Source organism: Eptesicus fuscus, chromosome 1, assembly GCF_027574615.1.
Source record: "Eptesicus fuscus isolate TK198812 chromosome 1, DD_ASM_mEF_20220401, whole genome shotgun sequence".
Classification (NCBI taxonomy): Eukaryota; Metazoa; Chordata; class Mammalia; order Chiroptera; family Vespertilionidae; genus Eptesicus; species Eptesicus fuscus.
The window spans coordinates 95,684,941-95,757,029 of record NC_072473.1 but is presented as its reverse complement, the minus strand read 5'-3'; the positions used below and the strand labels follow the sequence as shown (position 1 = coordinate 95,757,029).

The 72,089-nt window shown below is 40.8% G+C and overlaps 1 protein-coding gene across 11 annotated transcripts; it reads left to right on the top strand.

Moving 5' to 3' along the window:
* The first annotated feature begins 22,871 nt into the window (after window positions 1-22,871).
* FMR1 (fragile X messenger ribonucleoprotein 1) lies at window positions 22,872-63,320 on the top strand. Of its 11 annotated transcripts, XM_008159018.3 has the most exons (17): window positions 22,872-23,138; window positions 34,295-34,347; window positions 38,438-38,531; window positions 41,241-41,312; window positions 41,591-41,739; window positions 42,795-42,888; window positions 42,971-43,087; window positions 44,026-44,196; window positions 44,287-44,365; window positions 49,949-50,058; window positions 50,732-50,869; window positions 51,372-51,434; window positions 53,729-53,815; window positions 56,257-56,452; window positions 57,990-58,172; window positions 59,094-59,176; window positions 61,362-63,320. In XM_008159018.3, the coding sequence occupies exons 1-17, from the start codon at window positions 23,088-23,090 to the stop codon at window positions 61,521-61,523; spliced, it is 1,902 nt and encodes a 633-aa protein (XP_008157240.2). In that variant the 5' UTR covers window positions 22,872-23,087; the 3' UTR covers window positions 61,524-63,320. The 11 variants fall into 11 exon arrangements, with proteins under 11 accessions (XP_008157240.2, XP_027991646.1, XP_008157234.1 ...); XM_028135845.2 differs by lacking the exon at window positions 51,372-51,434 and having other exon boundaries at window positions 58,065-58,172; XM_008159012.3 differs by lacking the exon at window positions 51,372-51,434 and having other exon boundaries at window positions 58,026-58,172; window positions 61,413-63,320.
* The last annotated feature ends 8,769 nt before the right edge of the window (window positions 63,321-72,089 follow it).

Genomic DNA, 72,089 nt, shown 5'->3' with positions numbered 1-72,089 from the left:
CTAGTGAGTCATTTAGGATTGATGTTTCTTTGCTGATTTTTTGTTTAGAGGATTTGTCCAATGGTGATAGTGGGGTATTGAAGTCTCCTACTATAATTGTATTGCTGTCAATCTCTCCTTTGATATGTTCCAGGAGTTTTTTAATGTATCTTGTTGCTCCTGTATTCGGTGCATATATGTTTACCAGAGTTATTTCTTCTTGTTGGATTTCTCCCTTTAGTATTATGAAGTGGCCTTCATTATCTCTTGTTATGTCCTTCACTTTGAGATCTAATTTGTCAGATATAAGTATTGCTACCCCAGCTTTTTTTTTCATTTCCATTCGCCTGGAAAACCTTTTTCCAGCCCTTTACTCTCAGTCTTTATGCGTCTTTTTTTCTGAGGTGGGTTTACTGTAGACAGTAGATATATGGGTTTTGTTTTCTTATCCAATAAGTTACCCTGTGTCTTTTGATTGGGGCATTCAATCCATTTACATTTAAAGTTATTATTGATAGGTACTTATTTGTCACCATTTTTATTCTATACCCCTGTGTTCCTTCTTTCCTTCCTATTTCGTTCTTTCTTTCTTTTTTTCTTTTTTACAGCAGACCCTTTAGCATTTCTTTCATTGCTGGTTTGGTGGTGATAAACTCTCTCAGTCATTTTTTGTCTGTGAAGCTCCTGATTTCACCTTCAATTTTGATTGATAGCCTTGCTGGGTAAAGTATTCTTGGATTCAGACCCTTCCTCTGCATGACTTTGTATATTTAATTCCATTCCCTCTGGCCTGATGAGTTTCTGTTGAGAAATCAGTTGCTAGTCTGATGGGGGTTCCTTTGTATGTAACTTTCTGTCTCTCTCTGGCCGCTTTTAAGATTCTTATTTTGTCATTGGTGTTTGCCAATTTAATTATAATGTGCTTTGATATCGGTCTTTTGGGGTTCATTTTGCTTGGGACTCTGTGAGCTTCTTGGATTTGTGTGGGTTTTTTCTTCCCTATATCATGGAATTTTTCTGTTATTATTTCTTCAAACAGGTTTTCTATTCCTTACTCAGTTTCCATTCCTTCTGGTACCCCTATTATTCGGATATTGTTTTTTTTTTTGTGTGTGTGTTGTCCCGAAGTTCGCTTAGGCTCTCCTCATGCTTTCTAATTTTTTTTTCTAGATGCTGTTCTATTTGGGTATTTTTTTCCATCTTGTCTTCTAGCTCACTTATGCGGTCCTCTGCTTCTTCTAGTCTATTCTTTATGCTTTCTATTTAGTTCTTTACAGCAGCGATGTCATTTCTCATTTCTTCTTGGTTCTTCTTCATTTCCTCTTGGTTCTTACTCATATTGTCGAATTTGTCTTCCATCCTTTTCAGCCACCTTATGACCATTTCTCCGAATTCTTTCTCTGATAGGTTGCTTGCCTCGAATTCGTTTACTTCCTTTTCTGGTGATGCCTGCTTTTCTTTCCTATGGGGGCTGTTTCTTTGTCTCCCCATGGTCTCTCTTCTCTGGATGTCTGGTTATATAGTTCTTTCTCTCCTGCGTTGATTTAAAGGTACAAAATACAACACAACCAGGTATAACACACAAGGCACTGAACAGAATTGTATTCACGATATTAATAACCTCCAATAAAGGTGTCCCCCAGAGAAAGACAAATTAGGGGATAGGAAAGGAATAGGAAGAGTAAAAAGAAAGAACAAAAAAAGGAGTGTGAAAATGATCTTGGGAAAAGAGAAGATAAAAGAAAAGAAAAAAAGCAAGAGAGACTATCAGGATACTAAGAGAGAAAATAGAAACAAAGTATAAATATGGGGAGTAAACTCCAATAGAACAACCTCTAATCCCAGCAAATGCCAGCTACACGAACCTGGATATTAATACAAACTACAACACCAACTAATATCAAGTGAGGCAAGGGAAAACAGAAGTAAAAAACAAACAAAAACAAAGCAAGCAAAAGAACCAACGAAACAAAAAAAGAATAAGCAAAACAATCTCATAAAAAAGCATACAAATTGAATCTAATCAACATTTAAGCAAACAACAACAAAAGGCCAGAGAGAAAAACAATTTTGTTTTTCTTTTTTAGTTAAGGTAGCATAGAGAGAGGTATGTATGGACTTGGAGCAGGAGGTTAGAAATTAGATATATAAGTAGGGTGAAATTTTAGCAGAAAGTAAACTGAAAGAGTAGGGAAAATCTAAAGCCAGAAAGGGTTAAGATAAACAGGAGACCAAAAGGGAAAAGGTTAGGAAGAGAATGATGGCATAAAGTTAGCGTTGAGATAGGGTAAAACGATGTTAAAGGAAATATGCAAATAGAATGTAGGACACTAATCCCAAAATAAAACAAAGAGAAGATTAAAGGACACTTAAAAAAAAAAGTAAAATAATAGTAATATAATGCTGATTAAAAATAAAAATGTAATAATTAAAAAGGTGAAAATCGAGTGAGGAAACAAATTTAGTTTCTTAAGTAAAAGATGCAAAAAATGAAAAAAAAAACATTACAATATAAAAAATTAAGATAAAAATTTAAATTAATTAAAATAAAAAAAATAAGAAGAATAAAATGTGCAATAGTGGCGGTCATTCACTTCCTCTATTGTTCTGTTTGGTACGTCTGTTTCCTGGTCCGGTCTGTATTGGAGTTCCCTTTGTTCCACTGTTCCTCAGTGTTGTAAGCCAGTCCTGATTTTTAAGCAGGCGGTGTCTTAATTGCTCGTAATTATTTTTTATTAAACCAGAGACAATTTGTGTTTCAGTCCCTGGGTGGCAGTGTTTCCGGATTGACTTCCAGGCCTCTCTAGCTTTTTTTTTTTTCCCCTAAGGCCCTCACTACCTGTTTTTGGAAGTGTGCACCTCAGAGCTGCCTCTCCCATGGTCACCTCCAGCTCCGCTCCCCAGGTTCCGGAGAAACAACTTCCCCCTGCAGTCTCTCAGGGTATTCCCCAACTGGGTTTTCCAATGTATTGGGCTTAGTATTCAGAATCGGAACAAGCCCAAGTGTGCGGACAGTGGATCTCTGCACAAGACTAAGCAGCCTGCACTCCTTTGAAAAATTCTTAGTCTGACCCTCCTCGTCAGATCAAAATGGGTTGCTTTTTAGAGAACCCTTCTGTTAGCAGCTCAGAGGACCCCCTTCCACATTCATGGATCTTGGCAGCTCCAACATCCGTGGATTTTTTTAGGCACAGACTTCGCTGAACCTGCAGTTCCTGCCGTTCGCGCATTTCTCTCTCCCACCGTCAGGACTAAAAACCTCACCTTATCCCCGAGAAATCGGACCTTTTCTTGGTGCAGTGAAGAGTTCCTTTGAATTCGTGTGTTTGTGCAGTTTGAGGGCCGGTGGTCTGGTGCTCACAGCTGTTCAGTGTTCGCCGTTGTCGTGGAAAGTCAGGCCTCCAATAAAACCCTCCTTTCCTTGTAAGATGGCGAGTTTTCCTCCTCTGAGCCCGCTGCTCCGGGAAGGGACCCAGCCGCTGTGGGTGCTGCACGGTCAGGGGAACCCTGCCTAGCACTCCTCCACCTTCTCCTGGAGTTTAGCTGTCCCTTAGCTTGCCAACAGACACTCCCCTTGTGATTCTCAGCTGTTCTTACTCTCCGCCCCAGGACCAGTCTTAGAACACGTCTCTATTCAGCCGCCATTTTTCCTACTCCTCTAAACCCTACCCTTTGATGTGTATATCTCTACCTTGCCTTCAGACAAATTTTGTTAATAAATAGCAAAGAGTTCTGAGACAAGGAGAACTTAGTTCCTTTAATTAAGTCTTCTCTGACTCCCCACAATGCCTTCCAAAATTATGTTTTGTCTTTGGACTCTTATTTAATTTACACACAGTGCATTCTCCAGGTTCCTGAACACTTCTAGATGCTGGATCAAGATCACTGGCATTACCAGAGTGTGTTCTGTCTTGGTGAATGTGCCATATGAATTTGAGAAGAATATGTGAACTATTGTTGTTTAATGAAGTACTCAATGGATCAATTAGATCAAGTTGATTGATGGAACTATTCAGTTTAACTATATTCTTACTGAATTTTTGCCTTTTCAATCTATCAATTACTGAAAGAGGGGTATTGAAGTTCATGTGTTTGGCCAGTAGGAGGCAATAACATGTAGATTAATATGCCCTGAGCTCTATGACAGCAAGCAATCATCCTTTTCAGGTTTGGGGAAATGCCCTCAGCCATCTCCAGATGATTCAGCCCTGCTAACCTGCTGGAGTTGGCTTCTGGCATTCTGGTCCATAAAACATACCTTAAATTTAAAATAACAGATATCATACAATGTCTGCTCTCAAAACACAATGAAACTAAACTAGAAATCAATAACAGAAAGATAATTGGGAAATCTCCAAATATTTGGCGATTATACAATATATTTTTAAATGACACGTGGATGAAAAGAAAAGTTTCCAATAAATTTTAAAATATTTTGAACTAAATAAAAAAATAAAACATCAAAAATTACGGGGTGCAGAAAAAGCAGTAAAAGGGGATTTATATGTCAGCAATGAACAATTGGAATTTGAAATTAAAAACACAATACCTTTCCCATCAGCATCAAGGAAACCATCAAAAAAATGCAAAGGGAAACCACTGAATGGGAGAACATATTTTCCAATGATATATCTGATAAGGAATTAATATTCAAAATTTATAAAGAACTCAAACAACTCAACACCAAAAACAAACAATCCAATTTAAAAATGGGCAAAGGACTTAAATAGACACTTCTCTAAAGAGGATGTATAGATGGCCAATAGGAATATGAAAATATGATCAACATCACTAATCATTAGAGAAAAGCAAATTAAAATCACAATAAGATATCACCTCAGACCTGTCAGAATGGCTATCATCAATAAATCCACAAATGACAAGTGCTGGCGAGGATGTGGAGAAAAGAAAACTGTACTGCACTATTGGTGGGAATGAAAATTGGTTCAGCCTCTGTGGAAAACAGTATGGAGTTTCCTCAAAAAATTAAAAATGGAACTGCCTATGACCCAGTGATTCTACTTCTGGAAATATATTAGAAGAATCCTGAAACACTGATTCAAAATAATATATGCACCATTATGTTCATTGCAGGGCTATTTATAAAGCTAAGATTTGGAAGCAGCCCAAATAACCATCAGTAGATGAGTGGATAAAAAGCTGTGAGACAGAGGATGAGAAAAGATGGCGACCAGCAGGAAGTAGGGAGAGAGTGTGAGTGAGGAACACACAGAGGAGAGTGTAGACGTGTGTGTGTGTGTGTGTGTGTGTATGAGCTAGCTTTAGTTAGATTCTGCAGGTCTTCCAAGGGGCTGCCTAACCGGGAAGTCCTAGATGGTGGAGCCCCGCTCACAAAGCGGACACTTCTCGGCGGCTGGTGCGGACGCGGAGATCATGCCATCTTGAGAAACAGAGCTGCCTGAACTAGGATCCTGGCTTCAGACACAAACCAGGACCCTGTAGCCACTGGGGACAGAGAACTGCTATCACAGCTTCAGACCAACAGACAACAAGAATCCAGACTTCCTGGCAGCAGATTTCCGTGAGTCAAAGAGCCTATCCCCCTCCCCGCAGGCTTGAGGTTAGCGCCATAGTAACTGATAGACCTGCCCCTCGCCCAAGCTGCAGAGCGCCCACTCATAGACGCGCTCCCCTTTAGGGAATTTGGTGCGTGGGACAGATGCAGCTCCCCTTCTGGGAAATGTGACAGCATGCACAGAGGGCTCCCCTTTGGAGAATTTTGGGGAATTCGGCTTGTGGGACACAGCTCCCCTTCGGGGAATCTTAGAACGTGCACAAAGGAGCTCCCCTTCGGGGAATTTGGCGTGCAGGATGGACTCCACCCCCCTTCAGGGAATCTGGGAGAGTGCACGGAGGCAGCTCCCCTTCAGGAAATTGAGAGTGTGCGAAGCCGTAGCTGGTTTGGCTCAGTAGAGAGAGCACATACAGGACGCAGCTCCATTTCAGGGAATTTGGCATGCTGGACACAGCTGCCTGGGATCCCTGACACACAGCGCATCCACACTAAGAGCCTGTGACTCTAATTGTTGGTGCATGCACACACAGGGACCCTGATTCTCAATGAGAAACCGCACGAGGCAACAGAGACTCTGACACTCGATTCTTGGTGCAGACACAGGGAAACTCTGACTCCTGGCACATGCTAAGGATCTCATTTTTGGCACATACCAACAGTGTGGTGCAGACAGGGCCCCTGATTCTAAGTGTGCACAGGAAATCACATGGAACACTGGGGACACTGACCCTGGGCAAACCTGGTTCCCACCAACCAACGGCAGCCACACGTCCTAGTGTCAGAGCACTTCAGTGAAACTTGGGTGGGGCGAAGTCCCCACAGCACACGGCCCAGGTCCATGCAAACTGAAGCTTGAGCTTTCTGGTGATCGTCAGAATGGGCAGATGAAATAATTCACAGAGGAAAGAAAATGAGGAGTCACCAAGAAAGGAAATTAGTGAAACTGAAGCTTGCAACATGAGTGAAAAAGAGTTCAGAGTAATGGTTGTGGAATTTATACATCGGATGGATGAGAAAATCAATGACTTGTGCAAGAATCAGGAAGAAATGAAAAGTGATATTGCTACAATCAAAAACACCATGGAAAGTTTCAACAGTAGACTAGAAGAAGCAGAGAACCGCATTAGTGAGTTAGAAGATCAGGTACAGAAACAAGCTCAATCTGAACAGCAATTGGAGAAAAAAATTAAAAAGCAGGAGGAAAGCCTAAGGGAGCTTCGGGACAACATGAAACGAAGTAACATGCGTATAATAGGGCTGCCAGAAGAACAAGAAGAGCAGCAGGGATTAGAAAATCTATTTGAAGAATTAATGACAGAAAACTTCCCAGATATGGGAAAGATAAAAGTTACACAAGTACAGAGAGTCCCAAGCAGGATCAACCCCAAAAGATCCACACCAAGACATGTCATAATTTCAATGGCAAATATAAATGATAAAGAGAGAATCTTAAAGGCGGCAAGAGAGAGACAGAGAGTTACCTACAAAGGAACACCCATCAGATTGTCAAATGATTACTCAACAGAAACACAACAAGCTAGAAGAGAATGGAAAGAGGTATACAAAGTGTTGCAAAGCAAAGGACTGAATCCAAGAATACTATATCCAGCAATGCTATCAATAAAAATTGAAGGGGAAATCAGGTGCTTCGAAGACAAAAAAAGGCTCAGGGATTGTCTCACCACCAAACCAGCAATGCAAGAAATGCTAAAGGGAATACTGTAAAAAGAAGAAATAAACAGGTAAGGAATACAGACACAAAAATGATATGACTACAAACAAATACCTTTTAGTAATAACTTTAAATGTAAATGGACTAAATGGTCCAATCAAAAGACATCGAGTGGCTGAATGGATAAAAAAACATGACCCATATATATGCTGTCTACAAGAGACCCACCTCAGAACAACAGACACAAACAGATTGAAAGTGAAGGGATGGAAAAATATCTTTCAGGCAAATGGAAATGAAAAAAAAAGCTGGGGTAGCAATACTTATATCTGACAAAGTAGACCTCAAAGTAAATGCCATAACAAGAGATAAGGAGGGCCACTTCATAATACTAAAGGGAGAAATCCAACAAGAAGAAATAATTCTGGTAAACATATACGCACCCAATATAGGAGCACCCAAATACATAAAAAAAACTCCTGGAGGATATCAAGGGAGAGATTAATAGCAATACAATCATAGTAGGAGACTTTAATACCCCACTATCACCATTGAACAAATCCTCTAAACAAAAAATCAACAAGGAAACATCAATCCTAAATGACTCACTGGACCAGATGGAATTAATTGACATCTTCAGAACATTTCACCCCAAAGCCACAGAATATACATTCTTCTCAAGTGCACATGGGTCATTTTCAAAGATAGACCATATAATGGGTCACAGGCAAAGTCTCTTCAAATTCAAGAAGATAGAAATTATATCAAGCATCTTCTCAGATCACAGTGGCATAAAACTGGAAATCAACTACAATAAATACAATCCAAAGAAATCAAACACATGGAGACTAAACAGATGCTATTAAACAAGGACTGGGTCACCAGAGGGATCAAGGAAGAAATAAAAAACATCATGGCAACAAATGACAATGAAAACACAACAATCCAAAATCTATGGGACACAGCGAAAGCAGTCTTGAGAGGGAAGTTCATAGCTCTACAAGCCTATTGCAAAAAACAAGAAACAATGGTAATAAATTACCTAACCCTACAACTCAAAGAGTTAGAAAAAGAGAAAGAAAAGTCCAGTTTAAAGAGAAGGAAGGAAATAACAAAGATCAGAGAGGAGATAAACAACATAAAGACCAAAGAACCAATACAAAATATCAACAAAACCAAGAGCTGGTTCTTTGAAAGGATAAACAAGATTGATGAACCTCTAGCCAGGCTCACCAATAAGCAAAGAGAGAGGACCCAATTAAACAAAATCAGAAATGAAAGAGGTGAAATAACAACAGACCCCTCTGAGATACAAAGGATTGTTACAAAATACTACGAACAACTCTATTCCAACAAACTGGACAACCTGGAGGAAATGGACATATTCCTAGAAAAATATAACCTTCTAAAAATCAATCAGGAAGAATCTAAACAGCTCAATAGGCCAGTAACTATGGACGAAATTGAAGCAGCCATCAAAAAGCTTCCGGCAAACAGAGAGGAGGAGCCAAGATGGCAGCGGAGGTGAAAGGCTGATCTGTTGCCTCGCATAGCAGTTTCAGAAATACAACTAAAAGATGGACTGGTGAGCACGGCGACTCCTGCTCGCGTCTCCCCAGGCCGGGTGGCTGCTCCTCTCAGTCAGCACTTCAGCCGGGGCCATGAGCTCGTGGGCGGCCGTGGCAGAGGCCGCGGACTCGGCACAGTGGCTCTCGGTGAAGGAAGAGACCATCTTTCTGCAGGAGGGGCTCATCCGTGTTGCCGACCTGGCTGAGCTGCCCAGTGAGATCCTCGGGGCCCCTGAGTCCACCGACACCGACTTGAAGGATTTTTATGATTTCCCATCTTACATTCAAGTCCTTTAGCCATTTTGAGAGAGGAGAACCAAGAATGCAGCAAAGTTAAACAAATGAACTGCGCCGCACACAGCAATTTCAAAAATACAACTGGAGGACAGAGCGTCTGCCACCCAGAACCACAGGAGAGCTGGATGAATGGTGGATTTACAGCTAAGAGGGAAGAGGAAAGAGCGAACTCGGAGAGGATAAGGTGCGGAGGCGCGTGGGTCGGGCTGGTGGTGGGGGAAGGGTCGTTTGGCTTTCTTTCCAACCCTAGGGGAGATTAGCTCCCCATCACCCTGAAACCCAGCTTCTGGGGACTCGCGGGAGACCCAGACGCCTGCAGGGAGAGGCTGGACTCTTGGCCTTCGTGTCAGAGAGTGGGAGTAACTTCCTTGCGGAGGTGTGCCCAGCAATCAGTGTTTGCTGCGCTGGAGTGCGGAACGAGGGGGCTTAGAAACGTGGAAAGCAGAAAAAGCAGACTTGCAGCCATTGCGGTTCGCCACACCATGAACTGGTGGCACCCTGAGACCCCGCCCCGCCCTGAGACCCACCCCGCCCTGGGACCCGCCCCGCACGCTTTGCAGACCCGCCCCGCACGTCTTGCAGGCCCACCTGGGCTCCAAGCAGGGGCTTTTGCATGTGGGTGGCCTGCCCTGTGGCAGCTTTACCAGATAAACTGCGGTTCTAGTCGGACTGCTCCAGGGCCTCTCAGACAGGAGGAGGAAACTGCAGTTTTTTCTGTAATTCCTGCTGAGTGGCCTCAGGCAGTACCTGACCTACACTCCATTGGAGACCCAGAAACGAGGGCATCTAGTGGTCAGTGTGAGATGACACCAGATTTCAACCACTCGCATAAGGGACACATTCAAGAGGCAGACTCAGTGAGCACAAAAGACTTGCTGCACAAGACCCGGCACATAAACGTGTCTCCTGCACAGCAACTCTTCCTATATAGACACAGAGGGTCCTCATGGCCAATTGGCCTGGAGGACAATTCCTCCCAGTGACACCAACAACAATCAAGACTTAACTATAAAAAGGATGACCAAGATGGAGGTATAGGGCGAAGCCTGATGGTTGCCTATCACAACAATTTTGAGACTACGATGGGAGAGCAGAGCATACACCATCCAGAACCACCGGAGGGCTGGCTGAGCGGATGCTCTACAACTAGAATAAAAGAGAGGGGTACGTGGGATGATGCTGATGCCGGTGACCCTAAGACCACACTTTAAGAACTACGGCTCAGGCGACACAATGGCGGCCTGGAACATGCTCGGCGCAGTTCCCCCGGCGGTCTCCTGCTGAGGGGACGGCTCCACTCGCTGCCGAGCACGGACAGACGAGCCCCTGGGAGACAAGGGGTGGGAGACTCCACGCTTGCTGACTTCCGAGTCCTTCAAGAATCTCATCGACCCGGAAGCTGCCAGGTGCGCACGCTCGGTGACCGGCCACCGCTGCAGACCCAAGGGCTGACGCAGCAACACCAGACCAGCCCGCCGCCACGCACCAGGCACACCGGAGCTTCGCCGAGCATGCCGCCCAACGAGTTCTGCGGCAGCCACCCTGGAGCTCTGAGAAAATGGCCGAAGGAATTGCTGAGAGGAAACTGACCAACAGGAATTGGGATCAAGAAGATGAAACCCAGCTGGGTCCTGGGTCCGGGAGAGGCCGCACGCCCCTGGGTCCGGGGGAGGCTGGGAACTGGGTCAGGGTGAGGCTGGGTCCCGGGTCCGGGCGAGGCCACTTGCCCCTGGATCCGGGTAAGGCCACAAGCTCCTGGGTCCGGGTGAAGATGGGTCCAGGGTCCAGGTGAAGCCATACGCCCCTTAGTCTGGGAGAGGCTGGGTCCCGGGTCCGGGTAAGGCCATACGCCCCTGGGTCTGGCAGAGGCCACACACCCCTGAGTCTGGGTGAGGCCTCGCGCTCCTGGGTCTGAGTGAATCTGGATCCTGGGTCCGGGTGAGGCCGAATGCCCCTGGATCCGGGTGAGGCTGGATCCCAGGTCCGGGAGAGGCCACGCGCACCTGGGTCCGGGTGAAGCTGGATCCCGGGTCCAGGTGAGGCCAAGTGCCCCTGGATCCGGGTGAGGCTGGGTCCCGGGTCCGGGTGAGGCCACGCACCCCTGGGTCTGGGTGAGGCCTCGCGCCCCTGGGTCTGAGTGAAGCTGGATCCCAGGTCCGGGTGAGGCTGTGTGCCCCTGGATCCGGGAGAGGCTGTGTCCCGGGTCCGGGTAAGGCCGCGCCCCTGGGTCCGGGTGAGGCCACGCGCCCCTGGGTCTGGGTTAAGCTGGATCCCGGGTCCGGGTGAGGCCGTGTGCCCCTGGATCTGGGTGAGGTTGGGTCCCAGGTCTGGGTGAGGCCTCGCACACCTGGGTCCAGGTGAAGCCACGCGCCCCCTGGGTCCGGGTGAGGCCACGTGCCCCTGAATCCGGGCGAAGCAGTGCCCCTGGGTCTGGCCGAGACCTAACCAGAGGGAGTCGGACCTGCATTACCACCATTTGTCCACCATCCAGAGCTGAGGGGTCAGTGCCGACATGTACACATAAGGAACTGGTGGACATTGATATTGGGTCTCAAAAGAACTGTTGGTCCAGAAAGAAACTCACTACAGACTGATTCATTTGCCTGTCAGCATAACTATTATTGCTCGTCTCACATTCAGTTCTTATAAGTATATCTCTAGTAACACATGATCTCGCTCATCTAGGAGAAATGATGAACAACATAGACTGATGAACAAGAACAGAACCAGAAACAAGGAGGCATCGATCGGACTATCCGGCCTCAGAGGGAGGACAGGGGAGGGGGGGAGGGGAGAGAGATCAACCAAAGGACTTGTGTGCATGCATATGAGCCTAACAAATGGTTAAGTTCAACAGGGGGTTGGGGCATCCATGGGGAGGGGTGTGGGATGGGAATGGGGGGATGAGGACAAATATGTGACACCTTAATCAATAAAGAAATTTAAAAAAAAAAGCTTCTGGCAAACAAAAGCCTAGGGCCTGACGGCTTCACAGGAGAGTTTTACCAAACATTCAAGGAAGAAATAAAATTTTTCTTTTTGATTTCCTCCTCAGATTATTCCAAAAAATTCAAGGGGTAGGAATACTTCCAAGCTCCTTCTATGAAGCCAGCATCACCCTAATACCAAAACCAGATAAAGACAACACAATGAAAGAGAATTACAGACCAATATCCCTCATGAACATAGATGCCAAAATCCTCAACAAAATTCTAGCAAATCGGCTCCAGCAGTACATCAGAAAGATCATACACCATGACCAAGTAGGATTTATCCCAGGAATGCAAGGATGTTACAATATCCACAAATCAATAAACGTGATACATCACATAAACAAATTGAGAGATAAAAATCACATACTCATATCAATTAATGCAGAAAAAGCATTTGACAAAATCTAACACCTTTTTTTAATAAAAACTCTAAACAAGGTGGGAATAGAAGGCTCATACCTCAACATAATAAAAGTGATATATGATAAACCCACAGCAAACATCATACTCAATGGACAAAATTAAAAACATTTCCCCTAAGAACAAGAACAAGACAGGGATGCCCACTCTCACCACTCCTGTTTGACATAGTACTCGAAGTATTAGCCATTGCAATTAGACAAGAAGAAGAAATAAAAGTCATCCAAATTGGAAAAGAACAATAAAGCTGTCTTTATTTGCAGATGACATGATATTGTACATAAAAAATCCAAAAGACTCCGTCAAAAAACTAATTCTACCTAATAATAGACAAATATGCAAATTGACCGTACCTTTGCTATGCCCGCAATTGGCCAGGAGGCGCGGGGGGGGGGGGGGACTTGGGGTGGCCGGGGTGGCTGATTGGGCCGGCAGGACGCTGAGCTCACGACGCAAGCGGCGGCTGGAGCTCAGCGTCTGCACCATGGCTGTGCTTCGGCACAGGAGGGGCCTCTGGGGCAGCGAGCTCACGTCCCACCATGGACCATCAAAAGCGGGGGAGTTGGGTGCCTGTCCACTCAGGCACCAGGCCTTTCAGAAGCCTTCACCACGCCGGAAGCTTCTGAAAGAACTGGTGCACCAGCGGACAGGCACCCAGCTCCCCTCGCGATCGAAAGCAAAAGCGTGGGAGTTGGGTGGCTGTCCACTCAGGCACCAGGCCTTTCAGAAGCCTCCGCCGCCCTGGAGGCTTCTGAAAGGCCTGGTGCACCAGTGGACAGGTACCCAGCTCCCCCATGATCCAAAGCGAAAGCATGTAGGGGACCCTACACGTGCATGATTCAATCATGCACTGGGCCTCTAGTAGACTTAATAAATGAATTTGGCAATGTAGCAGGACACAAAATTAATGCCAATAAATCTATGGCCTTTCTATACACCAATAGTGAACTTACAGAAAGAGAGACTAAAAAGGCAATCCCATTTACCATCACACCAAAAAAATCAAGATACCTAGGAATAAACTTAACTAAAGAGGTAAAAGACCTATACGCGGAAAACTACAGGACACTGAAAAAAGAGATAGAGGATGATGTAAACAGATGGAAGAATATAACATGTTCATTGATTGGTAGAATCAACATCATTAAAATGTCCATACTACCCAAAGCAATCTACAGATTCAATTCACTCCCCATTAAAATACCAATGGCATATTTCACAGACCTAGAAAGAACTCTCCAAAAATTCCTCTGGAATACAAAAACGACCCCAAATAGCCACAGCAATCCTGAAAAAGAAGAATAATGTAGGAGGGATCTCAATGCCAGATTTCAAGCTCTATTACAAAGCCACTATTCTCAAAACAGCCTGGTACTGGCACAAGAACAGACATATAGATCAATGGAATAGAATAGAGAATCCAGATATTGAGCCAAACCACTATGCTCAATTAATATTTGACAAAGGAGGCATGAACATACAATGGAATCTGACAGTCTCTTCAATAAATGGTGTTGGGAAAATTGGACAGATACATGCAAAAAAATGAAGCTAGATCACCAACTTACACCATACACAAAAATAAACTCAGAATGGATACAGGACTTAAACATAAGACGGTAAACCATAAAAATACTAGAGGAATCCACAGGCAGCAAAATCTCAGACATATGCCGAAGGAACTTCTTCACTGACACTGCCCCTATGGCAATGGAAGCTAAAGAGAAAATAAACAAATGGGACTACATCAAAATAAAAAGCTTTTTCACAGCAAAAGAAACCATCAACAAAACAACAAGAAAGCCCATTGTATGGGAGAACATATTTGCAAATCGTATCACTGATAAAGGTTTAATCTCCAACATCTACAGGCAGATTATACAACTTAATAAAAGGAAGATAAATGATCCAATAAAAAAATGGGCAAAGGACCTAAATAGAATCTTTTCAAAAGAAGACAGAAGGAAATCCAAGAGACACATAAAAACATGCTCAACGTCACTAATTATCCGAGAGATGCAAATCAAAACAACTATGCGGTACCATCTCACACCTGTCAGAATGGCCATCATCAACAAATCAATAAACGACAAGTGTTGGCGAGGATGTGGAGAAAAAGGAACTCTTTTGCACTGCTGGTGGGAATACAGACTGGTGCAGCCACTGTGGAGAACAGTATGGAGTTTCCTCAAAAAACTGAAAATGGAACTCTCATTTGACCCAGTAATCCCACTCCTAGGAATATATCCTAAGAAACTGGGAACACCAGTAGGAAAAGATATATGCACCCCTATGTTCATAGCAGCACAATTTACCATAGCTAAGATTTGGAAACAGCCTAGGTGCCCATCAGCAGATGACTGGATCAGAAAACTGTGGTACATCTACACAATGGAATACTATGCTGCCATAAAAAAAGAAGGAATTATTACCATTTTCAGCAACCTGGATGGAATTGGAGAACATTATGCTGAGTGAAATAAGCCAGTCAATGAAAGAAAAATACCACATGATCTCACTCATTTATGGATAATAAAGAACATTATAAACTGTTGAACAAAAAGATAGATACAGAGGCAGTAAAGCATCAAACAGTCTGTCAAATTACAGCAGGAAGGTTAGGGTGAGGTGGGGAAGATAATAGATCAACCGAAGGACTTGTATGCATGCATATAAGTATAACCAATGGATGCAAAACTCTGGGGGGTGAGGGCATATATGGGAGTGGTGTGGGGGGGTAATTGTAAGATATGTACACATATAATATCTTAAAAAATGAAAAAATAAATAAATAAAAATTTTAAAAAGCTGTGGAACAATTACACAATGGAATACTATGCAGCTGTAAAAAGGAGGATCTCTTACTTTTTGCAATAGCATGGATAGACTTAGAATAATATGCTAAGTGAAATAAGGCAGTCAGAAAAAGACAAATACTATATGGTTTCACTTACATATGAAATCAAATGAACAAAATTAATAGACACATAGATACAGAGAACAGATTGACAGCTGTCAGAGGGAGGGGGAATGGGAGGCTGGGTGAAATACATGAGGGGGTTTGATAAAAGAAAAAAACAACCCTGATAGACAGGGACAACAGTATAGTGATTACCAGAGGGAAGGGGGATGGGAGTAGGTAGAAGAGGATAAATGGGGGATAAATGGTGACAGAAGGAGACTAGACTTTGGATGGTGAATACACAATAAAATATACAGATGATGTATTCTAGAATGGTACACTTGAAACCTATATAATTTTATTAGCCAATGTAATATCAATAAATTCATTTTAAAAAGATCAGAACAGGGAATATATCAAAGAAGATATTCAGAGGGCTAATAAGCATATAAAAAGATGCTCAACATAGTCATTAGGGAATTGCAAATTGAAACAATATTCCAATAGACACCTATTAGAATGGCCAAAATTCAAAACACTGACAAAAAAAAAATATGAGAATTTGGAGCAACATGAATTCTCATACATTGCTGGTGGGAATATAAAATGGTACAGCAACTTTGAAAGAGAGTTTGCAGTTTCTTACAGAACTAAACATACTCTTACCATATGACCTAGCAATCGTGTACATTGGCATTTACCCAAAAGAGTTGAACACATGTCCACAGAAACTTCACATGAATGTTTATAGTAGCTTTATTCATAATTGACAAAAAACTTGAAAGCAACCAAAATATCCTTCATAAGTTAATGGATAAACAAACCATGATACATACAACAGACAATGGAATATTATCCTATCTAATGAAGAGGGGATATGCTAATTGACCCACACACCATCACAAAGATGGCAGTGCCCACAGCCAATAAGGAGGGAATATGCTAATTTACTGCCCTGCCATCAAATATGGCGGCACCTACAGCCAATAAGGAGGGAATATGCTAATTGACTGCTCAGCCCCCAAAGATGGTGGCACCCACAACCAATTAGGAGGGAATATGCTAATTGACTGCCATGCCCTCAAAGATGGTGGCGCCCAGTCCCCTCAGCCCCGCTGGGGCGGCAGGCAAGTGGTGGGCCCAGCCTTGCTGCACGCCTGCCTCCAGAGGCCCCCAGTCTCCTCAGCCCCCCAGCCACCCAGGGCCTGCCCGAGGTGCAGGCAAGCCTCGGATCACGGCTTCCCAGGCACCCAGGGCCACCCGAGGCTCAGGTAACCAGGGCCAGCCGAGACTTGTGCTTCCGGCAGTGGAAGCAGCAGAGGTGTGATGGGGCATCGCCTTCCCCTGATCACCTGGTTGCCTCCTGCCTCAGAGGGCTCCTGGACTGTGAGAGGGGGCAGGCCAGGTTGAGGGACCCCGTCTCCAGTGCATTAATTTTCTTGCACCAGGCCTCTAGTCTATACTAATTAAAGGGTAATATGTTAATTAGACCAGGTCAACCAGCCACCTTCCAGATGTCTGACTTCCTTCCGGACAAAGCCATAGTGATAGGAGCCGAGGCAGAGGCAGTTAGGGGCAAGATCAGGCTGGCAGGGGAAAGCAGTTAGGGGCAAGATCAGGCTGGCAGGGTGTTAGGGGCAATCAGGCCGGCAGGGGAGGGCAGTTGGGGGCAACCAGGCCAGCAGGGGAGGGCAACTGGGGGCAAGATCAGGCCGGCAGGGGAGGGCAGTTGGGGGCGAGATCAAGCTGGCAGGGGAGGGCAGTTGGGAGCATCCAGTCCAGCAGGGGAGGGCCGTTGGGGGGCAAGATCAGGCCAGTAGGGGAGGGCAGTTGGGGGAAAATTGTCCTGCAGGGGAGGGCAGTTGAGGGTGACCAGGCCGGCAGGGAAGGGCTGTTGGGAGCGACCAGGCCGGCAGGGGAGGGCCTTTGGGGGTTTGACCAGGCTGACAGGGGAGTGAATTTGGGGGTGAGATCAGACCAGCATGGGAGGGCTGTTGGGGGCAACCAGGCCGGCAGGGGAGGGAAGTTGGGGGCATTAGGCAGGCAGGCAGGTGAGTGGTTAGGAGCCAGACGTCCTGGATTGTGAGAGGGATGTCTGCGGGATCGGGCCTAAACTGGCAATCAGACATCCCCTGAGGGGTCCCAGATTGGAGAGGGTGCAGGCCAGGCTGAGGGAAAACCACCCCCCCTGCACGAATTTCATGCACCGGGCCTCTAGTCCTATATAATAAAAGGCTAGTATTCAAATTGTTCCCTTGGGTGTTAGACCAGACCAGGAGTTCAATCACTCACTATGATGTGTGCTGACCACCAGGGGGCAGCGCAGTACATGGCAGGTGACCAGTGTTGGTGGCGGGGCACTGAGAGAGCAAGGGAAGGAGGAGGCGGGAATGCCGGGAGGCGGGGAACTGTGCAGTGGTGGCACGGGCAGTGAGGAAAGGAGGAGGCAGGGAGGCAGGTAGGTAGGGAACCTGATTGGCCCTGATCACCAGCCTGGCCTAGGGAACCTACCCGTGCACAAATTTTGTTCACTGGGCCTCTAGTCTATACTAATAAAAGGGTAATATGCTAATTAAGGCGGACATCTTCCAGAAAACCATCAGGACATCCTTCCAGACAAAGCCGCAGCGGCTGCCTGAGGCTCAGGCAAGTTGCGGATGAAGGCTGCCGCTGCGAGGGCCAGCCCGAGGCTCAGGCAGCCGCACCCAGCTGCAAGGCACAAGGCTCAGTCATTCATGGTGGCTGCCAGTGGCAGCAGTAGCGGGGTGATAGGGGCAGCACCTTGCCCTGATCGGCCAGGTCGCCTTTGGCAGAGGGAGGCCAGACTGAGGCTTAGGCTGGGGGCCAAGGCAGAGGCAGTTAGGGGCGATCAGGCCGGCAGGGGGGCAAGGTAGGGGCAATCAGGCTGGCAGGGGGGAAAGGTAGGGGCAATCAGGCCAGCAGGGGGGCAAGGTAGGGCCGATCAGGTGGCAGGGGGGCAGTTAGAGGCAATCAGGCAGACAGGCAGGCAGAGGCAGTTAGGGACGATCAGGCAGGCAGGCAGGCAGAGGGCTTAGGGGTGATCAGGCAGGCAGGCAGGTAGGCAAAGTCAGGCAGGCAGGCGGGTGGTTAGGAGCCAGCGGACATCTGCCAAGGGGTCCAGATTGGAGAAGGTGTAGGCTGGGCTGAGGGACCCCCCTCCTGTGCACAAATTCCATGCACCAGGCCTCTAGTGTATATATATAAAAGGCTAATATGCAAATTGTCCCCTCGGGAGTTTGACCAGGAGACTGGGAGTTTGATTGCTCTCTATGACATGCGCTGACTACCAGGGGATGGCACAGAACGAAGGAAGTCTCCGGCTGGCAGCCCCCGGCCGGCAGCCAGAAGGCCCCAATCAGCCCTGATCGCTGGCCAGGCCTAGGGACTCTACCTGTGCATGAATTTCGGGCACCGGGCCTCTAGTTTCCCAATAAAAAGAAATGCACTATCAAGTCATAAAAAGACATGATGAAAGCTTAAAATGCACATTGTTAAGTAAAAGAAGCCAATATAGAAAGGTTACATACCGTATGATTCTAATTTATGCAACATTCTGGATAAGAAAAATCTATGGAGACAGTAAAATCTCAGTGGTTGCCAGGGATTAGAGGGTTGAGCTACTGACTAAGGATTTTTAGGGTTATGTAACATTATGCTTTTGTCCAAAGCCATACACTGTACAACACAAAGAGTGAACCTTAATGTAAACTATGGACTTTAGTTAATAACAATACATTGACATTGGCTCATCAATGATAACAATTTTAGCACAGTAATGCAAGATAATAATAGAGGAAACTGGGAGGGAGGTATCAGGAAACTGATATGGAAACTCTATCTTTTCAATTTTCCTGTAACTCTAAAATTGTTTTAAAACATAGAGACGATGTAATTTTTTTCTACTATCTAGTTCAAAGGTGATGTCAAAGTGAGGCAAAATAGTCAGAGAATGTGCCATGAAAGAAATGAAGCTTTAGCTGGGTCCTAGAGGGTATGTATGATTTCTAGAGTTAGAAAGGACAATGAATTTCAGCTGGGATTGAGGCATGAAAAAGACTCAGAGGGTTCAAATTGAGAAGCAGGAAATATAACACAGAATAAATCAATGCAAAGACAACAGGCAGCAATTTGATGGAGGCTAGGAACCAAGGCTTACAGGCATGGAAGTAGACTTTACCAGGGCTGTGTCCTCAACACATATTCATTCAATAAATATTGAGTAAGCACCTACTATGTTCCCAAAACTGTGTTGTTGTAGGCACTGGGGATAAGCAGTGAATAAAAGAAACAAAATTTTCTGTTCTCACTGAGTTTACATTCTAGTGAGAGGAGACAGACAGAATCTGCCTGGTGTTTTCAAGAAATAGCAAAGAAGCCAGTGTGGCTGGAATGGAATGGAGGTAAAAGGTGAGATAGAGGAGATAATAGAGGCCAGTATGTAAAGGGCACTAAGGCCAGAATAAATAAGGACTTTGAGTTTTACCCTGAGGCATTTAGAGAACAATTGGAGGGTTTTGAGTGGCAAAGTGTCTTGACTGAATAAGGTCACACTCTATTCTGCTGAGAGACCAGAGAAGTTGGTGCAGTAATATAGATAAGAGACAATGGGGGCTTAAACTATGGTTTTACCAGTTCAACTGGTTATAAATAGATTGTGGACTCAGAAAGAATTTGCTGATGAATTAGATGAGTGAGAGAAAGATAGAGTCAAAATGAGTCAGTTTTAGGCCTGAGCAACTAATTCGAAGAAGAGGTTGCCAGTGACTGAGAGAAAGATATGGGAGGAGCAGGGTCACAAGCAGGGTTGAGCCTGAGTCTGAATTCAGCATTCAGTAGAGCTGTCTTGAAAGAGGGCATTTCAAGAGCTAGAGATCAGAGAGAGGCTGAGATGCAGAGTTAAGTGGGCAAGACTAAGTCACAGTATATACAGGTATCTAGTATAGTCATGTTGATTCACTGAACATTTCCTAAAATCAGCCACATTGTATGTGCCAAAGACACAAAGGTGAACAAGATATCTTTCCTGACTAGAAAGAATTCATAGTCCAATTAGGGAAATATAAATATAAATAAGTGATCCTAGTCCATTAAGCATAATAGTAGAAGTAGTCAACATTTACTGAGTCCCTGCTATATGCCAAGCAGTATGGTGAAGAAGCAGGGGATATGAATAAAATTCTATAAGAGCATAAAAGAAATTCTTACAAAGGTTCATAAAGACATTCACAAGGATTTTCACCATACTGTGACATCAGGGAGTTGGCAGTGACCTAGACACCCATCACCAGGGAAATGTATTAGTAAAATCTATGGAATACTCAGCAACAGCTAGAAGTAAAAACCAGGTATAAACACAGCAATGTGGATTAGCTCAAGAACATAGTGCTGAGTGGAAACAGATTTACAGTTCAATGCTATCTCTATAAATGTAAAAGGCATACACAAAACACTACATGCCTTAAATTATCAAGGATATATATCAAACATATTTCAGTTGGTGTCTAGAAAAAGAATGAGAGTGGGGATTGGGAAAGTTGAGGAAAATAATATTTACAACATAAAATAATATAAATAATAAAAAGGCCTTGCAGGGACTGATGATAATGTGCTGAGAATTGAAGAGCAAAGTTAGTTAAAATATCTGCACCTGAGTTAAAATAACTAGGTAATAGGAATCTAGATGATAACCCAACAGCGAAGGGTATTTCTGGGGGCCAGGAAGGGTGAAGAGACATGAAGGCATGATAGTGCATCATAGGTTCAGGGAACAGCAACATGTTTAGTGTGGTTTGCAGTGGTTGTGGAGAGCTGATAATACTGAAAGCTCTGGGTAAAGGGAACAACACCCTACACATGGAAGGTATTATCATTCTCATCAATACGTCCCTTTTTACACCACTGGGGTTAAAGATCATGCTGTGCTCCCATCCAGGTTATAGTGAGATTTTATTTCGGCCCTACTGCAGTCTTTGCTTCCGTGACTACTCCAGAAACCCTAGTCCAATAAGTCATTCCTATTTACTGTGGCCTCAAGGAATGCGACCCTTGGTCTGTTGCTTTTTCAAGTAACACTGATGCTTTAGCTAGGAATGGGGTAGGAAGAGAACTGGAGGCCCAAGGATGCCTCTCATTTTGGGGCACTTACTAATACTTGGGACAGTTCACCTTGGCTATCCCAACTCAGTGCTACCAGTTAACTCTCACTGGTCATATTCCAGGTGGAGTCTGGCCACCCCTCCCTCACCCCAGACTGGGTCCTGTTCCACTGTTATAGGTGTACCTATCTTTCATATATCTTACCACAGTTGCAACTCTACATTAACTTTTCTGATCATTTTATTTCTGTCCATCTATGTCTCTGGATCCAAGTTCAATGCTGACAGTCTTTTATTCCTTTCTTTTTTTCTTCACCAATGATTCATTAGCACTTAGCATAGTGCCTGACATATGGTAGAGGCTTAATAAACTTCTCAGTTGGATACAAGCCTTCCAAAAGAAACCTAGGTTAAGGTGGATCCAATTATACTGCAGAAGTAGGAATGAGAAACTTGGGGTTTGTTCTTCTGTGGAGGGTAAGGCGGAAGAGCTGCAAGGAAATAGGTGCATGGGCCCCTATGGATGAGTCGCCTGACTGCTGCTATACACATGCCCACCCCACTCTTCAGGGAAATAAGCTGCAAGTAAATGAACAAGTGTTTAACACACTCTTTTTTTTTTCTTCTTTTTTTGTATGTCAAGTAAAACTATGGAACTAAATCAAGGGAAGTATATGGGTCAGTGCTGGGTCTGTGGAAGGACTAACATTTCCAATGGTCCATTCCACAATCCATGGCCCCTCAGAGAACACAGGATGTATCCACAGGACAGCCCAAAATATCTTGGGGAAGAGGCGGCATTATTCTCATTGTAGTTGCCATCTTTACTAGTTCAAAGTCTTCTTTAATGATTCACCTTTATTCTTGACCACACACACACACACACACACACACACACTCCACCTTCACCTCAATCAAGCTTTGCCCCACTTTAAAAAAACAAAACTCAAAAAAAACAAACAAACAAACAAAAAAACCTCCAAACCTAGCCCGCCGGGATTCAAAGTGAATGCACTTGATCGCTAGGGTAGGCCCTTTCCCACGCTTCCATTTGCCCTTCTATACAGGAATGGGCACTCTAGCTGTCCCCCAGAGACGCCAGGCAGCCTGACCTCCACCTTCCAGACGACTAGTCGCCGCCCTTCCCACCTTCCCGCGTTCCTCAGAGTCCAGGAACCCTAAGTCCGCGCGCGAAGCAGATTTCAGGTTGTACGCAGCAGATTTCAGGCTGTACGCAGGCGCGCGCCCCAAGGCCCGCGCAGAGAGAGGGCGGGGATGAGGGGCCGAACCCTGAGGGAGGGTGGGCGGGGGGGAGGGGCGGTGCCGATCACGTGACGTGGTTTCACTGTTTACACGCGGAACGGCCAGAGCCTTTGGCCTCAGTCAGTCGTTCGGCTCCGTTTCGGTTTCACTTCCGGTGAGGGGCAGCCTTCGACTGGCCGTAAGCCTACGGTGAGAGCAGGCGGCGGTGACGGCGGCGCCTCTGCCGGGGGGGGCGTGCGGTAGCGCGGCGGCGGCGGCGGCGGCGGCGGCGGCTGGGCCTCTAGTGCCCGCAGACCACCTCTCCAGGACGGACTCCAGGTGCCAGCAGGGCCGTCGAGAAGATGGAGGAGCTGGTGGTGGAAGTGCGGGGCTCCAATGGCGCTTTCTACAAGGTACTTGGCTCCAGGGCAGGCCCCATCTTCGCCCTTCTTTCCCTCCCTTTTCTTGTCGGCCTCGGCGGGAGGCAGGCCTGGGGCCCTCTTCCCTAGTGCTGCGCCCTGGGGGCCAGGACGCTCTAGGCGGGATGTTGTTTGAAAGGGAAGGACCGGACTTGGGGCCTGTAGGAAGCCCCTCGATCTTCGCTTCCTTTCCTGTTAGCGGCCCTGGCGCCTAACAGAATGAGAAGCGAACCAGGTGGAGAGGGTCCCCTTTTGGGGGCTGAGCTCCGCCAGGAAGAGCTGGGGATGGGCGCTGGCTCGCGGCAGGTTGGAGATCCCTGCAGGAAGGGCCGATATCTATGTGAAGGGACTGCATGGCTTATGGCTTTTTTCTCTTTTCCTAAATATTCTCTCCCAGTGGGATCAGGGCCTGACGTGATGGTAGTTGCTGAGGACCGGGGGGGGCGGGGGGGGGCCGCGCTTCTGTGGAGCCACCTTCTGCCTTGCAGAGGGGTTTGATATCTCCTTTGGCTTCTCTTTTTCGGTCCAGCATTGGGACTTCGGAGAGCTCCACTGTTCTGGGCAAGGGATGTGAAGAAAGAGTAGTAAGAAGCTGTAGCCACTACCAAATCACAATGGCAACTGATTTTTAGTGGCTTCTCTTTGTAGATTTCAGAAGAGATTTTTAGATCCAAAACTTTCAGGAAAACACTGACATATCCGAGTAATGTATTAAAGAAGTTAGTAATCTTGAATATTCGTGGCCTCTCAACCTCTTTATAAATGTGGGCAAATTCAGGAATAAAGATGCTTCAGTAACTAAAAACATTAGCTACTCTACCACTTAAAAACAAAATTTTAACCCTCCAAAGACCTGAATATATGCTATGAAACTTCAGGAAATTAACTGAATGTTATAGGGAATTTTTTTTAAATGAGTAAAAATAATTGTTTTATACTTAACTGTCGCTCTGAATGTGCAGTGTTGCAGTGGATTGTATTATTGAGGTTTTAAATAGGCATGATGGTTTTACTGTGTGTGTTTTTTTTTTAAGTTATGCCACTGCAAATCAACTAATATCTTACATTTTCAAAAGGAGGATTAAAAAATATTTTGAGGTATCAGTAGTGCATCTGTTGTTACACACTAACTCTAGATCTAGTAATCTATAAATTCTTGTTTCCTCTTCAGTATCCTTCTGTAACTTCTGCAGGTAATATCTCACCTTACTACAGTCTTGGCAATAGAAGGTGTGTATGACAGAAAGCATGTAAAGTAGCTGTTGCCATTATCCAGCATGATTCTTAAATTTATTATAGAATAACTTAAATGTTTCAAATGAGATTGATTTGGCTGAAGGAAAATAAACAATTGACTCAATTATATATGTGTTTACCAATTTTATGGAGATATTTGGAAATCAACATATTTCATAAGTGAGTAAAGTATATAAAGTGTTCCATACTTTTAGCAAAAAAATAAAATATTTTGCTGTAAAAGGAGGAAGAATAACCCAACATTTATGTTCGTAAGTCTCACCAATATAAAATTGTTTCTGTTGACTCTGCAGTCAAAATTTTGATTGCATTTATTTCAGGGATCCATAATATCTGCTAGTTAGTTTGTGTAGAATTTTCTCTGGTTCCAAGATTGGCAGTTTTGCTTACTAGATTTGAGGTGCTAAGTATTAAATAAATATAAGCAGGGGCTAATGGTTGAACAATATTCTGATCTGTGTTATTAGCTTAGATTGGATGACACTCTTACTGTCTTGTAGTGGAGTTTGCTTGCTATACAGGGCAAGTAGCACATCCTAATCTTGAAGGATTTATCATTCTCTTCCAGCAACCTATGATTTGTACCCATGATTTTGCTTGCAAACCGATTGGAGTATAAGAAGCCACCACATATTTTTATACAAGAAAAATAAAGTGAATTAAGCCTGCTAAAAAACACCCTCTGTCTTTGCTATCAATCCCAGTTGTTTTTTTGTTTGTTTGTTTGTTTGTTTTTTAACAAAGTTGCTTAATTTGAAGGTGAATAAAAAGAATGGGTTGTCCTATCCCATAGTTTCCTAAGGGGAAATTTGAACAAATGTGTGTAATGAAATTGCTGTTTTATTTATTTAGTTAGGTTTATTTTTAAGAAAACCTCAAATGATCTGTATTGGTGGAAAAATAGTTTCTATAATGAAAAAAGTTTTAAACTTTTATAGGACTCATTGTTGTGAGTTATAAAAGTAAAACAAAAGTAAACTAAGTAGCTTGTCCAGTGGGATTGGCAGAAAAGATGGGAAATAAAGACCAATAAAAAATAAACTATTGTGGAGAAATGTTAAATTTATGAAAAAAAGGAACCTGGTTCATTAAATTGATAGAAAAGGTTTTAAAAACAAAACAACTTCAGTATAATTGAACTCAGACTTTAATTTGCCTAACACAACCACCATATTACAAGGAACAGTTCTTCATCTTCTGTGAGCACATTATACAACCTTGCAATACAAACTGGATAGATATGGCAACGGTTGAATTATTTTTTTCTAAAAAATAACTTAAGCTCAGGATGCAGAATTAACAGAACCATGAAACCTAAACCCTAATATTGTAACAGCTCATTTCTATATTTCCCTCTGGTGTTTATTTTTAAAAATTTGGAAGTTAGATTTATTAATTGTCAAAACCACTACTATTACGCTTAGCTATGTCTTTGACTTAGAAAATGATAGTCACGTGTACAACTTATAGAGCCTTATCTTATTTAAGACATGAAGACACTTGCGTTATACCTCACAAAATCTTTACAAAGCAGTTCTAAATGAATAATGTTGAAATATAGTCTTTATTCTAGGGGCATCTGCCTAAAATTGTGCAGTGGGGGTTTTGTTATTGTTATTGGGTTTTTCTTTTGCTGAGTTATATATTGAGAATAGTAATGAATTAACTCCATTTTAAATGTAGAATGTATGTCATTGCAATATATGAATGTACTAATACATCCCAAGATACCTAGGTTTTGTATACTAGTATGGAAATTACTAAAAATGGATAAGTCGTATGTTGGAAACATAAAATATGAAACCTTTTTGTTTTCTGAAAATACAGGGTTTCTCAAAAAAATGTATACGCACTTTAACAGTTGATAGCTCAATTTTGAAAAAGAAATGTATTTTAATAAACACTGCCTTTATAATTATTCAAAGTATGTATATACATTTTTGGAGGACACCTTATATACTGACTGATAAGTAATATGGTGTAAATATAATAAACTACATTCTTATTGCTAAATTATATTTTAATATATTTTATGTTTTTAAGTTTGGAATCTTAGGATAGACTTTAATTTGGTGAACAGTGATATGAAGCTAGCAGCTAAAGATGGCAAAATCTACAATCCAGGAATTTTTTTTTTTTACTAAAGACATAAGTGGTCCAACATGTCATATCAGCTACATAACTTGCTAAAAATCACTGTTTTACTAAACTTGCATAAGGCACTATTCATGTTTCCTCTGAAGTCTCTAGACTAAGGTGACCAGATTTTAACATTGGTAAAGCGGGACACCATTGACTGGGGGCTGGGGGGGGGGTGTTCTTGATTAAAAATTTGGTCTATATGGAGCAACAAAAATTTGCATAGAACGCAAAAATAGTATTGTAATATATTTTTTTAAATTTCAACATAAGTACAATTTACAAATATAATAAATAAAAAATTATGTATAGTATTATTTTATTCTTTGGCATATTTCTCATTTGAGTGAATTTTTTTTTGGTAGATTGCTGTCGTTGTTTAAAAGGTCATGAATTTGCCGTAACGTAAGTCATGTCACTTTCAAGGCCGGCGCTAGACTTTTTGCCGCCACTATAAAATATAAATAATATGAGTACTGTCTGCTAAATTCAAGAAAATTTATGTATTTATGAAATAAATAAATAAATTACGTACCTAAATTATCTGAATAGCTGAGTTGTAATGACATCACTTGTTTAACTAGTTTACTAGCACGCAGTACGATGTGTATCGTCTGAGAGACAGTTACAAAATGTTTTCGTCGTTGCCAATCCCAAAAAATGCCATTGTTCATTAAGTCCAAACAATGGTGGTCGAATTCTAACAACTGATCAACAATGCGAACTTTGATAAGCAGTTCTCGATAATCAGTTCTCAACAATTATTTGTTATTATTAAAGTTTAACATTATAAAATTAACAAAAATAATATAAAACTCATATCCTGGCTAAATAGCCACATGGCCGCCGAAAACCGTATATTCCCTTCCCGTTCTCCCGCTGTTCCCTAGCTTGTCCTGCATTCTTTCCAAAAATCAGGACTTTTTTAAAACGCCATAGGACACGGACAAATTGTTAAAAATCAGGACTGTCCTGCCAAAAGCGGGATGTCTGGTCACCTTACTCTAGACCTAACTTTGCATGCCGGTGATATTCTGTACTTTGAGGAAATAAATTATTCAATTCAACCACAATTTTTTCTTCTGAGAGTCTAAATAATTTTTTTTTAATGTGCAGTATCTTTATGGATGCATTATTTCCCCCTTTTAAACTGTTTTTTCCAACTTCATACTCAAACATTCTGAAAACCTCCAAATAATGAATTAAATACAAAATTCAGTGCTGTAATAACTGGATTTCTGATTCCTACCCACTATGGAATGTACTTACTGATTATGATTGCTGTTAACAGATGCTGAGAGCTTTCTAGGTGCCAGGCACTGTTCTAGGTGCTTTCCCTCTGTTAATTTATTTAATATTCTCCCATTCTGAGGTACTGTGGTTCCCATTTTATAGATAAGATCTATAAATAGATGAGATCTATTACTAGCTAGTAAAGGTCAGATCTGAGTTTTGAGTTCAGGTAGTCTGACTTCCTGAAATTATGAAATTTAGTTTGAAGAAATGAATTGGATTTGATTTCCTACCCATTTTTTTTTTTACTTCACTGTAATCTTTTATTGTATTTATTACTGTAGCACTGCCTTAGCATTCTCTAAGTAAGTTGCAAGGTTATGTTGCCATTTTTTACTGTTGATACAAAGATGTCATGACATGTAAAATGTTCAACTAATGTATCAGTTTCCTTTTTATGCAACCTGAAATATTACACTGTCATTCTTTGTATGAATGCTTTTTAAGAAAGATACTAGTAAAGTTAGAAATCTTTGACCTTGCTATGAAATTGGCTTTTGTTACATTGAGAGCACGTAGAATTGAACTATTCAAAAGTTAGACTACAGCCCCTTCCGGGTGGCTTAGTTGGTTGGAGCGTTTTCCAGTGCACCAAAAGGTTGTGGGTTTGATTCCCAGTCAGGGCACATACCTAGGTTGCGGGTTCAATTCCCTGGTTGTGCATGAACCGGAGGCAACTAATCAATGTTTCTCTTTCTTTCTCTCTCTCTCTCTTTCTCTCACTCTCTCAAATATCAATAAAAAACATATCCTCGTGTATGGATTTTTTTTTAAAGTTAGAATACATACAGGAAAATTAATAACTTTTAATATTATTCTCTTTGTACTTGTGTGTTGTCTTTGGTTCAGGGTGAACTGCTGGATATGCACTATGGTTGGAAGGTTGTTGATGAGGTTTATGTACATTTCCCTTTTTGTTGTTCATTCCCTTATTTTGTTTTTTAAAATACCTTTATTGTTGGAAGTATTACATATGTCCCCCATTTTCCCCCCATTGACCCCTTTTAGCCTGCCCTAGCCCCCGACCCCAGGCCTTCATCATACTACTGTCTATGTCCATGGGTCATGCATATATGCATACAAGTTCTTTGGTTGATCCATTCCCTTATTTTGTTACTGCCTACATAGTAACTTTATATGTGAGACCTTGGGTTTGAATCACAATTTTTTTAGATTATTTTTTAAAATATGTTTTTATTGATTTCAGAGAGAAGAAGGGAGAGCGAGATAGAAACATCAATGATGAGGGAGCTGCCTCCTTCATGCTCCCTACTAGGGATTGAGCCTGCAACCTGGGCGTGTGCCCTGACCTGAAATGTAACCGTTACCTTCTGGTGTATTGGTCGATGCCCAACCACTGAGCCACACCAGCCAGGCTGAATCACATTTTATCACATATTTTATCTATCCTCTATCTCTTACAGGTTTTCTTTTGAAGGATTATTTTGCATAGCTCTTAAGTTTTCTCTAGTGAGAATTATCACAGCACTATATGTGTGTGCTCTCTCCAGTGATATATAGAGGTTATATTTATTAGTGGTCAGGGGCTTACAATGAAATTTCTCTACATGATAAAGTCTCTTGTGACCTGTGACTCATACTTGTGAGAGAGTTTACTAACCAAAGGGTGTGAGGTATAGTGAGGCAGTAAGCGTTCACTCAAATGGGATGGTTTTCTTCTTAGTTTCATCCATCCTGATAATGTAATATTTGAATTGAATTTCTAGTCATTATACACTTTGGTAAGTATGACTTTTGTGATTGTCTCTTTGGGCCAGTTGCCAACAAGTTGGGAATCCCATAATGATTTTTTGATTTCCTATTTATTCCCCCTGATGGGGAACTTGTGTCTGTCTTTAGCTGCACTTTAGCACCTTTCTCAGACCCCAAAGATTTTCATCGCATTTTTTTCTCTCTCATAGTCTAAATAATCTTTTAGTATTTACTCTCTATCTTTGAGGAAATAGCCATTTATTTTTCTGTCTCAATTTTTAAATCTTTAAAAGTGTGATTTTGTTGAGATGTAACTCTGAAATGCAAGAGCACATACGGTTCTGCATCTTTTTTTTTTTTTAATACATTTTATTGATGTTTTTACAGAGAGGAAGAGAAGGGATAGAGAGTTAGAAACATCTATGAGAGAGAGAAACATCATCAGCTGCCTCCTGCACACTCCCCACTGGGGGATGTGTCCGCAACAAAGGTACATGCCCTTGACCGGAATAGAACCTGGGACCCTTCAGATCGCAGGCCAACGCTCCATCCACTGAGCCAAACCGGTCAGGGCTCTGCATCTTTTATAAAGTGTGTTCCTCTATGCTTTACCTCTAAATTAATTAATGACAACTATGTGCCAGGCATTGTGCTAGACACTGGACATGTGTGATTTTATTACAACAGTATTAAAAGGCAGGTCCTATTCCCCTGTATCTGTTCCTTACTTGCAGATGAATGAGGAATCTAAGGTCTAAACCACTTTTTGGAGATTTCCACAGCTATGATGTGGTAGAATCAAGATTTTGAATCTAGATATCATTCACAGCAAAATTTTTAACCGCTAAGTTTATTGACTCTTACAAGAGCCCTAGCTATCATTCAGTACAGCTCCCTTTATGTAGTCATTCAAACCCATTCAATCTGCCTTCTTTGATAACCTCTCAGAAATCCCCTCCCCAAACACCAACTTGACTATTTTCTCCACAAACACCAATTTTGCTTGATATGGATAGATAGGGATTACAACAAAATGTAGTTCTCCAAGTTGGTGGTGGGTGGTATGATAGTGCTCTGGAAGTGGCCAGGGAAGGGAGAGTACGAATGTTGGGGTAAGGGAAGGACAGGACCAAAAGGAGGGTTATTGGAGAAATAATAAGAAACAGGAAGATGGGACCCTCGTTGGAAGTGACAGTTTAGCAAAAGGCCTTAGAAGTCATAGGAGGCGGTTCTTGGCATGAGTGCTGAAGAAACCAGTTAGTTACATGCCTTCTGTATTAACTTAATATGCAAACAGTGACCAAAGATGACTGATTTTGGAACAATCATACAAATATCCATCTATATACAGATAAGCCTCCTTAACTCAAAGGCAGTGGCCCTGGTAGGCTGTAATGATTACTCAAACCATTTCTGACACTACATCAAGAATTGCTTTCAGAGTATTTGAAAGCATTTTTGTTTTGTTTTGTTTTCTTTTGTTTTAAATAGTCACAACAGTTGTAGATCTTCCTCCTTTGAGGGAATGTTTGATTTAGGAAATAGACAAATGTGGTGAATGAATCTGATTAAATTGTGCAATATCTTTTTGGCAAATAGAAAAAAATATATAGCAATGAAATAATGGATTTCAGAGTGCTTTTAAGGTGGTTTTGAAAATAATCCCCAACATTTGTAGATGTTTTAAATCAATATTGTCCAGTGGATCTTTATTTGATGAAAGGAATAGTTTCTATTTACGCTGTCCCCTACAGTAGGCACTAAGCCATGTGTGGCTATTGAGCAATTGAAATGTGGCAAGTATGAGCAGGAGACTGATTTTTAATTTTATTTCATTGTAATTAATTTAAATATAGAAGGTCACATATGACCAGTGGCTGCTAGGGTGGGTGGCACAGTTTTACACAATGGCAATAGTATTGGAAAGACACCTGATTTAATGGCAACAGTTTTTCATCCAGCAGTAATAAAGTTCTCTTACCTAACTAAAGGTGTTAACATTTTCAGCATCTAATATACAGTAAGGAATTAATATTAATTACAGTTGACCTTTGAATAATCCTCGGGTTAGGTGTGCAAACCTCCATGCATTAAAAAAAAAATCTGTGTATAACTTTTGACTCCCCCAAAACTTAGTTTTCCCCTGGTATTTGTGGGAGATTGGTTCCAGGATTCCCCGTGAAAACCAAAATCCTTGGATGCTCAAATCTGCTATATAAAATTGTATAGATGAATGCATAGTAGGCCCTTTACATCTGCAGTCTCCAGTGTGGATCAAAAACAGTACAGGTACTTATAAAAAAATCCATGTGTGAGTGGACCCATGCAATTCAAACCCATGTTGTTCACAGGTCAACTGTACTGCTAAAATATGCAAAATAAAACTTTAGACAGAAGCAGTGGCCCTTCTACCACACCCATTTCTCCAATTCTAAGCCTTTGTTCCTGCTGCCCCTTAGCCTAGGCCTGTGCCTCCCTAACCTCCACTCCCTTTTGTTGTGCTAATTCTTCCTTTAAAACTCAATAGGAACCTTATCTTCTTGTGTGTCTTCCTGATCAACACATCTACACACCTTCCCTCTAACACACATACCTTTCCTCCAAAGTTAGCATAGGAAACCCTTAGGCAATGATCCACTTAATAACTGCTCATACAGTTTTTAGTAGTCACTCAAGACCTGTGCCCTTACCCCTAGGAAGTTTGCTGTTAGTGGAGAAATGAGCAATAGTAATAAATGGGATATGTTTATAGAAGTGATACGCATAGGATGTATAAGAATGAAGAAGAAAATTTAACTTAGTCCTCAGGGTTTTCTAATACAAGGTGAGATCTGAACTGAAACCTAAAAGACCAATAGGAAGTAGCTAAGTTAAAAGATGGGAAGGACAATTGGAAAGAAGAAAAAGCATTTACAAAGAGAGGCCCAAGTAGTTTAGCACTGCTGGGTCACAACCTCCAAGGATGTGAAAGATGAAGCTTGGAGAGATAAGCAGTGGAGCCAGGTCATGAAGGGACTTTTACAGCCAGAAGAATTTGGCCATAATCTTTGCAGGTAGGGAAAAACTACAGAAGAGAAAAGTACAGAACAAATTTGAGTAAGAAGCTTAAATCTCTCAAGCCATTATAAAATGAATTAAGATATAAAGCTCCTTGGGTTTCTTTATGGTTTGTCCTACTCCTTTACTTGTCAGAAAACAAAAACAAAACATTCCGCTCCTGTTAAACTTAATTTTACAGAATTACCTACAGCATGCTGATTAACAAATTCTTACTAATGAGTTAGCTGTTACTTTTGTTATGTTATTTTATAGAATTATGCACAGCATACTGATTAAGTAATTCCCCATAATTAGCTATTACTTTTGTTATGTCTTTCTGCAGGTTACTAGCAATTGTGGTATCAGATTTTAAAGAGTTAAACCTCTATGCTATATATTACTATATTTTTCTCCAAGTACATATGAGATTGAGAATTTAATTAAACTCTAGTAATGGGGCATTTTAGTGGTATTAGAAGTATATTGTTGTTAAAGAAAATTTAGTATACTTGTGTATATATAGATTTGCAGTTTTTACAGTTACATTTAGTTATTACTGTACTAGAGGCCTGGTGCATGACATTCATGCACTGGAGGGGGGATCCCCTCAGCCCAGCCAGCACCCTTTCCAATCCGGGACCCCTTGGGGGATGTCCGACTGACAGTTTAGGCCCAATCCCTCTCTCAATCTGGGACTGCTGGCTCCTAACTGCTCACCTGCCTGCCAGCCTGATCACCCCTAACTGCCTCCCCCTGCCAGCCTGGTCGCCCCCAACTACCCCCCATTCTGGCCTAGTCGCCCCAACTGCCCCCCACTGCCGGCCTGGTCGCCCTCAACTGCCTCCCCTGCCGGCTTGGTTGCCCCACACAACCTGCTGTTCAGTCGTCCCTCACTAACCCCCCTGCTGGTCTGGTCGCCCCACGCAGCCTGCTGTTCAGTTGTTTGGTTGTCCCTCACTAACACCCCTGCTGGCCTGGTCGCCCCACGCAGCCTGTTGATCGGTCGTTACTGTGATGGCGTCCTGGACAATTTGCATATTCCTCTATTATTAGTATAGATAGTAACATTTTATTAAGGAGAAAAAGATATGTTACAACAGCTGTGCTAAGGGCTCTGGCATAGGGCTCTGGAACAAGTTTTATAGTTTCCAAAAATTGTAGCCTAAATACCTCCAGCTTTGTACTCACTACCTCTCCTATTAGATGCTGAACTCTGGAGCAATTTTTTCATGTTTTGTTTTAACTAATCAGTATTCCCAGGGCCTAGCACAGAGTAGGTGACTACATATAGATGTGATTCATGAATGAGTTATTCTCATAAAATGAACAAACTTTCATTTAAATCTCCATTTTATTCTTTTAAAAAAAATATGTTTGTATTGATTTTAGAGAGGAAGGAAGAGGGATAGAGAGATAGAAACATCAATGAGAAAAGAACATCGATGGGATGCCTCTTGCATGCCCCCCCCCACTGGGGATCGAGCCCACAGCCCCCTGCATATGCCCTGACTGGGAATTGAACCGGAAACCTCTTGGTTCATGGGTCAATGCTCAACCACTGAGCCACACCAGCCGGGCTCCATTTTATTCTTAAACATAAAATATTTGGTATCGGTGTAATTTTTTTTTTTTTTTGGTATCTGTGAAATTTAACTAAAAACAAAAGATCTTCAAGTTTAGAAGGTAATTTAACTGTTTTGTTTTTACAGGCCTTTGTAAAGGACGTTCATGAAGATTCAATAACAGTTGCATTTGAAAACAAGTAAGTGTCTTGATGTAATTTTAGTGTTCACGTTCTTTAATATTTTATGCTAATTATTCCTTTTACTCCTCATTAAAAAAATTCAAGTCTAGTTTGAGTGTTTTTCAGGAATGGATCTTCATGTTACTGACCAGGAAGTTCGTGAACAATTCAGTATTAAACCAATGGATAAACTGTTCCTGCTAATGACCTCAGAGATTCCTTTTGTATAATCTTGATCCTTACATCTCAGTTTCCTTGAATGTGAAGAAAGAAACCAGATCCTTCTCTATTAATAACTGAGAGGTTGGATAGGAATATTTGTAATTGTTAAAAGATGAAAATTAATGGATTCACAGGTATTGGTAAAATTGATGTGAGTTTTGTAACATTAAATCTAAAATTAGTGGTTTTAGTTTTCTAGTATATTTTATTGGAAATAATCATGTTTACCCCTTAACTTATTTTTTACTTGTTACATATACTAGTATTTATATTCAAAAATAGTGGTAACTGATCTTTTGTGCTTTCTTCTGCTAGATGAGTAAACATATTTATAGGTCTAGGAATATTATCTATACAAAAGTATCAGTAATGTAGATGTTATTTTATTTGGGGAGACCAGTCTCTTGCTTAAAACTTGTTTTCAATTACATTTTACATTCAATGTTATTCTGTATCAATTTCAGATGTACAGAAAAGTGGCCAGAAAAATCCTGCACTTTACAGAGTGGTCCCCCTGGTGCCCAAGCCCCCACCTGGCCACACATAGTGATTATGACACTGTTGACTATATTCGCTATGCTGTAATCCACATCTCTGTGACTATTCTGTAACTACCAATTTATACTGCTTAATTCCTTCATCCTTTTCACCCAGCCCCCCCTTACCTCCTCCCATCTGACAACTGTCAGTCTGTTGTCTGTATCTATGTTTACTAAGATTTTTGATTGCTAATAAAGGCTATTTTCAGAGTAGCCATTCAAGATTCTAAAGTACAAACAAACTCCTTGACTGTCGTGTAGACATGGTCACGATATTAGGATTTTATTGAACTCTGAAGAGTAGTCAACAATGATAACATTTTGGCTTTTATATACCAAGAGAATTAATAGTACATCAAAAGCAAATTACAAATTTACAGAGAGAAGAAATAGATTAGTAGTTGCTTAGCACTTGGGGGGATAGGGAGCCACAGCTAGAGTATAGGATTTCTTTTTTTCTTTTTTTTAATATATTTTATTGATTTTTTACAGAGAGGAAGAGAGAGGGAGGGATAGAGAGTTAGAAACATCGATGAGGAGAATCATCGATCAGCTGCCTCTTGCACACCCTCTACTGGGGATGTGCCCGCAACCAAGGTACATGCCCTTGACTGGAATCGAAACCTGGGACCTTTCAGTCCACAGGCCAGACGCTCTATCCACTGAGCCAAACCGGTTTTGGCTAGTATAGGATTTCTTTTTGAGATAATGAAAATGTTCTAAAATTGACTGGTAATGGTTGCACATATCTGTGACTATACTTAAAATCATTACATTGTACATACACTTAAGTGGATGGATTATATGATATGTGAATTATATATCTCAATAAGTCTGTTAAAATATAGTATCTGACCCAGACATACTGTAATTAGATTGTTCACAGATTTTTTTAGCTACCAGCAGGGCAAAGTAGTATTCTCTGATCCCTAAAACACATTTAGGGGGACAGAGATAAAAGGATTTAGTGTATCCGACTCTGTTCTTAGTTCTAGACTAATAATTTCAGTCCAAATTATAGTTAGAATACCTTTCTCTGTATACATAGAGCCAAAAGTTCTAGAATCTGCATTTCTGCTATTTCCGGTATCCATGGTTATACACGAAACAATAGCATCACACCTCTAACGGAGAAATCTTTGGTAACTTGGAGAGTAATTTTTTTTCTCATAATTATACTCTTTACTACTTGCTCCAATCACTAGTTAAACACTGTTTCCCAAAAAAGGAGAGTTATCTTTATTTGCCACTCTTAGTTTCTCCTGTAGTCCTTAATCTAGAGCTGTGGTCGGCAAACTGTGGCTAGCGAGCCACATGTGGCTCTTTGGCACCTTGAGTGTGGCTCTTCCACAAAATACCACGGTCTAGGTGAGTCTATTTTGAAAAAGTGGCGTTAGAAGAAGTTTAAATTTAAAAAATTTGGCTCTCAAAAGAAATTTCAATAGTTGTACTGTTGATATTTGGCTCTGTTGACTAATGAGTTTGCCGACCACTGATCTAGAGTATTAAGCAAATAGTCATTTCCTCTGCATTTAAGAATCAGTTTACACACTGATTTATCAGATAATTTCTCTTGTTTTCAATCAAATTTCTACTATAAACTTAAAATTATTATATCTTTGGACCTACTACTTCTCTTGTGTATTATAGCTGTATAAAAAATTATCTTCAAACCATCTGCCATCTCTGGAATTTGAAATTGATAAACTCTTTTTCCTTGAATTCATAGAGTATGTTTTAGAGTCAACGCTGTATTTAAGCACATCACCAGGACTTGCTAGGTCCCTACCAAAGTAGTCTCTTGGCCCCTTTTTGTTTTACTTTTAACAGAAAAACAACTAATATTTTATGGAACTTCGGACTATATTTACCCTTCCTTTCAATCATAACCTCCTATTACTGTAATACACAATTGTTTTACATGCTTTTTTTTTTTTTTACCTTCCCTAGTTCATGTATTTTGAATAAAGAATTTGAATTTTTTACCCTGGCCGGTTTGGCTCAGTGTTTAGAGCTCCAGCCTGTGAACCAAAGGCTCTCAGGTTCGATTCCCAGTCAAGGGCATGCACCTCAGTTGCAGGTTCCCCAGCCCCGGTAGGGTGCGGGAGGCAGCCAACTGATGTGTCTCTCTCATGTGGATGTTTCTCTATCCTCTTCCTCTCTCCCTTCCACTGTCTCTGGAGATCAACAGGAAAAATATTCTAGGAACCAAGAAAATTATATCATGTATTATTACTTGCTTTACGAATCGAATTTAGCAATGATTTGTAACATGATAAAAGTCATTGGTTTTTAGTAAGTTGAAAAAGGCTTTTCTGAGGTAAAGATAATTTTTTTGTTTTATAGTTTTCAAGTATGTATAATACTAGATAAAGGGATCAGGCTAATATAGGTCCTCATCAGATTTCCACACATTCTGACTTAATTACCTATCCTCCTGTTTTATATAATAGCTCTTCTTTTAAAAAAGTTGTACTTTTCTCAGTAGGATTTTACTAAGAAAGCTCTTTAGTAAAAAAAAAAAAAACAAAACAAAAACCAGAAATGACTGCTCTAGCAGTTGAATCCTCCAGTGTTTTTTTTTAAGTTTGTCTTTTAGTATTTTATATCATTGTGAATATAAAAGAATAATTTGGTGTTTTTCAAAATTGTTCCATATCATTTAAAATTAAAAAAAAACAACAACAAAAAAACATAGGCAACTTACTGAACTTCTATAGGCTGTCTCCATTGGGTTTCTGTGGTATAGGAGACCCCATCAGGCCCCACCATACTGATCAGCCGCCAGCTATCCATGGCAAGAATTGGCCACATCGTGGGATCTAAAATTTAAATAGGGAAAAGTGAGTTCTGAATTGCTAATGTGCTGACTGCCCCATTTTGCTTGGGAATTAGATGGCATTTAGTACCAGTTTCTATGGTAATTGGAATGTGGTTAAAATTCCTTTGCAAGTAGAAGTATGGTGATGGTATTACTAACATTTACTAATACTAACATATTTAATTTAAGCATCAAAGGAAATTGCTGTTGTGACCTTACATTTAGAACTTTTAGAGGTTGGAATTAATGACAAAAAACTTGTTTGGAAAATTGTAATGTTGATCTGTTGTGTTTAAAGAAATATTCCAAATAGAAGTACAAGGCTCCTGTGCTGCATGCAGACTTTGTTGAGATGTATCTATATTGCCTTTGTGCCCCACTCAGCAAAACACTGACAGTTTTAAAGCATTTGCTTCATTAAATTAGAAAAACAGAGGGTCACATTTAACCAAAGTTGATGGCATCATGGTCATTGTTTCTATTAAACCAACAAGCTTGTTAAATAATTGTGTTTGCTTATTTGCAGCTGGCAGCCAGAGAGGCAGATTCCATTCCATGATGTGAGATTCCCACCACCTGTAGGTTATAATAAAGATATAAATGAAAGTGATGAAGTTGAGGTAAGTTTCCCATGTCATCAAGTTATTGAGCACTGAAGGAGCAGGAGCATTTAAATTCCCTGTGCCTTTTGTACTCCTTGTTTTTGACACTGTTTAAACTACCTTGAGAATTTTAGCAGTGATGGACATTTGTTTTTAATTTGAAACAATATATGATGCTTAAATGTGGCTGCCTGAGTAGCAATTTTGGGCCCATCTTTGAAAATCACCACTGATTTCCTTTGCCCACTAATACTTCTTTTCTTGCTTCCCTCAATCTCTGAATCTTTGGATCAGGAAAATTAGTTTTACAAAGGAAAAAAATCATAACTTCATAATAGAGCATCATCCTAGAATTTCTTTAAGTAGTAGTAAAAAGTAGTAGTAAATCATCCTGGTATATTTTTTCAAAGCCATGTATGCGTTTTAGTATATACGAATGTAGGTAAAACCTTTTTACAGGGCATGCTGTGAACCACCAGCTCATGTGCTATTTATGTCTTTGACCAAAAGGTGCTGTGGAGATGTAACACATTAACAGAAACATTGTGTTTGTGTTTTCTCTAGTTACAGAAAATTGGGGGGCATGGCTTAAGACACTTAGAGTCTGGTTATGTTATGATTGGTCTGTGTAGTATCCTCTCTTTCCTCATCTTTCACACACTCCATTTTAAGTTTCTTCTTTCTCCACAATGCCTTGTTAGTAGATGCCACTTTATGAGTATGTGTGTATTAAGGAAGCAGTTAAATAGACATTTGTACAGGTAAGGTAAAATATACTAGGTCTTTGAATTCTTATTTTTTGTACTAGGTACAGATGATGCAGTGAAACAGAAGAGTCCCTGCCTTTATGAGGTCACATTCTAGTGAGGATTGCTAACATGGCAGGTGTAAGTCCTAGGAAGAAAAAAAATTCAGGATAGAAGGTGATGTAGGGGTAGGAGTGCTCAGAGAAGGTCTCTGGATGTTCAGGTCTGTTCTTTTCTCTACAATTATAAATTAGAAATAGAATAAAGTACTATTTATTTCCCAAAAATGTACTCAGTACCTACTAGGTGTAAGAAACTGGACTTGGTTTTATGAGGGATCCCAGTAGAGAACTAAAAACTGTTTATACTTGAGGACCTTTAACTGTTCATTTTCCCTGGGAGACTACAAGCTTCCTGAAGGCATGAATCAGGACATTTGGTCTGTCTATATTGGGAGTTCTCATAACACTGTTTGGATCGATAAATGGGACTTTTTTTTTTTCCAAATGAATCACATGACAGGTGGTAACCAATGAGACCCTGTTGCTAGGGTGACCTCCCTATATTGCCTAACAATAATAACTGAGGTTACTCGTCTGGCTAGAGCAGAGTTTAAAGGGATTGATGGTGGCAAGAGGGGAAGGTAGGTTAAATTAAGTAGTATTTAGTCACTGTATTGTATTACCATTAACTTAAGTTATAAAAGGGAAGTAAGATACCAGGTCTTTTGGTCTGTCTATATCAGGAATGTTCTTAATAGTGAGGGATAGAGGTTTTTATTCCCCCTCCCCCAACTTAGTCACCTGACAGGTGGGGACCAATGGGACAATGTTGCCAGGGCAACCTCTTTGTTTTACATAATAATTACCAGGTTATTTCTCTGGGTAGGGCAAAGTTAATAGGAAGTCATGGAGGCAAGAGGGAAAGGTAGGTTTGGTTTAGTTGTATTTAGTCACCGTGTTGTATAACTATTACAATTATAGTTATAACTATTAACTTCAGTTGTAAAAGAAAGACAAGAGTTGGAGCTTTGAGTTGCTTGTTAGCCTTAGGCTCTGTGCTTCTTTCAGTTCTCTCCTCCCCACCCCCCTTGTCGTCCTCCCTGCTGCTGCTCCTGCTTCTGAGTATTTCTGTTTCTCTCCCCATGTATGCTGTATTGTCTCTTTTCCTATTAACCTTAATTTGTCTTCAAAAAAGGTTCCATGCTGGACATAGTAAGTGAACTTTGAAGTGGTCATGAGAGAAATTGATGTGAGAGTAAGAAGGTGGTATCCAGAGGATTGCCAGTGTGGAGTTGTCCATTTTAGTAGAGAGCAGATAGGAGAACAGAGAGTGACCAAGGATCTCTTCATTTAGTCCCTAGGAGACATGAATGCCAGGATGATATTTTCAGTGGGCTGTGAGTGGTCAGCGGCCTTATCCATTTAGTGACCATGCAGCCCTGCTAGCGACCCACAGGTTGAGAACCACTGCTGTAGAGCCTAAGACCATCGGAAAACACAGATATTTACATTACGACTCATTAATAGTAGCAAAATTACAGTTATGAAGTAGCAACGAAAATAATTTTATGGTTGGGGGTCACCACAACATGAACTCTATTAAAGGGTCGCGGCATTAGAAAGGTTGAGAACCACTGTTTTAGATAATTTTTTTAGCTTTCAAAGTATCTAAGGAAAGTATGCCCACGTTTATGGACAGTTAGCTTTTCCTGAGCATTCATATTCAGAGTACTAATTATTATTGAATTAGAACAGATAAGATAAATAGGAAAGCTCTTTTTACAGGGCTCTCTGAGGTAATCAGGCAGCTTCTGATTATGTATCTGTCTAGCTGTAGGTGTACAATCTGATTTAAGGATACAGGATATGGGTTCAAAAGACACATAGGGTCATTTTAAGAAATTTTCCTCAATGTCTGATAATCTATAAATTTCTGAGTGATGTTAATCATGAAATATTCTGTTGTAATTTTTGTGTAGGTTTATTCCAGAGCAAATGAAAAAGAACCTTGCTGTTGGTGGTTAGCTAAAGTGAGGATGATAAAGGGTGAGGTAGGAAAATGCATATTTAAAATTTTTTCTTATACTATTTCCCTTTTCTAAACCCAGGTACTACATTTTAGTCTGGATTTTTATTTTAAAGTAATAAGTAATGTGAGTCATTTTATTACAATATTTTCTGTATATGTTATGTTTCTTGTGTTTCAGTTAGTTGATCAAAAACAGTGTTTTTTGACTTCAAGAGAATTTAAAAATTGCTGAATAGGCAAAGCTTATGGTTCTTTCTATAAATACTATGACCAGGAATGAATTTTATTTATTTCTGTCAGTTTTATGTGATAGAATATGCAGCATGTGATGCTACGTACAATGAAATTGTCACAATTGAACGTCTACGATCAGTTAATCCCAACAAACCTGCCACAAAAGATACCTTCCATAAAATCAAACTGGATGTGCCAGAAGACTTACGACAAATGTAAGTTGATGGGCAAGAAACTCTGAGAATTTACAGGTGAAGTGCAATGAGTTTAAAAGAATATACATGTTAAAATCATAAAAATCAATTTTTAAGTTCAGTGAAAATGGTTTGTAAAATGTAGCGAAAAAAAACGTGCTTAGCTTTTTTAGTTATATAACTAAGCCGCATTGCACTTGTTTAAACTTACTTGGCTAGATACCTGGCTCATGTACATTTGTTTTCTAAAATAAACTAACTTTGTTAACAGACTTTTAAGGTTTTGAAACTGATTAATACAGATTGTCATAAGTCACAAATAAAATTCTAGACAATGAAAATTACTCCAGGTTTTTTTTTCCCTTTTAGCTAATATTTTCAGGTAAGTATGTAATAACTAGGGCTAATGAAGCTTCAAAAGGTCATCTCTTTATCTGGAGTAATGCTTAAAGACTTTTAGTTAAGAGATTCCTTTTTAAAAGATTGCATCAAAGGAATATAATGTTTTATTTGTACATGCTGTACTTTAAACATTAACTTGCAGTTCAAACTACACAGGAATCTTACATTTTGATTATAGAGATTGAATAGGGATGTACCTTTTTTTGCCTTCTGATTCATGTGCATTTCCTTCTCTTCCTTAAATTGGTCAGCAGTTTTACTTTAGGGAAAAAAAACAAAAAAACAAAGTTGGGTACCCTGTAGCTATTCCCAACAATTTTCAATAGTTAATTCAAGAAAATAACTTACTTATATATAACTGAAATGAAGAAGCCTGCAGAGGAATAATTGCTTCCTTAAATATGTCACCTTTAGTAATCTAATACCATCCGAAAACCCTTAAGAACATAACTTTGTTTTTTTCCTTTTTCTATATTCTCAAATGCTTGATTGAGCTGAGTATTGCTAAGGTGAACAGCAAAGGAACTAAACCTTTAAATTGATATAAGTATTTCTTGCATAAATCAAATTTAATATGAATCCACAATTCTAAGTGGAAATCTCTGCATATATTTATGCCAGTATTTGGTAATCACTCATTTTAACTTCACAATGGATATTTATTTTATTTTTAGGTGTGCCAAAGAATCAGCACATAAAGACTTTAAAAAGGCAGTTGGTGCCTTTTCTGTAACTTATGATCCAGAAACTTACCAGCTTGTCATTTTGGTGAGTGTTTTTGAGTTGTTTATTTTGGTGTATATCATTTGGGGCATTTGCTTTGATAATGTTGTTAATTTATATCTTTTAGTCTATCAATGAAGTCACCGCAAAACGAGCACACATGCTGATTGACATGCACTTTCGGAGTCTGCGCACTAAGCTGTCTCTGATACTGAGAAATGAAGAAGCCAGTAAACAGCTAGAGGTAGGTTGAATAATGAGAAACTAGTATGCATGCCTATCTTTCCTCACTACTATTAAAGAGATACACATATTCAGATAAGAAATTTTTGTTTTTCAACATGAGTCACTAATATGTTTGGGCTTCATTAATGTCATGCTAGAACTAAATATTAAATTTTGATAATATTTAAAGAGAGTGCTTATCCACAAGTTTTGGGTGTCATTTTAACTTAGTTCAGTCATCACTGAATATTTGAAAGAATTCATAGTATGTGTGGATCCAGATCATTAGGTCTTACAGACTCTGATCTCATTTTAGGTTGTAGGCGCCTATGTAAGATAAGTTGTAATTCCTTGACATTCTATAATTATTCAGTGTAATTTAATTACTGTACCAACAGTTTTTATAAATCCCTTTTTTCAGGTTGGGGGGTGAGGTGAGATGATGTAATTTTAATGTCATCCATCACTTCATCAAAGGGCTGTCTAGACCCCAGTATCTAGTGATAAGAAATATAAATGGCACTGTTTCTAGAATATATAAACCAATGTCCATTAATAAAAGTGAAGCTAATACAGTTTTCTGTGGAGATGTTATTTAATTTTTTTTAACTTAAAAAACATTGAGTCTAACAGACCCAGTGAGCTGGTTTTTATTTGGGAACATTTGATCTGATTCTTAATCACTATATTGTTGATGTCATTGGTTAACTAAGGCAGCCTTGCAAATAGGTTTTCAAAAGTTACCTTGGAAAATTGTCAACAAGCCTTTTCCTATTAACAAAAATATCTCAAATAGCATAGAGACCTTCAGTAACCTAAAAAGAACTTATGCTATGGGTGGGTGTTATTTTCTAAAATCTGTTAATTTCCAACATAAACTAATTTATAGGCCCCTGGTATACACTTGTCTCAATAGTTGAAAAGCATAATATTAATCAGTTATACATTTCCCATCAGAGTTCAAGGCAGCTTGCCTCAAGATTTCATGAACAGTTTATTGTACGAGAAGATCTGATGGGTCTAGCTATTGGTACTCATGGTGCTAATATTCAGCAAGCTAGAAAAGTACCTGGGGTCACCGCTATCGATCTAGATGAAGATACCTGCACATTTCATATTTATGGAGAGGTAAATATTTGACTAGTTCTTTTCTAAAACAAAATCCAATATTTCAGATGGTTCATCTTTTGGTTTAAATCTTTTTCCCCCTTTTATTAGGATCAGGATGCAGTTAAAAAGGCTAGAAGCTTTCTTGAATTTGCTGAAGATGTCATACAAGTTCCAAGGAACTTAGTGGGTGAGTCAGAAATTGCTGTTGAGCCCTGGCCACATGCTAAGTGATTAGAGCACTGGCCTTCACTAGGAAAGGTCATGGGTTGGATTCCCGGTCAAGGCTACATACCTGGATTGTAGGTTTGACCCCTTGCCCTCATTGGGGCACGTGTGGGAGGCAACCAATAGATGTGTGTCTCTCACGTGGATGTTTCTCTCCCTGTCCCTGTCCCTCCCTCCCTTTCTTTCTCTGCCCCCCCCCCCACTTCACTCTCTCTAAAAACCAATGGAAAAAATATCCTGTTGACATACTCTACAAAAACAAAATTTGGTAAATCATTTACACCAATAGAATTTCATTTTAACTCATTTAATTGAAATGTAATCTTTGAAATATGATATGTTGCTTCAATGTACAGAAAATATTAGGTAAATGTGATACTCCAAGATTACATTTCAGAAGGTGTACAAACGATACTGCTTTGTTTAGTTTAGTTCAAACCAATTAGTGCCAAGAAAGATACATTTTGCACAGCCTCTTCACTGTATATTTTACATATATTAAAATTAAGTATGTTTTTTCAAAATGAATGACATTTTTGGGGCTTTATAATTTGGAATAGATTCATATTTGATCCCTCTAATGAGGCTATAAAACAATAGCATTCTTAATTATCTCAGAGTTGAAAATCTTAATGTAGGTTTAAATCTAGTAAGTTTCAAAACTATAACTCCAAAGGTCTCTGGGGCTTTCTGCAACATCAATGGTAATTATATTTTTACTAGAGGTCCATAGGTTCTGTTACAAATAGCAAGGTATAGGCCGGTTTCCGTAGTGTAGTGGTGATCACGTTCGCCTAACAAATAGCAAGGTATCATTCTTTTTAATGATCGATTCCATTGTGAGTGAGTGAGTGTGTGTGTGTGTGTGTGTGTGTGTGTGTGTGTGTGTGTATTTAGCACATATTTATCCATTCATCTATCCATAGGCACCTAAGTTGCTTTCACATATTTTTTTAAATATATTTTTATTATTTCAGAGAGGAAGGGAGAGAAAGAGATAGAAACATCAATGATGAGAGAGAATCATTGATCAGCAGCCTCCTGCACACTGTCACTGGGGTTGGAGCCCAAAACCCGGGCATGTGCTCAAAACAAATTTTGGCTTCCAGTTTTTCCCATCCCTTCCTTAGATGAGATGGTGGGGCAAGCACATGATGAAGGTGGTCAGTGCAAGGGTGCTTTAGGTACTTTGTGAGAGCCCTTGGAGTTAGATGTAACTTACATGTAGATTTCTTGAATCAGTATTTCTTACATTTGTAATTTATGATGTTATGAAAGCAGTCACTTCTCAGTTAATGATATGACTGAATATTATAAAATGAGTGAAAGAATCGAGCGCTTGAAGGCTTTGGAGTTTTAACAGATGTATTGAATAGTACTTAATCTTAAACTGGTTTTGAGCCTTTTCATAGTGGTTCCGAGTTATTTTAAAGTGTGATTTCTTAATCTTTTACTCTGTGACTTATCCCTTCAACTTCTAATATACTGATATAATTTGTGAGTAATGCACAGGAGTAATATTCTATTAACACATTGGCCTAAAGAATGTGCACTTCTTTTAGATGTATGTGTAGCTGCTTAAGCTACTTTAAAATTTAGAGGATCTTTTATAAATGTGTCATAAAATTATAAAAATAGAGTTATATGCTGCATGTGACATTTTGGTCAACGACACTCCACGTATACTTCAGTGGTCTCATGAGATCATAATGGAACTAAAAAATTTTTGTTGCCTAGTGACACTGTAGGTATTCTGACATCATAGTGCAATGCATTACTCACATGTTTGTGGTGATGCTAGTGTAACCACACCTACTGTGCTGGCAGTCATATAAAAGTGTAGCACATACAATGATCTACAGTGCATATACTTGATAATGATAATAAATGACTTACTGGTTTATGTATTTTCTATCCTATGTTTTTTATCATTATTTTAGAGTGTACTCTTTCTACTTACAAGAAAAACATTTACTGTAAAAGTATACCGTGTTATGCCAGCAGCAGCCTCATACATCTGTTCACTGTCTCGATTGCATCATTTTCTCTTATGCTTTATTTAATTTCTTGTTGTTTTATTTAATAACATGCTATAGAGACTTATAGCATAGGGGCATTTGACTATAACATAGCCTAGATTTACAGTAGGCTATACCATCTAGGTTTGTGTAAGTGTACTTGCACAATGACAAAATTCCTCAGCTAAGCATTTCTAAGAACATATCCCCATTGTTAAGTGGTGTATGACTGTGTTTACCATGGGCAAAGAAGCAGATTTAAATCAGGTACAGATAGAATTGAAATTGTCAAGTAAATATGCAAATACATTTTTATTTATTTGTTAATACATTTATTTAAAATATATTTTTATTGATTTCAGAGAGAAAGGGAGAGGAAGCAAGAGAGAGAAAAACCTCAATGATGAGAGAGATTCATTGATCACCTGCCTCCTGCATGACCCCTCCTAGGGATCGAGCCTGGACCAAGAATCAAACTGTGACCTCCTAGTTCATAGGTCAACGCTCAACTACTGAGCCATGCCGGCTGGGCGCAAATATATTTTTACTAGAGGCCCGGTGCACGAGAATCGTGCACTGGGGGAGGGGGGTTTCCTCAGCCGGCCTGTGCCCTGTAGCAGTCTGGGGCTCTTGCAGTCTAGGCCCCCTCACTTCTTACTTCCCGCCTGCAGTCGGGGGATGTCCGACCGACAGCTTAGGCCTAAGCTGTCGGTCGGACATCCTTAGTGGTGCCACGGAGGCAGGAGAGGCTCCTGCCACCGCCGCTGTGCTCTCCAGCTGTGAGCCCGGCTTCTGGCTGAGCAGCACTCCCCCTGTGGGAGTACACTGACCACCAGGGGGCAGCTCCTGCATTGAGCAACTGCCCCCTTGTGGTTAGTGCACGTCATAGCAACTGGTCATTCTGCCGTTTAGTCGATTTGCATATTATGCTTTTATTATATAGGATTATCTATCCTTTACCTTAACTTTTAATTAGAACGTTGAAGAAAGACTGATATACACCACTGTACTAGCAAGTTTAAAGTGTACACTTTTGTGCAAAATAAGAACCTATCTTTGAAATGCTTTAAAAATTCAAAATTCTCCAATCAGTTTATGAGTATTAATCAATTGCAATACCTAGCCAATGGAATTTAAACAATGATAACCTAGTAAAATGGAAAGCCAAGTTTAACCCTCTTTTCATTTGAAGAGTCTCTGTTTTGGTCTTTCAGTTTTATATAAAACTAGAGGCCCAGTGCATGATTGAATCATGCACGTGTAGGGTCCCCTACATGCTTTCGCTTTCGATCACGGGGGAGCTGGGTGCCTGTCCGCTGGTGCACCAGGCCTTTCAGAAGCCTCAGGCGCAGCGGAGGCTTCTGAAAGGCCTGGTGCCTGATCGGACAGGCACTCAGCTCCCCCGCTTTTGATGGTCCGCGGTGGGACGTGAGCTCGCTGCCCCAGAGGCCCCTTCTGTGCCGCAGCACAGCCATGGCGCAGACGCTGAGCTCGAGCCGCCGCTGGTGACGCGAGCTCAGCGTCCCGCTGGCCCAATCGGCCACCCCGCCCACCCCGAGTCCCACCCCCCCGCGCCTCCTGGCCAATTGCGGGCATAGCGAAGGTACGGTCAATTTGCATATTTGTCTATTATTGGGTAGGACTAGAGGCCCTGTGCACGAAATTTGTGCACAGGGTGTGTGTGTGTCCCTCAGCCCAGCCTGCACCCTCTCCAATCTGGGACCCCTCGAGGGATGTCCGACTGCCCGTTTAGACTCTGTAGGATCGGGCCTAACTGCGCAGTCGGACATCCCTCTCACAATCCAGGACTGCTGGTTCCCAACCACTCGCCTGCCTGCCTGTCTGATTGCCCTTAACCGCTTCTGCCTGCCAGCCTAATCACCCCCTAACCACTCCCTTGCCAGCCTGATCGACACCTAACTACACCCCTGCACGCCTGGACGCCCCCAGTTGCCCTCCCCTGCCAGCCCGGTCACTCCTAACTGCCCTCCCATGCCAGCCTGGTCGCCTCAAACTGCCCTCCCCTGCCAGCCTGGTCGCCTCTACCTGTCCTCCCCTATAGGCCTGGTCACCCCCAACTGCCCTCCCCTGCAGGTTTGGTCACCCCCAACTTCCCTCCCCTGCAGGCCTGGTCCCCCACAACTGCCCTCCCCTGCAGGCCTGATTGCCCACATCTGCCCTCCCCTGCCAGCCTGGTCGCCCCCAACTGCCCTCTCCTGCAGGCCTGGTTCCCCCCAGCTGCCCTCCCCTGCCAGCCTGGTCTCCCCAACTGCTCTCCCCTGCCAGCCTGGTCGCCCCCAACTTCCCTCCTCTGCAGGCCTGGTCCCCCCCAACTGCCCTCGCTTGCAGGCCTGGGTCCCTCCAACTGCCTTCCCTTGCAGGCGTGGTCCCTCCCAACTGCCCTCCCCTGCCGGCCATCTTGTGGTGGCCATCTTGTGTCCACATGGGCGTGGCCATTTTTGACCACATGGGGGTGACAATCTCGTCTGTTGGAGTGATGGTCCTCTTTATTATATAGGACTAGAGGCCCAGTGCATGAAATTTGTGCACGGGGTGGGGAGTGTCCCTCAGCCCAGCCTGCACCTTCTCGCAATCCAGGACCCCTCAAATAGGGTCCCTAGGCTTGGCCGGTTATCAGGGCTTATTGGGGCTTTCCTTCCCCCCAGCTGCTGGCAGTTAGCCCCACCTCCACCTCTGCCACTGCTTGCCATCTGTGCGGTGCTTCCCCCCTCCTCCGCAACTGGCAGCCTCCCTCTGCTGGCGACAAGTGTGGAGTGTGATCGCTTGGCTGGCCTGGGCCTCCCTCTGTGGGGGCGATCAATCACGGGGCCCCTAGATCGATCTCCCTGCAGAGGGAGGCCCAGCCCACCCGGCACAGGCTCCGCAATCAATCACCGCACAGATGGTGGCCTGGGCCTCCCTCTTTGGGGCGATTGTGGAACCCCCCCTCCAGTTGATTGCCCCGCTGGCCGGTGGCCTGGGCATCCCTCTGCAGGGTAATAGATTGTGGAGCCCCCCCCATCGATCACTCCGTAGACGGTGGCCTGGGCCTCCCTTTGTGGGGTGATTATGGGGCGATTGCGGGGCCCCCAGCCAATCGCATCACACCTGCCTTGGCTGGCCTGGCACCAGTGCATGTCATAGCATGGTCGTCCGGAAGATCGTCCAGATGGTGGTTCTGTTCAGTCGTTAGGTCAATTTGCATATTATGCTTTTTTATTATAGACTAGAGGCCCAGTGCATGAAATTCATGCACGGGTAGGATCCCTAGTCCTGGCCAGTGATCAGGGCCGATTGGGGCCTTCTGGCTGCCAGCCGGGGCCTTCCTTCCCTGGCTGCCGGCTGGGGCCTTCCTTCATTCCGTGCCACCCCCTGGTGGTCAGAGCACATCATAGTGAGTGGTCGAACTCCTAAGGGAACACTTTGCATATTATCCTTTTATATATATAAATAATGCTATAGTTTACAGTGGAGTGTAAGTTATGTGTTCTTAAAGCCAAACATGAATTATTCATTTTTTAATTTAGGCAAAGTAATAGGAAAAAATGGAAAACTGATCCAGGAGATTGTGGACAAGTCAGGAGTTGTGAGGGTGAGAATTGAGGCTGAAAGTGAGAAAAATGTTCCACAAGAAGAGGTATGTTCTAATGCATATGTTTCTGGTTTATATAAGAAAAATAAAAGATTTTTATTATTTTATTTGAGATTAATTTAGAGGCCTCTGTGATATGCACATAATGTAGATGTACAAATTCTTGATTATCAGACATGCCAGTTAGTGGTATAGTTGTAGACATGGCCTCTGTTAATTTTCTAATGCTGTGACTTTGGATTAGTCATTTAATCCCTTTAGCCCTTATTTCTCAATCTTTAAAATGGGTTGTTGTAATTGTAAAAAAAAGTACAAAGCACTTTTCAAATATCATTTAATTTTACTGACTGAAACAAAATTGGGACACTTCTTAGGTTTTCTGGCTTTTATGTTTTGCCTTTATTATTTTGTGTGTATGTATAAATATTTGTGTTGGGGGTTGGGGAGGTGAGGGCATGCTCTTCTGTACAATGGTACTGTGTTTAAAATAAAATCTAAATTGCCATAATTTTCATATATTATCTAGTCTTCCTTTTGTGAAAGGTTCTTTTGGCTGAAATTAAATCTTTGGGGTTTTTTTATTGCATGATTTTTGCATTCTGTTTTGTTTACCAAAACTGTTTATAATGATTTATCTTCTTAAAATATCATTGATACAATAATGGAGCTAAATAAAGACTTAAAATTAGTTATTTTTTCTCTTTTTTGTTTTACCAAGGAAATAATGCCACCAAATTCCCTGCCTTCCAGTAGTAACTCAAGGGTTGGACCTACTCCCTCGGAAGAAAAAAAACATATAGATATAAAGGAAAACAGCGCTCATTTTTCTCAACCTAACAGTACAAAAGTACAGAGGGTAAGAAATATTTATCACGTTGAATTACATTAAAAAGTAATTTCTTCCACTCAGATGTTACAAATGGGTGTTTCGGGTATTTTCTCTGGTTAGGCTTATAAGCTACTCATGTATTTTTTTCAAATCTGATTTTTAGGTTATGAGATATTATAAACCAAAGTGATACCTACTTTTCATTTTATTCAGAGTTGCAAATCTTATGTTGTAAAGATAAAATGCAGGGTTGCATTTAATGGTCACATTTTTCTTTTGAGGGTGGACTTTAATTTTTCCATGTTGTCTCTTGAAATTTTGCAGGTTGTATTAGCTCAAAATGTACCGTCTGTTACACGCATTAGTTACTACTTAAAACCATATTTTAGAAACTGATTTTCAATATTTGAACTAACCTAACTGTTTAGAAATTAGTTTAAAAGTCCTACAGTGAAAGTCCTGCGTTCAGGCTTCTGTGTATCATTTGTTATAGTTAATGACATCACTTGCATTCCTTATACTGCTTTAGGTGTTAGTGATTTCATCAATTGTAGCAGGGGAATCCCAGAAACCTGAACTCAAGGCTTGGCAGGTAGGAAAACATTCCTTGAAAAATACATTTTAATTTTATATTTTAATGTTTATCCCCCTTGTTAAGAGAGACTACAAATGACCTTCAGGGTTGGAGGCTGGTGGAGGAGTGTTTGTGGGTACGTGAATTTATTGCCCTAGGGAGAAAGCTCAGATTTCTTCCTGTTGCTTATAAGGCTTTTCTTTCATGGTAACCTGTCCAATATCATTTGTTACAACTCCTCCCCCTTGCATTCTAGAGAGACTTAAAGCCATACTGAAGTATTTAGAGGTCTCTGAACAGTCATACTGAACATTCAGATGCATATGTTTTCTCCGCCTAGAGCACTCTTCTTCCTGCCACCATGCTTTGTCCTTACTCCTTATGCAGCTTTCTGTGTGTACTTGCCACAGGTCCCCTCCCCATGACTGGCTGAAGAGCTTTTCTCCCTTCCGTGCTCCAGTGAATGTGCTGCCCCTATTGTAGCACTCAGTACGTAGACATTTACTTGTCTACCTCCTCAGCCACATTGTGAGTTCCTTGAGTGCAGGGACTTCTACATAGCTCGTGAGAACTGTTTATGGGGAAAATGTGATTCACAAGAGATTCAAAGTAAAAATGCCGTTTTATAAAGAGAAATATAACCTCAAGTGCATTAGATATTCCTCTCTGCTGGGCAGCTCAGTTCTCACCCTAGAACAGGGAATTACTTTTCTTGGTGTCAGGTATAGAAGGCCACCATTCTACTCTCACATTTTTTAATTTTAATTTACTATTCTGGTCCACTAGCGATATGCTTAAATTAGAGTGGCACTGGATACACTAACAGTTTGGATATGTTGAAAAAGAAAATGTTTTAAAATTATTTGTCCCAAAGTTGATCAAACTAAATCAGTAACAGGGTTTCAAAGCTTATTTTGGTAGCATATGATCCAAAAGGAAGGATATAGCATTTCATCATATGACATTTTAGAAAATAGTATGGTTTACTGCTTAACAGTCAGTTGGGGGGAAAACTCAACAGTCAACATGTTTTTGAGAAGATCTGATCCATGGGCATAATAATTTCCATAGTTCATATATTATTTGATGCAAAAAAAATCTATTATGAAGCCCATGGGTTTTCAGTTGCACCTGATTATTCAGATGGTCATTGCTACTAGAAAGCAGTTTCTGTTCTATCAGATAAAGGTCAGTCTGCAAGCTGTATTTCCTAATTGTTCAGTTTTGTTCCCCAGTAACAGCCATGTTCATGTGGAAGGAAAAAGAAAAAACCTGTTCCAGCCCCACATCCATTTAAGATGCTGTGTACTGAATGCATGCAAGCAAAAGCAGCCCAGGAGTAGCCACACCTATCAAATGAATGCTCTTTTTAAAAGAGTGATACTTGCTAAAGAGACAGCTTCTTGGCTTCTAACACCTAGAAACTTCGCCTAGAAAATTATAATATTATATCCACATCAGAGCCATTGTATGCTTTTTTAGTTACTTGTGAATGTTAGTAACCATGTGTATTTCTTCAGCAAAATATTGAACTGTTCTCAACTTTGAATGTCATAATTGCCAGCTGTTAGTTTGCACAACTGGCCTAGGCTTTCCTATAACTTGTGACAAGAAATAGTGTTTTTTCTCATTTGTACTGATGGGCTAGAAGTATAAATTTTTAGTATACAACTTTTAAAAATCTATCCTTATATTAAAGTAGTACCATAGAGAGAAGATGAAACTTACCTTATGATTCCACCTTTTATAATTTTGAAAGCAAATTATTGAAATGTATTATAGTGTTAAATTTTATGCTCATGGAAATGCCAGGTTTTTTCCCACTCAGTGCATTTTAATGTGTCCTAATTCTGTTTGTGTGGTTTTTTTTTTGGTACTCTGTTGACTTGGTTAGCTAATTGATTTAATTTTTAATTTTGTACCATAGTGTCTAATTTTTAATGATTTTTAAAAGAAGTTGATTTTGATAAAAATTTTTAGATGAATTAGAGTATTTTGTTTATGCATCTCATGTTAAAGCCTGTATAATTTTGAATTACATAATTTGTGACTTTGCCAACATTTAATTGTAGTGTTTAAAACATAATAACCTGATGCATTTAAGGGGTTGCTATATTCATCTGTCCTTATTCACAGATGTGTGAAATATGCCAATTACTTTTGTTTTCATGTATTATTGATTTATATTTACAACAAACATTTGTGTACCTACTGTTTGTCAGACCCTGTACTAGGGATTGAGTCATTATTTGCATTTTTCAGATTAATACATTATTAATTTTATGGAATCATTGTCACCATTTCTTTTCCAGGGTATGGTACCATTTGTTTTTGTGGGAACAAAGGACAGCATCGCTAATGCCACTGTTCTTTTGGATTATCACCTGAACTATTTAAAGGTGAGAACAGCAAGATCTTTAATTTCAAATTCTTTTTGCACTAAAATATAAAAACTCCATAGTAAACCTTTCAGTAGTTAAGATTCATTCTGAACATTACAATGAATGACCTGTAAAAAGTAATAGACAAAATGCTCACTTTGTTTAGCTTATTATATTCCTTTTGAAAAAACAAGTCAATTTTCATCATCATCACAAATGTAAGGACCAGTATCCCAGTTCTCAATAAATTCCCCCGTTTCTCATTATTCCTCTTTTAAACCCTTGCACTCAATTTAGGTTAATCCTGTACACAGCTTTTTCATTAGGTTGATCCTTTCTAGCCTTTGTGAGTTTTCCACTTGCTTTTGTTGTCTCTTTTATGTCATTTATTAAGGAAATCCCAGTGTTTCAAGAAATCTTCTTTTTAAATGTGTACCCTTCATATTTTTCTCTATACTCTGTTATACAAAATAGAAATTATTTTTGTAGCATTTATGCCCCCTCTAGATTGCAAACTGGAAAGTAGGAACCAGGGGGCTACAAGGTATAAATGGAAAGGGTACTAGATTGGAGTCCAGCGATTTGCTTCTAGATTATCCTTTGTCATGGACTAGCTTTGTGACTTTAGGCAAGTCAATTCCCTTGACTAGATGCTTTTTAAAATGTCTTCTCGCCAAAAAGTTCTATAAATCAATGAAATGGAGTCTTATCCATGTCACTTTATAATTCCTTCTATCCATGTGTATCAAAATATAATGTAACTGGTACTAAGTAATATTTTAAAAGTAATCCAACTTTCTATTTTATTTATAATGCTATCTTAAGAATTTGTTGTCGATTTCTTAGAGAAACAAAATTAAACAATTTCTACTTGTATGCAAATAAGGAATAAAAAGTTCAATAGTTAGACATTTCATTCATTTTTATGGTGGTTAGTTAATAATTGAAAGTGGGAAAGTTTTATCCAGCAAGGCTTGCATGGGTAGGATTTCCCATTGATTTGCTTATTTATTTTTATTTTAAAACATGTTTATGTGTAATCTGTTGTATGTGTTTTTCTTCATATTCTTAGCTTACATTAATTATGAAGACCTGGAGAGTTAGTGTTGCATTGTATTAATCCCTTGTTCTTTTGACTAATCTTTCTTAGATCTTTTGATTTATTCTTCACAATTGAATATCTTTTTTGGTTATCAGCAGCTGTCCTGTTGCCATTCTTTCCATCACCAGATCTTCACTTGATTGGGCTTGTCATCTTTCACCAAAAGGTGACTGCTTTGCCCCAGTGAGATAACATGGACTGCCATTCTGTTTTGCAAGATGTACCCATTCCATGAGCTATATATAACTATACTTTTGGAGTAAGCCACTCACTTAGCCGCAGTCTCTTCTTTGTTCAAATCCTTTGTAAAACAGATTCTAGTTCAGAGCTCAGATCAAACTCACCCAAATCCTTACCTGCCCTTTCTTTTCCAGAAACTGCCACAACCAGATTTTAGGAGCTTAGCTTTTCAGGGGCTTCTCCAGTGACTGTTCATGTAGACAGTTTCTCTGGTGGCCTCTGCTTGACTGAGACACTCAGTACTACTACTATATTTATGGATCTAGCTCCCTGTAGCCCATAAATGGGTAGATTGGAAGGATGAGGGTTATAATTGAGACTGTGTATGGATTTGACAGAACCCAACATATTGGAAGCACTGTATGTAAGGATCTGTCTGTGGACCCTAGGTGTATATTTTGATCAACTAAATTTATATTGTTCATCATACTTGGTCTAGCAGAGTTGTAGTGTTTAAGGGGTTTGCAAGGCATGATGTAAGACCTAACTTTTTTGGTCAGCTATTAAATAGTTTTCTGCCCTGTATAAGGAATATGATAATTTTCAATTCATTGAAAATAATTGTTCCTTAATTGTATAATCACATCCAAAGACCTACTGTAGTATATGTTCTTTGCAAACAAGATGGCCCAAACTCAATGCTTTGTAAATTAAGATATTAACTGGCAAATCTATTTCAATTCAGATTATTTACAATGTGTGATTTTTAGGGTTAGCTGGTTAAACCTTTAAATGTCTATTTTCTGTATTAGTACATTTTAGAGTTGTTTTATTCAGTATCCTGTCATTCAGAAATCCCAAAATTAGCATATCTGTGCCTTAACAGATTCCATTGAGTAATAGTGCCAAATCAAGCAACTTTAAATTCTATTAATGCTGAGTATTTTTGTTCTATCTCTAATTCTGGGCATCAGTAATCTGTTACTTAATTTTGTTTTTAAGGAGATCATTCAGTTTCTTGATAATTCTGTATAACAGTGTTTACTATAAATTAAGAACTGAAATTGAAATATTTCCAATATACTTTTTTATCTGATGAAAAGGAGAAAGGTATTATTAAGTAAAATGAAGTAAAATGTCAAATTATTTTTACTGTTATCTTGTATATTTTAAATAGGAAGTAGACCAGTTGCGTTTGGAGAGATTACAAATTGATGAGCAGTTGCGACAGATTGGAGCTAGTTCTAGACCACCACCAAATCGTACAGATAAGGAAAAAGGCTATGTGACTGATGATGGTCAAGGAATGGGTCGAGGTAGTAGACCTTACAGAAATAGGGGGCACGGCAGACGCGGTCCTGGATATACTTCAGGTACAAACTAAGCATTTTACTCAGTAACTTTATCTGTTCCTACACTTAATAGCTGCTAACCTCTAATATTCATTAGAACCCCATTATAACTATTTCTCACTACATGTTTTCCGATTCACAATGGGTCAAATTGTGTTGCAAGAGACAGAGTAAAAACCATAATGACACATAGCGTTCACAGGGCAGGTGTGAGTTCTGTCCACGTTCTGACTGGGGATAAATCTGCTTAAGCCCTTGTGTGTTGATGATTTTCTTAAGGCCTTTCCTAATTTTATTACTGTATAGCCAAAACTTTTTACATTTGTGTACTGTGGCTCATTTTTTGTCAGGCATGTGCTGGTCATACTTGCTGGATGGACTGTAAATCAGGGGTCTACATCCTGTGGCTCATAAGGTGATTTTGTATGGCATGGCCAAAGTCAGCCCTAGGCACAGTCAAGAAGTCGGCGAAGTTTCTCTTTGCCTTCCCAGCTCTTCTGTCAGTGCTTCTTTCTTCTCTCCCAGTACTTTTCCTGAACGCTGTCCCCACCTGCCAGTGCCTACTGTCTTTCTTGCTCAACTGTGTAACTACTATGTAATTTGCTGATGGTGGTATAAGGTATAATCCATCTCACAAATATTTGCGTTTCAAAAAGGAACTCTTTAAGATGGAAAGCCTTCAAGATCCACAGGAATGAAGCTATAATGGTGAAGCTATAATTGGTCATTAGCTCCAACAAAGGAAGAGAGAGAGGTAGTAGAGTTGACATTCTGGAGTTGGGGAGAGACATACCCACTCCTATGGCCAACTTTGAACCTAACCCGTAACCCTCTTTCAAAAGTCTGTTCTCTTTGATGTTGAAGTCCCACCTCACTTTGGAGCTCTTCTTCCACTCCCATCCCTTACATCATTAACTCACCCCCTCAGGCATAATGAGTGTATTATAATAAAACTTTTATTAATAATAAATTATTCTAGTGGGAATGGGAAGAAAGGTTATGGACCAAGTATCAGGCAAGCATATCCCCATTCATCTTGTCCAATCCCTGTTCCCACAAGGGATCCTTCCCTGAGACAGTTGCCATGGTCGCCGCCTTTGCCACTCTCAGAGATGTCCAAAATGTGTGCTGCATTCCCCTCTGTTCCTTAACCAAACCTTATTAAAAGGAACTATATAGAGGTTTTGTTTCTCAAAGTATTGCTTTTAACCATTGTAGACAACTTTTCCTCCAGAGAGCGCAGATGGTTAAAGGAGTATAGCTGTTTAATGATGTGGCATACTTAGATTTGAACTTAAATGGCTAGTAAAATACCTTTTTTTTTAAAATGAGAACCAAAAATATTTTCTAAGATTACCTCAAAAATTGTAAAGCCCTTCATTTTGAATTTAAGATAATTTGTTTTACAAAATAGAAGGTGATAATACCCTTTGGTAGGCTTATAAATTGGGAAGAAGAGTATTAGATTACCCCTAAAAGGTCTCTGGAAGCTTCTGATAACCTAACTTTTTTTTTTTTTTAAGTCGGACAATGGTATATAACTTTTAACTCTCGATAGGAACTAATTCTGAAGCATCAAATGCTTCTGAAACAGAATCTGACCACAGAGACGAACTCAGTGATTGGTCATTAGCTCCAACAGAGGAAGAGAGGGAGAACTTTCTGCGCAGAGGAGAGGGACGACGACGTGGCGGTGGAGGAAGAGGACAGGGAGGAAGAGGGCGCGGAGGCGGCTTCAAAGGTAGAGGCTTTCTTTTTAAAGAAATCTTTATTGTTGAAAGTATCACATATAACCCCTTCTTCTCTCCCCCCTTCATTGACCTCTTCTAGTCCCCCCTCACCCCCCATCCTATATAATAAAAGGCTAATATGCAAATTGACCAGACGGCAAATGACCGGTCACTATGATGTGCACCGACCACCAGGGGGCAGATGCTCAACACAGGAGCTACCACCTGGTGGTCAGTGCACTCCCACAGGGGGAGCGCTGCTCAGCCAGAAGCTGGGCTCATGGCTGGCGAGCGCAGCGGCGGTTGCAGGAGCCTCTCCCACCTCCACAGCACCGCTAAGGATGTCCGACTGCCGGCTTAGGCTCTAAGCCGGCAGTCGGACATCCCCCAAGGGCTCTTGGACTGCCAGAGGGCGCAGGTCAGGCTGAGGGATCCCCCCCCCCCCCGAGTGCACTAACTTTGTACACCGGGCCTCTAGTAAGAAATAAAGGTGAATTGTAACAACTGCCTGCAGTTTGGTGAGAAATCTTGGTGACTTAACACCCTATTACCAAGACCCCAATTCTCCTGTTTTGTACGGCTCATCATAGTAAAGCTTCAGCCTTTCATACAGTAATTAACAGAATATTAGCCTTTCTTATGGTTCATGTAGAATATATAAATCAATACTCAGCTTCTTCAGAGTCTAAACATAATACCTGAAATTAGCTCAGATTGACCTGTGACAGTTGCATAGTTGTAATGCCTTCAAAATATTTTGTTTCTTGGCAGAATGCTGCATTATTAATCATTATGTAACTGTAATCACTAGGTTGCTGATTATATTTTAGATTTTTTGGTTGGTCTAAGTAAATCGAGGATATGGGAATAAAGAGCTTCCAATAAGCATGCTAAAGTCAGTAATTGTTGAACCTTTTAAAACGTCCCTATAGGAAACGATGATCACTCCCGAACAGATAATCGTCCTCGTAATCCAAGAGAGGCTAAAGGGAGAACCGCAGATGGATCCCTCCAGGTAAACCCATATGCCTTTTTCATCTAAATTATTTGCATTACGGTAGTTTGAAATTTAATGAGTTTATTTTTAAACATATTCAAAAATTATAAATTTGATATCAGAAATAATTTCCTTTTACCGTTACAACTGTGATAATCTTTGATTTTCATGCAAACATACAAAGATTTCTCCAGAGAATAATTAAAGTATTTGTGAAAACTTTGTCACATGACTTCAATACCACATTGGTGGTCCCTCTGATTTCCCCAAGAAAAGAACACCCCAGAATGTACTGAGAGGGAGACCTGAGTAAACCTTGTGGGTCCCTCTTCCCCTGAGAAGCAGGAATAGAAGCAGGAATACTTAAATGGAAAGTAAGGAAAAGAAGGCATGTCTTTCAAACGTAATAATTGTAAAAGGCAGGGCTGATGATACTCAGCTAGAACCTGCTGAATCAGTCAGCTGCTTGTTTACAGTCAGCCTCTATTCTGAAACTTCCATATCAATTGGTTGTCACCTGTGCTGTATCTATTGTTAAATAATTTTAAAATTACCTCGGACAATGTCCAGACACCTTTGCTAAGTGTTTTGTGTGTGTTTTATCTAATTTAATCTTGCAGCAGCCACCTAAGGTAAGTCATTTTGTTCTTTGTTTTAAAGGTTAGTAAATGGAAGTTTAGAAAGATTTAGTCCTTTGCCCAAAGTCACATAGTTAGCATATGGTGCAGTGATATTTGAACCCTGGTGTCTGATTCCAAGGGCACATGTTCTCTTCTACTTTTTTGACTCTTAATTCTTAACCCAACTAATTAGGGTTCCTTCTAGACTATGGATTGGTTTGGGACCAACACCCCAGATAAGTGAGAAAGAACTTTTTAAAAGCAGACCTTTATGACAAAATGTTCTTTAAAATTCATAGTAGTTGTAAGTACATGTTAACTACTGGTGGGTTCTTTAGGACCAGCATAGAAAAGACCTTAGACCTAGATAAAGAGATGGATGAAATAATGTACTTACATGTATTTTACAAAGATGTAAGGCATTTAATGTACCAATTTTGTAATTCCTTTCTTAAATGGACATATTTGATGAACTAGGCTTTTTTATCACATCGGTTAAAAGGATGGCATATCGAAAGAAAGGCTGTATTTTTTATGTAAGTATGAGAATAGATGTAAATCAGACACTGACTGGCTTATTTCACTTAGCATAATACTCTCCAGGTCCCTCTGTGCATGCAAAAATAAAATAAAATAAATCAAAGCACCAAACCCTTGACAATAAAACATTTAAAACATACAACCATACCCAACACTTCAACTCATTTTGAAATTAGAGTGAACCATTTTGAGATATATGTAGCATTTGTACTTGAAGCAGATCAATATTTGTCATTATTTTAGGCCCATTTGTCAATATTACCTTCCCTTTGTACAGTGTCTAGAATTCTGTTAGCAGTGTTTTAAGTGTCCTGTGTTGGAACTTAAAATATTGTATAAATCAGTATATTATTTGTAATTGCATTAATCTTTACACTCTTCCTGGGATTCCAGTCCCTCTGCTAATTAGTGTCTTCAAATTTCCCTGTACAATTTTTCTTCAGAGTTCAAGTTATATTATCATCTGACTTTCCTTACTGAAATACAAGCTGCTAGAAACCAATGCTCATATTCTTCTACCATAGACAATGGGAGCACTCAGTATAGATAAACTTAATCACACCCATGATGGATATAAAGGTGTATACTGAAGGCTAGTTAATAAGAGAGTTATTCTGGTAAAGTCAGGTTCGGAAGATATTAATTTGCCTCTTTTTCCTGCATTTCATAATCTTTGAAGAATAACCCATTCTTTTGAACTCTTAATATTATAGCCATGTATATTTTGTAATAGTCATTCATTTTAATTATTTGTTTCTCACTGTTTTATTCTGCTTAGAAGAAGACACGGTAGGATTGTGAGTTTTTGTCTAACTTTGAATGCAATGAGATGACCAGTGGGTTCCAGTTAAAGAAGAAGAGTGTCTTAAAATCATAAAATAAAGATCCTACCTGACCTAATTCCTTTCACTACTTCTATTCTCATCCCCCATTTCCCTTTTTGACATGTGGAGTTTACACTTCAGGCTTAAATTTCTTGTCAGGCCAATTACAGATTACAATAGGATTTGGTGTGTGTATATAACAAATATAACTTGTTTTAGATCAGAGTTGACTGCAATAATGAAAGGAGTGTCCACACTAAAACATTACAGAATACCTCCAGTGAAGGTAATCGGCTGCGCACGGGTAAAGATCGTAACCAGAAGAAGGAAAAGCCAGACAACGTGGATGGTCAGCAACCACTTGTGAATGGAGTACCCTAAACTGCATAATTCTGAAGTTATATTTCCATTACCATTTCCGTAATTCTTATTCCATATTAGAAAACTTTGTTAGGCCAAAGACAAAAGGTAGGCAAGGTGGCACAGGGCATGAAATGAACACAAATTCTGTTTAAGAATTTTATTTTTCTGGTATTGGCCATAAGCAACAATTCTCAGATTTGCACAAAAATGATATCTTGATCTTGAAATTTTCAAGCACTGCTTTTAAGTATACTTAGCACTTCAGGACAGGATTTTAGTTTGGTTTATTTTTTAAAGTACTGAGAAGTGATATTCTTTGTTAATTTGGATCATTTTCCTACATCGGTGATAACACTGGTACATTTCAGTTTTTCTGAATAAATAGCACTTATGGTAATCATATTAGACTTATATTTTCAGTCTTGTTTAGAAGTCAATGAAATAGTATGTCATTTCATGTCCTGTGTCAATTTATGTGTTGGTCCACTATTTCAGTATTTTAGTGGACCCTGAGATGTGTGTGATGTGACATTTGTCATTCCATTAGCAAAAAAAAAAAAAAAAAAGTTGTATGATCTGTGCCTTTTCTATATCTTGGCAGGTAGGAATATTATATTTGGATGCAGAGTTCAGGGAAGATAAGTTGGAACACTAAATATTAAAGATGTTGCAAACCCTGTCAAACATTAGTACTTTATAGAAGAATGCATGCTTTCCACTTTTGTTCCTTGCATAAACATCAGGTTAGGCAGTGTAAAGAATAGGATTGTTTTTGTTTATGTTTTGTTGCACTGAAGTTTGACAAATAGTGTTATTGAGAGGGTTGTGTAATTTTTTTTCTTAATAGACAGGAGAAGAAATAAGTGTCTTTTCATTTGAGAGAGGCTAAAATGTTTTCAGCTAGGAGCAAATCTTTTTGATTGAAAGTTAGTAAAATATGCCTGCTCTTTGGCCTGATGACCAGTTTTAACTTAGAGCCTTTTTTATTTTGTCCTCCCCTTGTTTTGTGAAGTTTTTCATATTTTAATTTCAGGCTTAATTTGGGGAGATAGGAGGGTCATTTCTATGTGTGCATAATAAACCTGTGAAGTACAGGTACTTTGTCTAAGAAATATTGGAAGCAGGTTAAATGTTTTGTAAACTTTGAAATATTAGGTCTAATGCATAAGCAGAATTGGAAAGCAGACTAAGATTGGTTAACAAATAACTTTTTTTTGTTTCTTTTTCTTTTTTGATGTGTTGGGTTTGGTTTTGTTTTTAAGTATTTTTTTTTTAATGGGTGAAATTTAGTGAGGCAAATTATGTGAAGGACCTTCACTCTTAAGATGTTATATTTTTCTTAAAAAGTAACTCCCAAGCCGGGGTACCACTGAGTCTGTAGAGCCGTACAAACAGAAGTTCTGCCTCTGATGTATTTTGTGAGTTTGTTTCTTTGAATTTTCATTTTACAGTTACTTTTCCTTGCATACAAATAAACATAAAATGGCAACAAACTGCACATGATTTCAAGAATATTAAAAAGTCTCTTAAAAGTATTGCCAAATTAATGTTGATTTCTAGTTATTTATTCTTGGAATGTATAGTATTTGAAAACAAATTGGTACCTTGCACACATCATCTGTAAGCTGTTTGGTTTAAAATACTGTAGATAATTAACCAAGGTAGAATGACCTTGTAATGTAACTGCTCTTGGGCAATATTCTCTGTACATATTAGCGACAACAGATTGGATTTTATGTTGACATTTGTTTGGTTATAGTGCAATATATTTTGTATGCAAGCAGTTTCAATAAAGTTTGATCTTCCTCTGCGAAATTGATGTTGATGCAATCCTTACAAATGATTGCTTTTAAAGTTTTAAGATAGAAAAAGAAATCTATAGAAAGTGTTATAAAATGTAACTGTTACCATTGGAAATTCACGTCCTAGAAAGTTAGCCGTTATCTACCAACTTTCAATAACTTGATCATGTTTAATAAGGTGAAAAAAATCAACAAAATGGTACAGAAGCACATTGTGCCATTACAATATGCACTAAGTCTCTTTTTTTACAAAGGCTGAATTCAGCAGGGCGCTAACTTGCTTAAATGTGAATTATTAACTTCTAAAACTGTAATTTGATTCACATGTTTTCAAATAGAGTTGGAGTTGATTCATATTACAATATTTGTGTGCTAAATGTGTATGTTTTTCAGTTAAAAGTTATGATGTTTTTAAAATCTTATTAAAGTTTCAAAAAATCTGAAGATTGTTTATCTAGATGTAAATTTTTATTAAAAAGTTGCACTTATGAAAAAGCAAAATATTAGTCTGACAAATGTTTGCTCCTGGTCTTAAATTTCTAAATATATTTTTAAAAATTAATATGTGGGGGGAAAGTTATTTACCGTGCATAGCATATATGCCTTGCAAATCTTTTATGTGTCCTTAAAAGGTAAAAATGTTGATATTTGAAAATATAATTCTTCATATTCCCAGTTAGAAGATTTCAACACATTAATTATATAGAATGCCACTAAACCATATTAAACACATACTTTTGTCTGCCATTTGGAAAATATTAAATGTGTCTATGTAGCTAAAAGTGAAAATAACTTTGATGTCAATATCTCAGAAAATAAATGACAAGACTGAGGTAGAATGTGCCTGAATTGGCTATTGTGGTCACTTCAAGGAACTCTGGTGCAGCCTGGAAAAGAAGGGTAGAAATGGAGAGGCAACAGTGTCAAAGTTCTGCGTGGTGTTAATCCAAAATGATCCAACGATGCAGGACAATCTCCTCTACATTGATGTTTTTTGTTTTGTTTTTCAGAAAAATATGCCTTTGTTTTCTGCTTGTCTAGTTTTTCATTGTGGTACTTTGTGGTTCTTTGATACTTGTTCTGCCTAGTTATGGGCTCCTCCAGAGCCAAAAGAGCTGATCACAGTCTATTAGAGGTTGTAGGTAGAAACAGTCTTCAAGTAACTTGGTTGAGTTTTCTTGGTTTCACAGTATTTTTCAGTGCTACACATGAACAGCCTGTTGGCAGTAATGGCCTTGAGACTCAACTGGGTTCACTCAGAGGCATTTCTCTCATCTGATCATGATCTTGAAGGTCCTGGTAGCTTGAAGTCCACTGCCCTTTTAGAGTCAATATACTGATTTGATCCCTATTGAGCCAGTTTGTTTCATGACCATAAACAGCATCTTTCCCTCATAACCCTCTGATCCCTCTGATAACCAATTATTCAGAAATAGCCATTACCAGATGCTCATCTTGATCGCTTAGAAGGCTTAACAGGTACCAACATTTAAATCTTGAGCATCTTTTTTGTTTAGGGCTGTTTACAAATTTTATTTGGGACTAAAGTTTCCTTCTATTTTGCAGAACTTTAAGAAATGGGGGAATTATTTTTATGCTAAGGAGTTTTATTGTTAGTGGGAGAGGTATTTTAAAAAGTCTTTGCAAGTATAGCTGCTAAATGCTTAAAAACTGACCTTCAAAATTGATTGCTTAAAATTCTTGCCACCAGTTTTGGTATACCATACAACTTAATCACAGGAGTAGTTTGAAAATTGGAAAGAAGATTAAGTATCAACAAAAGATGGTTCCATGGAATCCTGGGAATTAGGGTCTATTAATCATTATTCAGTATCATACAGAACTTGAATGGCTTGCTAAGAGGAAAAAAAGAATGCTAGTGTTATTTCAAGTATAAAGCTTTTTTTTAATTGTTCAATACCAAGACATCTTTATCAGATTTCTCTAGTGATCAATACTTGTAAGATAATTGCATCAAAGAACAGTACTAGTGATCAAGGAATATATATCATTGAAGGGGCAAGTGCAGCATAGACACTACATGATAGAAAAGGACATATGGAGTTATGCTGTAAAAAGGATGAATCCAGAGATAGAGTCCACACTTGACCAGGGCATGGAATAGCTTTGTGATAATTGGATGAGTCATTTCACCTCTAGGTTTCGATCTTTTGGGTTAAATAAATGGTTGCTAAGGTATCTGAACTCCAAAGTGTGTACACATTAATAAAGTATTCATGTTTTATATGGAGAAAGCTACAGAGAGTGTTAACAAACCACCCACCTGATTTCATCAGGTTCTCATTAAATATTTACCAAACATTCACTAAATAGCAGGCACTTCACAAGCTTTTTAGGGAGGAATACAAAGATTCTATTTCATGTCTTTTGAAAGCTCAATTTGTGGCTTTTTTTTTTAATAGAATTTATTGGGTTGACATTGGTTCACAAAACCATACAGGTTTCAAATGTACAACTCAAAATATCTGCACACCCATCATGCACTCTTTCAGTTCCCATTCATCTACCTTTGCCCACCTCCACCTAGCCTCCACTCCTGTTTCCCCCTGGCTATCACCACATTGTTGTCTGTGTCTATGTGTTACGTATACATGTTTCTGGCCAATTCCTCCACCTTCTTTCAACTAGTTTCCCCACCGCCATCCCCTCTGACAGCTGTCAATCCATGCCTCTGTTTCTATTTTGTTCCATCAGTTTATTCTGTTCATTAGATTCCACAGATAAGTGAGATCATATAGTGTTTGTCTTTCTCTGACTGGCTTAGTTCACTTAGCATAATAATCTCCAGGTCCAATCATGCTATTGCAAAATGTAAGAGTTCCTTCTTTTTAATTGTCTGCTAGTATTCCATTGTGTAAAGGTACCACAGTGAAAGCTCAGTGTTGAGTGAGCTTTATGAGTCAATGGGCAGTTCTGGTATATGGTATAGTAAATGTGAAGATGCTTAGGATGCGGTGGGAGCTCTTTGGAGAAACACATTCAGTCATGGGTTTTGTTGTCAGGAAAGGGCTTCTCAGGTGAAGTGAAATCTTACATATGAGGGAGGACAGATTGGAAGAGTTAGCCAGAAGAAAATGTACTGCAGGCATTGATCTAGGTATGAAAAAGTGTACTATTCAGGAAGCTTCCAAGATTTCAGTGTGACTCAGACATAGAATTTGAGATAGGGATTAAGAGAGGTGAGCTAGAGATACTGTCAAGGAGCGTCTATGGTGCCACATTAGAAGCTAGACTTTAGGAAGCCTTTGAAGGATTAGAAACAGATTTACACTTGTGTGGTGGGACAGATAGGATTGCCGCACAGCTTGAATCCTCTGTCCAGTTGCCTGGTTACCAGCTAGCAGGACGTACTAGGCCCAAATCCTCTGCCCCACAGTCCAAATCTAGCTTCCCACAAGGTCACAGCTGCCCTGACACATGGTATTTAAGTCCTGATTTGATCATCTGCATGCAAGGCTGTTGTCAGGGTTGCCCTGTGGAAGGGTAGACTCAGGTTTTTTAGTACAGCCATAAGGTGCAGCCAGCAGTGCCCCAGCCTTTGCATGGCTGCATGAGTGAATGGGTGTCCATATGCCTCTTCTTTCTGATTCACCTTGCTAGTATTTTTCCCTTTTCCTTTTGCATGTTAGTATGCTGTTTGCCTTCATCCACTGCTTTACAGATGGTTCCCAATAGGCAAACCACTTATTCCATCTGGCCTTTTGAAAATAGCAAAAGGGATCAAATAAGCCATACCAAGGGATGGACCACATCCCTCCTAGGGCTGGTGGTGGGAAATCTAGCTGAGCTGAAATAACTGGTGAACATGTTATTGTAGTGTATATGTATGGCCATGCCATGTGCCACAAAGGCCCTGGAAAGTTCTCCATGTAAAGCAGATTGAGAAAGTTTGATTACTTGATACACACTCCCTTACAAGTCAGCCAGCCATGTGAGCCTATGGTAGAAGAGAAAAGAGCCCTTGGTCCCAAGTGCACTAAAACAGTAGATGAAACCTAACCTTTTAGATTTGAAATCTGTCATTGTGTAGTGTAGCATCCAGGCGCTTGAGGGGTGGTGGTTGAGGTATAGCCTGAGGGGCTTCAATATGCTAACAGAGAATTTGACGCCCAGCAATGGTCACAGGAGTCCCTTGAGGCTTAAAATGCTTGGGCTACACCCATGAGTTAAGTGACACTGAATGGGAAACATTTGGGGATTACCACCAGATTCCCTTTTGCTGAATGAATTGGCTAGTCCAACCTTTGGGAGGAGAGCAAATGTGCCTGCCCTGTGCTTGAATTAGATACTCCTGAAAATTGGATTCACATAACCACAAAGAGGAGACTTTCCCAAGGTGCTGAATGAAAACTGGAACATGTCTACTGAGGTCACAGCTTCTTTGAAGCACTCTGGCATTATATAATGGTAGGGTGAAAATCCTAGGCATCAGGGATAACTCATGACCAAATGAACTTAATTCAGAGAATGCTGGAAAAGTTGATGCAATCTTACATGAGGATATCTCTTACTTGACTCTGCCAGGTAGTAAGGGATGGAATAATACTTTAGGGTTGATTTATGTGCCACCCTAAAGTGGCACACTATATAATGGGCCCTATAAGGTTTTCCAAGTCTCAGCAGAAATTAAAATGAGGGAGAAGAGCACCACTCCAGACTTCATTCTGAGGCTCCCTAAGGCAGCACGCTTTGGGGCTGGTGGGCTGATAAGCAACCTAAGTCACTCCAAAGAGGTTTCAGGGAGAATAGAAAAAAAAAAAGGCTGAGCCTGGCCAACGTGGCTTGGTGATTGAGCATTGAACTATGAACCAGGAGGTCATGATTCCTGGTCAGGGCATATGCCCGGTGTGGGGCATTCAGGAGTCAGCTGATCAATGATTAGCTCTCATCATTCATGTTTCTATCTCTCTGTCTCTCCATCTCTGAAATCAATAAAAATATATTTTAAAAAATTATATTACTCGTGAGATTTTCTGTGTAAAAAGAAAAAAACATTTTAAATTGACAGAGCATGAAGTTCACCTTGACTATCCTGCCTCAGGCATTTTGGACTTCCTCAGAAATACTTAATAACTGCAATATATCAGTGATAAGTTGGGCAAGCCCATTCCATTATATTGATGACATTTTTTAAATTTATCTTTATTTAAGAGTCTGTTCTAAGTCAACCAAATTTGATTCGGGAGTGCTGCAGTAAAAAGCCACAGAAGCAATACAGGCCCCTCAGAATTTCAGACCTCTAGGAAATGGGCACTTGCAGTTGGTACTGGTACCTGGGTAACTCCAAGGCAGTCCTTTATAGGGCTGCGATTTAGACCACTAAGGAGGGGGTGCCAACAACTGGCTGATACTGCTGTCTCTGAGATGTGATACTGGTTCTGAAAGAAGTGTGTGTCAGGGGGATGGATCTGGAAATTGAATTCAGCTGCTACTACTGAACCATTTCTGCCAGAGTGAAGAACCATGGTCTTCCAATCTCCCTTTAGATCAGTGGTTCTCAACCTTTCTAATGCCGCGACCCTTTAATACAGTTGAGAACAACTGCTTTAGAGTCTCTTATCAGAACTTAATAGGCAGCACTAACAAAGGATAAATGTGGTGTTTAGAGTCCCAGACAAGACTCACAAAGCAGAGTATAGAAAGAAGGATGATGTGGAGCTGAGGGACACTAGCTTAATTATTGACAAAGTGCAACAATCCAAAAACCTGTGAAATGGAAATGGTACATCCAATTAGGTCTCGAGCCAACTGCAAGAATAGGTAGCTGCCCACACAGTAGGTACCGAGATGGCCCCATTGCCTGCTTTGCTTGAACTACTGGCTAGATGGGGATCTCAATTTTGAGACTAGGTACCATACAAGGAAGCCTGTTTCACTAATGGGTAAGCAAGTTCAGTGGAATACTAAGCGATCCTAATATATAAAAACCCTGGGTCGTAACGACCAGAGACTGACCAACCGGAAGTCAGTGCTGGCCCCCAAGCAAGTGGTAAGGGGCAATCAGGCAGGTAAGCAGAGGGGTTAGGGGTGATCAGGTAGGCACACCAGCAGTTAGGGGTGATCAGGTAGGCAGGCAAGTGGTTAGGGAAGATCAGGTAGGCAGATGGCCCCTCGCAGGTCTGGCCCCACCCCCAAGCAAGCATTAGGGGCAATCAGGCAGGCAGGCAGAGTGGTTAGAGGTGATCAGGTAGGCAGGCAAGCGGTTAGGGGAGATCAGGTAGGCAGACAGCTTCTCGCAGGGCTGGCCCCACACCCAAGCGAGTGGTTAGGGGCAATCAGGCAGGCAGGCAGAGTGGTTAGGGGTCATCAGGTAGGCAGACGGCCCCGTGCCAGGCTGGCCCCACCCACAAGCAAGCAGTTAGGGGCAGTCAGACAGGCAGAGTGATTAGGGGTGATCAGATAAGCAGACCAGAGGTTAGGGTAGATCAGGTAGGCAGACGGCCCCTCACCGGGCTAGCCCTGCCCCCAAGCAAGCAGTTAGGGGCAATCAGGCAGGTAGGCAGACAGTCCCTCACAGGGCTGGCCCCTCCCACCAGCAAAGAAAGAGGGAGGCCCAGGCCAGCCAAGCCATTTCACCCCAGCCTGTTGCCTGCAGAGGGAGGCCACTGGTGGCAGGGGAGGAGGAGGCAGCGCTGCACAGATGGCAAGCAGTGGCAGGGGGTGGGGCCAGCTGCCTGCAGCCCAGGGAAGGACAGCCCTAATAGGCCCTGATCTCAGGCCAGGCCTAGGGACCCGACCCTAGGGGTACCGGATTGTGAGAGGGTACAGGCCGTGCTGAGGGACCACCCCCCCAGGTGCACGAATTTTCATGCACCGGGCCTCTAGTCCTATCTAATAATAGACAAATTTGCAAATTGACCATACCTCTGACACACCCACAAGCCACGCCCACAATCCAATCAGAGCAAGCATGCAAATTAACCCAAACCAAGATGGCTACAGCCACAGAGAGCAAGGTTTCCTAGGTAACAGAGGAAGCCAAGCTTTCTGCCTGCCCTTGCCAGGCCTAAGCCTCCACTCAAGCTACAAAGTTTCAATTATAGAAGGTAAACAAATTCAAACAAATGGCAGCAGAATGGAGCTTGAGAGAGCAGGCCAGGGTTGCCGCCGGCAACAGGGGAAGCAAAGCTTTCTGCACACCCTGGCCAGGCCCACCCACTTAAGGCAACAAAGTTTCAATTATAACCCCAACACAAATGGCTACCTGCCTGGGAGGGAGGGAGTCCCAGGCTTGGCTCTGCTCCAGGCTACAAAGTTTCAATTGTAGAAGGAAAATAAATTCCAGATACCAGGGCCTCCACTTGCGTTGCCAGGGGGCATGGCCGGCCTGCAAACCACCACAGGCCCCTCGCTCAGGCCGCCCCACACCCCAAGGGAACCCCCACCTGATCTGGGACGCCCTTCAGGGCAAACCAGCTGGTGCCCACCCCTGTACCAGGCCTCTATCCTATCTAATAAAAATAATATGCAGATTGATCATCACTGCAACACACAATATAGCTGCCCCCATGTGGTCAAAGATCCTGCCCCCATGCTTGTGGTGACACAAGCTGGCCACCACAAGCTGGCCAGCAGGAGAGGGCAGTTGGGAGGCACCTGGCCTGCAAGGGAGGGCAGTTGAGAAGGACCAGGCCTGCAAGGGAGGGCAGTTGGAGGTGATCAACCCTGCAGGAGAGGGCAGTTGGGGGTAACCAGGCCGGCAGAGGAGGGAAGTTGGGGGAAACAGGCTGGCAGCAGAGTGGTTAGAGGGTGATCAGGCTGGCAAGCAGAAGCGGTTAGGGGCAATCAGGAAGGCAGGCAGGCAAGCAGTTGGGAGCCAGCAGTCCTGGATTGTGAGAGGGATGTCCGACTGCCAGTTTAGGCCTGATCCCGGTGGGTCCCAGATTGGAGAGGGTACAGGCTGGGCTGAGGGACAACCCCCCTCCATGCACGAATTTCATGCACCAGGCCTCTAGTTTGTTATAATACTGGTACAACCAGTGGTATTGGCTGCTCTGCAGTATTTATGGGTGTAACTTCAAGTGGTACTTTTGATAATTCATTCTGCTCCTTGGTGAAGGAAGTAAACCTTTACCTAGACCAGTGATGGCGAACCTATGACACGTGTGTCAGCACTGACACGCATAGCCATTTCTGATGACACGCGGCTGCTGAGGCGGCCGCATGCCGAGGATGAAACATTTGCTGCTCCTGAGGATGAAACATTTGTGAAATAATGTTTTTTCCTCAAAGTGACACACTACCCGAGTTATGCTCAGTTTTTTGGCGAAGTTTGACACACCAAGCTCAAAAGGTTGCCCATCACTGTCTATGGAAACATGTAAGTCACCCACCAGCTCAATAAGTCACATATGTATCTATATCCTGAAAGGACCACATGCTGAGAAAAGCAAGATATCTGCAATGGGAAAATCAATGAATCCTGTGAGCCATCATATCTATGGTGACCTCCTAGATCCATGTCCAGACCCACCACAGTAACAAAACCACCACGAAAAACTAGCCTTCAGTTGGTTATTCAGATTGATTATAATTTAGCTATAAATCCAGTTTGGCACTGGGAGCAAGTGAGTATAGCTTACACCTACTCTTCAGCCATCTTGGAATCCAAAGGGAGTCTCTTAAAGCAGCAAGAAAAAAGCAGTTAGTTGGATCCAAGATGGCGGCTGACAGGACAGCAGTGAGGAAGAGCGTGTGTGAGTGAGGGAGAGAAAAGGGAGTGCGTGGATGTGGGGGGCATGTGTGTGCATGTGTGAATGAG

Bases quoted from the DNA above. Each gene is read 5' to 3' on its own strand.
- FMR1 (XM_008159018.3), top strand. From the start codon at position 23,088: ATGGAGGAGCTGGTGGTGGAAGTGCGGGGCTCCAATGGCGCTTTCTAC. The intron at 41,740-42,794 runs GTAAGTTGATGG...TTTTATTTTTAG, and splicing joins CCAGAAGACTTACGACAAAT to GTGTGCCAAAGAATCAGCAC. The intron at 58,173-59,093 runs GTAGAGGCTTTC...ACGTCCCTATAG, and splicing joins GCGCGGAGGCGGCTTCAAAG to GAAACGATGATCACTCCCGA.